We start from the raw sequence: 55,849 nt of genomic DNA on the forward strand, positions 1-55,849 counted from the left end.
TCTTGTCGCTATTTTCGACAACCAATAAAATCTGCTGGTTAAAGATGGTTTTGTAAATCAATGGCTGTCAAATCTGCCTACCGACAGAATGCGATTCTGTCTGTAACACCCGCGTTTTGCGTTAGACTGAAAATTCGAAATGATCTATAATGCCTACTGGTGCAAAATAGTTTACATATTATGGATATGAAATAAGATATAATTGAATTTGACTCATTCTAAACTTCTGTTGGCAATAAACTATTTGAAGAAGGAAAATTATGCAGATGTCATATTAGCGACGCCCACAAACCAATTATGATATTCCTTTGACCAACCAGCACTGTTAAAGATGAACATATTGCTAACTTCTGGTTCATATGATTAAATTGTCTATGTAATTTTTCAAAGAAACAGGAGAACACAGGAAGAGGCAGAAGAGACACGGGGAAAAGCGGGGAGGGGAGAGAGAGGGTTCGGGAATACCTGTTGGTTGTAACAGTCTCAAATTTTCTCATTATCACATTTCTCATAAATCATTTTCTTGAACACAATATTTATCGACAACAGAATAAAAAGAAAGGAAGCGTTAAGATTTGTACCTGCGACGATACATCGCCTTCAGCACAGCACACACATGGCTAGTATTTGCTCAACACCACAGCAAATCTGTTGAGAATTGACTTCACTACAACATATGAATACTTCAAATAAAGAAATGTGCTAAAATAGGGACTCGGGTTTCATGCCACCTAGCGTGTGTTGATTTCAATGCAGTGGTGTGTGTCCACTCTGCATGGCATAATTATCGGCTTCCCCTTGTGTCGCAACAGATGTCCTAGCAAGGGGTTCAGGCATAATCCTATGTGTAACGTCGATGGGAATATGGAAGTATCAGATATATGAGAAACTTTTCAACCTGATATTGAGAGCCTATTTGGCGTTTTGAGATTTGAAAATGCTTTCTTGCTTTAGATTTTGGGGTCGCCAACCACTTATCAAATTCTATGCTTTTAGACACTTTCGCGAAAATGGCAAACCTGGCGGATGCTTATAAATTTCTGAATACCAATGATTTTATTTCATAAAGCTTGGTGTTTTATTGCTACCAGAATAATGAAGGGTTATAGCGCTTGACAGGAAGGTTTAACAGATCAATTCTCAATATTATCAGTAACAGTTTCTGTTTGTAGTGTTTTAAAACCACACCAATGTGTCTCTACTTTATCTTTGACCATAGCAACCGTTATCGATAATGGTTTACAAATACAATTCTTTCTTTTAATGAGAATAATTAAGGTATGCGCCTTGAAAGTGAAAGACTTAAGCTTTTATACTTTTGCTCAAACTTTCCTAATGAAAATTTCGACCATTCCCTTACGAAAGCAAGAATAAAAATCAGCGGTCAGCGTGCAAAATTTAGTACTAGCGAAAAAAATTACCTAAGATTTCCTGATACTTGACATTCAAAATGGCCGCTATCCCAGTGTTAACTCTGTGTGGAAAAATAAAATTTTCGATTTTCGAAAAACTAAGTAAAAACTTTTCTTTCACCAAGAGCTTTAAAATGAACCCCCACAAGTGGTTGATCAGAAGAAAATTGATAACATTCAAAAGTCCGAATTTCTGTCCCAGGGGCGATTTCTACGTTAATAATAATCATCGAAGACAAGGGGTCAAATAAAAGCATGAACGTTGTCGAAGCAACAGTTACAGCTTTTATCTTGGAAATCTTATCAGCTAAGTTCTGTTTCCTTTAACTGATGGTCTGATTGGTTATTTGCATGAATTTCCTGAACGAATAAAATATTTTTCTGCCACGTAAATTTTTCTCAATTACTGATATGGTGGACGATAGGTGGTGAGTTACGCGAAGAAGAATCAAAATTAAATTCAGTGCCTGAGTGAACAGTTTTATAAAAATTGAAATATTACATTGTGAATTTTTTCCCGTCAATCTTTTGGTCTGCTTAATTTAGTCTTTCGGCGAGCGATATCTGCATGTCGAGTATATTTTGCCCTCCGGAGTGCTTACAGTCAAAACATTGTCCTCTATTACTATGTCTCAGCGCTTAAATGAAAAGTTTCAATTTCAATTCCGCCTACAGCGATATGATACTAGTACAAGTTGAAAACACGATCACTAGGGTTGTAAATTTGAAGGGGAGAGAGAGAGAGAGAGAGAGAGAGAGAGAGAGAGAGAGAGAGAGAGAGAGAGGGAGAAGGAGAGAGAGAGAAGGAGAGAGAGAGAGAGAGCGCAGCAGCAGCAGCACTGTATTGGCTATAGGATACTAGTCCGTAGCCAAGGTAAAAACCTTGAGCACAAGTATGGATATAGGGCGATGGTCATATGATACGGGGATTGTAATAATTGTTTTAAAATTAGTGCGCTGCCGTAGAAACTTGTTTTATAATATGAATTAGAACGAACTAAACAACTTCAACTGAAGATTTCTGTTATGATAACAGGTCACAAAAAAAATCATGCGGAGAAATAAAGGGATCAGACTTGCAAAGGAAAGGGATAAGAGAAATTATTTTCTTTAGAATAGAGCCGACATCAAAATTTCCCTTGTCAACTTTACATAATGTTTCATAACATTATCGAATTACAAAACAAAGGTCTTGTGATGAACTGTCTTGGTTGAAGAAAATCTTTTCATTGATTTCACATACAACACTACTCGCTTCGAAGTTTCATAATCTTTCGGTGAAACAGCATTACCAGTAAAGGTATTGTGTATACGTGACAATCTGTCTTGCTGTGTGAAAGTACTGTCAAAAGTTCAACAAAGTAAACTACTAAAAATTCTTTGGAGAGCCAGATAGCTGGTTAATAAATAGTGAATAAATGAATGGTGAATGACTTTACAAGGCTCAAATTGTTTGATTATATATGCGTAAATATGCAGTATATATTGAAATACTTGGAATATTGAGTGAATTCTTTGTGGACTATTTTTAAATACGCGGAAGATCACACTTTCGCATATTAGCGTTATGCAGACTGTGCTGCACGAACTGTATCTTGTGTAAGTGCAGAGCATTTCGAAGATTTCTACAAATAAACGCAAACAGACGTTTCCTTTGATGTTGGTAAACATAAATAAATATTGAATGGACATTGTTGAATTTTCAACAGGGGTATATCCCTGTTTAACATTTTACAAAGCAGAGATAGAGAAAGGATGTTGCCAGGACCTGATTGTAAACCGATCGCTATGTCACAGTCCAAACACCGACGATTGTGATGACTTTAAAATGTGAAAACTGCTACCGTGCAAATGGTCAAAAACACAAACATTTACGAAGAGTCAGCCTAGCAGTTTAACTACAGAGGTATACATTCCCTGATAGCCTTTGGGAATGTAAGGGATTTGCTATTTCGAAAACTAGTGCTTCCAACGACTAAACTTGCTGGAGGCGAATTGAAGGTTTGGAGATGACAGAGACTAGGGGCCGCCAATGCAGTTTTAAGAGCAGTTAATGTGTCTCGTAACAATATCTGGCACTTTTAACTTTATCCAAACTTTTACAAAAAATAATATTTAAACTAAAATTGCTGTTATTTGGTTGCTGCTGCAATGGGTGCACTTTGGTGAGCATTAACAGTAGAGAACAATGGAATTCAAAATTTGACAGCAATGTGAAAGAGAATGTTACCATCTACTGTAGGTAAGTGGAAGGATAAACAGCCTGGCGAATGCCTCACGGTCAGTCAGAAAACAATAATTTTGGCACTTGAGGTGCCTACCATTGTATCAGTAAATACCGCCTTATTTGCGATGGCAGCGTCGACAGTCTGGGGTTTGTGAAAGTTCTGAATACGAAATAGAGTATTGCACAATCGACTCCTGAAAGACAGACTGCCACAAATGAGTGCGTGTTCATTTTGTCAATCGGTCACTGTGGTAAGGGTTTATAATAATCATAAAATAATTATGTATTTTGAGGTTGTATAGATGGCACTAAGATATGTTCCCTCTTCGTTATCACCATAAAAAGAACAGTTCTGCTGCAGCTGTAGGAAAAAGCCTTCTGTGTCTCTGAAGATCAATTTTCTAAAACAAGGAAGAGGATGTTGGTATTTTGTGTCAGATCGTACCGCTGTGTGGTATTCAAGTATAGGGTGAAAATGCTTACTCAGGTAACATGTATACTCACGTGACAGACACAATTTAAATCCGTTCTCTTTAAGTTTACTGCTTAAGATCCCAGCATGTCTGCAGGTTCTTCTAGAAACGCAACATGGTGTAAAAGACCTTTGACCCCTCTTCCGTTGTGATATGCAGTTTCTTCAGGAATTTTTTCACTAAGGTTTCAGTCTATACCTCTATTTTCCCCTGACAAAAGACTGAAGGTAGAGGACGATGGTCTCTAAGACATAGGAATTTTCAAAGTGACGAGCCCTATAAGTATGAATTTGTTTTGAAAGAACAGTACTGTGTGTTCATAATGGAGACCATACCATAAAATACACTGTTTGACCGGTGAGTTTTTCACTTTCCCTGCTTCCAAATTTGTGTTTAAATATAAATGCCTCTTCAGGTGGATTTTATCCGTGTGTCGATTGGTAGGTTGTGGTTTTGTTGCATTTTGAGAATCAGTTACTCTCACCGAGTGAACCTGGTTTGGATGTGAGAGTCCGATTGCATGTCGTGCATCTACCGTGTGACAAGCTCTTTGTCTCATGTCTTTATGATGACAAATCCGGAGATGGGGAAAACAACGAAAAATCGAAACCACACGCCTGTTCCCGTATACACTTTTGACTTTCGGCGTGTGTAAGCAGTATTTCTTTATCCCCTACCTTTCAACACGGTTTTTCAAGACGGTGTTAACAAAGTTGATAACTGTCTACGAAAAGGCCTTTTCTTCCCAAGAACCTCCTTTTACATCAAATCGAAAAGTCTTAAATTAGCTCCTCGATAGCACGACGGTCTGTTACTAAGATTGCATTGCATTGTCAAAAGTTTGCATGCTAGATGCGTTTGCCCTATGGTTTCAGTTCAGGAGATCCAAAAGCTTGATTTGAATATCTAGTTTAATAAATTCAAGCAGTTACAATGTCTAGGTAAGTCCTCACTAGACAAGGGAAACGTTCCTTGAAAGTGTTTTGAAACATAGAGCATAAAAATCCACCTCGAATTGCCAGTGTCGGGCAATTTTGCGTAACGTGCTTCCATTACATCACAATTTTCACGGTGGTGCCTATCTTTAATCTGGATTTTGAAAGAGAATGAATGAAATTTCCTTGAGGGAAGTTTGAGCAAAAGTTTCAATCGTTCAAGTTTGAGGCACTTTTGTAGGAGTGAGGTATTTTCTTGACGTCGATCTCGGTCGATGTGAAAATCGTAAAATTCACACTAACTGTGTTAGCTGTATAATTGAATAATGCACGTGAATTCACTCGAATCCACATGAATACAGGCTTGCGGTGTACAAGCAATGGATTCTTGACGGCATTTTTTCTGACAATGTCCTATAGGCAATAATCCATGCTTATAATGTAAGTATTAAAGGGTTATCGACAACTCTCTTCTTTTTAAGATTAACAAGACCAAAGATATTTCGGTATCTTCTTCGAAACACAATTCTTCAACCCTTCAATGAACTGGTATATACCCATGCAACTGTATAGTTTCAAGAGTGTAAAGGGGATGTTTTGTTGCTTCACAGAGACAATATAGTGCTTCGTGGTGCCCTGAACAAACCGGTTAACAAACGTGAAACGCAGCTTATCGCCATCTTGCTTTTATCTATATAAAAACGTGCGATTCAAAAATACCAGTCCTGAGTGTTATTGTTGCTGTTCTTTAATAATCGATACGGGATTGTAATGTCATAATTTTGACAGCGAGAAAAAAAAAGATTCATTATCGGTATTTTTCTATATAGATTAATAAACCTTAATGAATTACCGAAAGTGTTTCATTATTTGTCTCTGATAATAAAAGGAATACATGATATCCCTTTCAGGGCATGGTTCAGTTGATTTCAAAGGACAGCGAACATTTCATGTGAGTAACCTCATAGATATGGGGTTCACATCTAGGCCCAGGGCCGGCCAGAACTAATCCGGCAGAATGTGAGAAGATAAGCTAATCTTTTGTCCGCGTTCACATTGCGTTCAACGCTGTCCTAGCCTAGATCATTTGGTAGCGTCTGCAACTGTCCACAACCGAGCCTGCAGCCGGATTTACTGCAGGTCTGCTGCCCATAATCTGGCTAAGTTCTTCGTAAAACATACAGGTCTTTCTTCCCCGACCGCTTGTCCTATTATTATCAGAAACTTTTTTGAATTCGGACTTCAAATGTTTCATCTTACGTTTGCATTGATCTGGGCTACGATCAAACCCATGCTCTGACAAACGCTGTGAGATGATATTGTAGGCGATTCGATCCCTTGACGTGCCGTCCATCAGATTTTTCACCATATCTTCGTTCCAAATGCCTAAAAGACACTTGATTTCTTCCGTAGCCCAGTTGACTCCTCGGACTCGCCATGTCTAAAATGATACTGAATCGTCGAATAGGTCAAAGACTACACTGCATGTCAACTACAGAGGGCATCAACTGGGACCTGAGTCGGACAAAACGCGTTCACATACACTGTTTACTGCTCGGCCGGAGACCTGGGTCGGCCACAAACCACCCCTCTCGACTAGGACAGAAATTGTCCGGACAGTGGCCGGCCAGAACCGTTCACACCTGTTTTTTTGGTCGGCCACGAACCTGGCTAGGACAAGGGCCGAGTCTTTTTTGGCTAATGTGAACGGCCCTAGAGTGTATGCAATCCATAGTTCATATATTGTTAATCGATAACAGCGTTGTGTACATTGTACAGAAACAAAACAAAATTTAAAATCACTGTCTGTCCAGAACTGTTCTATTTGTGGGAATCGTAGCGGCACACGCGGCTATTAATTGATCTCAACGAACACAGTATTAGGTCCTATTAATTTCTTATCAATGCCCTCTTCTATTGCAGGACCCTCACTCATATGTACCCTGAAAGTGAAAGGGGAGGGGGTTACAACACTTACTAGGGAGCTTCTCGTGGTTCTGATAGGCTGGCTTGATATCAATTGCATCGTTGACTCACCTGTTTCGTCGAAGTGTTATTACAGCCACCGCAGCACGATGACACTTTTATGTCTGATTCGACTGAGCATCATGAACATGGGAATACGGGACGCGCGTTTGAGGGCGTCATATTCGGTTCAACTCGGCTAAATGTGAGGTGCCTGACAAATCTCCCAACTTCTGACAAACCTTACGAAATCATGTAAAAGCAATCGTAGTAAATATTGGTCTCTCGAAATGAAACACCTCGTATACGTTTAGTACATAATAGTAAGATAGAAGATATGCAAGTCATACCTGCAGAGGTAAAATTCACCATCTATCAATGGTGACAGCATATAAGAAGTCGAATCGTGCTTGATGTGCATTCATGCAACAATCAGTGTGGTAGTGGTAAATAATGAAGTCAGTTTATGCGGTACGATTTAGGTGCTTAAAACTTGAAATTTGCTTGACGCTTTGTGAAGGGACCGTGACTCAGCTACATGCAATAGGGTTTTCTTAGGGCTCGACCATTGGATTCTGGGAGGTGTGGTCACATCTGAACAAATCTTCATTATTGTATGCAAATGTTGATATCTTTAATGTGGTCTTTCTGCTATTTGTGCCAAATAAAAAATGTTGAAACACTAGAAAATCCATTTCTGACCACAAGCTCCTAAGCTCAATATATTCCATCCAAAACTAAAAGTTATATGTGGTACAATTCAATGTACATTACATTGTTGACAAAGTAAGCTTTGCTTAATAGTGTGTCACTCTGTATTTGTATTAGAGTTAAAATTGCAGGTTTTTGACCAGGCAGATATATCTGTAACCTTATATCCTGCTTCTATATATGCTTCATATGTATATAAACATAAAGAATAAATATATGGTGATGGTTTATCTTGCCATCATACAAGCTAGGGTCTGAGGTCTATACAATAATAGACAATTGTACAACATTTAGCATTGAAATATCTCATAAAACTTTCACATTTTCATTTTAGTTTTACCAATTTATGCTCCTAACAGTTCTGCCAAGTCTAAATTGCGGAGGTCGTGTCATTCCTTTCTCATTTTGAATTACAATTAAACATGTCTTGCTGACAAGGAAACACATCCACAATGAAGGTAGTGGAACTGAGTTCAGCATTCTACAAATACATGGGGATATACAGCAGTAACATAAATATCGATACAGCTGCAGATGGATTTTATCATACACTATAATTGTACTCTAGGGAAAAATTCTCTCTCAATACACTCATAGTAACTCACTCTCGGAACCAGAGTTCTTATCGTACGTACGCTTATAAGTATCTCTGGCACAGGCAGATTAATATTCATGTGACCTTGAGGTCATTGGAACGTCAATGAACTACTTTTTTACCTGTCGCGCACTGTAGCCATGGTATTGCCACAGTAACAAGCGGCAATTCGAATTCGTTCCAGCATGCGCACAGTTATCTACAAATACAAATAAAAATGCCATTTTCCCTTGGCAGTGTTTATTTATTGTTCTTTCTTTTGGTATTCATATATACGGCCTTGGTAAATAACTTCGAGTGCAGGAGGGGTCACAATTCAAGAAAATACATCATCAGCAGATTATACAGAGGATTTGCCCAAAGGTCAGAACAGGTAAAAACCTTGTCTCTTCCCGAATAATTACACTATTTAAAAGTAGTTCCAATGGTAATTATATTTTTCCAGTTCGTGTTTTGCTATAAACTTATAGTAATTAGTTTTCAAACCGATGAACATTTTCGCATGGAGGATGGTATGTGGTGATTTACCACGTAAACAGGACACCTGTGGCAGAGTCACTTATCGCCGAATCGAACACACAAGGAATTGTGGGTAATGCGCGATAAGAACTCTGCCTGGAGAATGATACTAACTTACTATATACACTCACTTGGTTATTTGCCAAGTCACATGACAAGCACTCCAACCAAAGGACACTAAATATGAGACAATGACTAACAATCATATTTAATGAAATCAACACATACAAGTTTCTGTTTCAGCAATGTAAAAAACTTCCTGTTGAACATTCCATTCACTGTTTGATCACAGTCAAAAGTGAGCTAATAACTGATGTCTGATGTTTAAGCTGTGAAGAAAATCGGAACATCATCAACAGACATTCCAGTACCACAAGCAATATCTCTCTGGCCTTCATGTGATTTTGCATTGCTTTATAGAGTTTTGTCCACATCTTTCATTTGCTGGAACATAAGCATTGCCAGTACTAGTGCTTCTTGCTAACATGCACTCTCTGGCAAAAACAATACATTTTTAGAAGCACTCTATTTAACAACACACATATGAACAAACAAACATTGAATATTTCTGTCATGTTTGCGTCCTCTTTTCAGAGTTGTTGTATTCATCAATTATAGGTGTTTGCTGAAACCTTACAAACTTTTTAAACTACTAGTAATAAAAATGTACACTTCTAATTTACACTCTCATCACAACTCTGCAAATCTGAGGATTACAAATAAGGTTCATCCTTAGAAATATTCCATTGATACTCGGTTCCTGGCCTGGGTGGAGGTTTCTCTGCCAGCACTGATGATGTTGAGCTGCAGATCACAAAAAAAATTAATTTATGTAAAAATATGGCAACCATTCATTAAAGCTAAAACAGAAGTCAAGCAAAATTTCTGATGAAAATAAGGATGGTTCACAATATTGGAAGAAAATATCTTATGTATGAAGATCAAAAACTAAAAAGCATCAGTGGCGAGTTGTGAATAGTTTCTCTTGTCTACTGGCTTGTGCATGTATCACTGTATGGTGAAACAAATGTTTATAGAGAAAATACTCGGTTGTCAGTCATCAAAACACAGAACCATGTCTGTAAATGAGATACAAATCTGAAACTACAATTTCTTAAAAAAGAATGCAGATCACTGTGTGATTAAATGGCATATTAAGCACTTTGCAATATTACAAATTATCTGTTATCTGTAAGCAAAAGAAACCATTTATCAACCCACTTCCCTTACTACACTGACTGACAGACATGATGAATGCTACTTGACTGTTGCAAACTATTTAAGACTCACCTAGCAGCCTGTGCTGGAAGTCTTTTCACTTGCGAGTAGACAATTTCTGGTTTTGCTGCAAGTCTCCGTCCATCCCTGCTGAGGTAATAATTATCCGACAGTCTGTGCGATGGTCCATCAGGTAAATTTGGTTCTGGTATGGTTCTGTCAATAAACAAGCATCATCTGATTAACCGATTTAACTAGACATGGCGGCCGCCGTCTGTGGTATTTAGCAGCAAAATTGCTTGTGGCAGTTTAAGTGACAAGAGCTGTAACTTTTGCTGGTATTTTTGTTATTTATTTCAGTAAACTAAATGCATTTACTTGTTCCTTTCTCAGTGAAATATTGAAGTACAAAGTCCAGCTTTCAGTGTTTCCGCTGCCCGCTCGCCAAATCGCAAATGCGAGAAAAAAGTAGTGTTTGGCGAGAAGATTTTGGCAAAAGTTAGCCAAACTTGCGAATCGAAAATTGCACTATGACGTCATCACTTTGTCGGCACGCACATGTCCTGCATTCAACTTGAGACGTAATACGTATCTCTGTGCATCCCCGACCTTTGTAACACATACAGTATGAATAAAATTGTAACAAAATAACTCACAAATCAATAGTACCGCATGTATATCATGACTAGTTGACTAAAATGTTGCGAAGTTTTGGGTTTGACTACGCGCAGTGTGTGCCTATACAGATAACTCCGTGCAGTGACAACCATGTCATCGTCACGTCAACACTGAATTGAAGGATCGTAGTGACGGTGAAACTAAGCAAAACTGCAAACTTTCCTTTTTGACTGTGGCTGCTCCACCAATATGGGGGAAACCACCCCTACAACACATATTTTAAGTGCAAGTAAAGCTATGAAATGGAAAGAAAAATTATGATCAATGTACGAAAGTCGACCGTGAATTTGGAAAGGAAGGTATAGCGGCATGCATGGTCAAAACCCAGGGTCAAAAGCATACGCATGGCATTTTTTAGAACGTAGAGCGAGTTTCAAGGCACTCCTGAATAGCGAAAATGTTTGTGGTGTATTGCTGCCAACAAGAAAATACCTTTACTGGCGTTAGAAACTTGTGTGAATTGGCTCCCTTAAATATAAATTCGCGACAATTTTCAGTGTATCACGGACCGTGGTGTATTGTGACGTGACATCGTAATACAGACTTTCAGAGAAGCGCTCGCTCGTCCGCCGAGTGGGCCTAGTTCCGCGTTCACAACGTGCAACATAATACGCAAGTCTTGTCGCGATATTTGAGCATTTAACTTGATCGTCAGTGAAACAAAAAGATGTTTCTCCATATCAAAAGGGTATATATTTGATATTTTACGGTTCTGTTTACATAATAGACGTGAACATTTGGATTTATGATCCGTGATTTCCGCGATCCATGGCATGATTGAAGCTGGCTGTGAATACACACTGACGTCTTTGATGATGACCCCTGACCCAAGCGCCACTGATACGCTGTGGGCTGTCCGAGCTTCGCTTGCTAAACTTCAAGCGTAAAGCAAATGTATTGGAAGTCTAAAAATGCACATATTTCTCAAGTCTGAGAGTATTTTACTTTCGAACTGCTACGAGAATGGATATCTGATTCGTTTGAAAAAACTAGTATGCTGAACCAGGTTTCGTGCCGTTGTCTGTAGCGATATGTACAGTATCGCACGTACGATAGCGATTTCAGGTTTGTTACTGAATAACTTTGCATACCCCTAACCGTGGATGGACATCCATGGCCTAACTTTCGACAAGTGTCGCTTGGAATTCGGACAAATTTTATGTTGTATGTGTGGCTGATGTTGGCACCTTGTAATCTGAACCATAAATTGGTGTTACTTTTAGTATCCATAGTAGCACTAACAGGGTTTATTTACGTCATTCTTACGGAAAATGCAGACAAATATTTATTTTTGCATATTAATGTGAAAGAAATGACATCATTTGTGATCAGTGGTATCGGCTTGGCTAATTGAATATCTGGTTTGGCGAATAATTTTTTAGGTCTTCTAGCCAAATTTGCTACAAGATTTTGGAACCCAGGGGAAACACTGGCTTTGCCAACACAATGTGCGGAGTACACTTTGCACTGTCATCGCTGAAAAATGCATCCCAGTCTAGACTGAAATACAAGCATTAACGATAACGTTGTACATCATACATGTACACACTGGTACTAAACACTGGACATATTGATGTGATCTTGTGAGCACACATATATATATATATATATATATATATATATATATATATAATATATATATATATATATATATATATATATATATATATATATATATATATATATATATATATATATATATATATATATATATATATATATATATATATATATATATATATATACACTATAAAGCATGTATATATACCATAAAAGGAAACTGCACAATGCAGTCAGGACGAAGATACTGGAAGATATCAAAAATTTCAGCTGATGGAGTTTAGGTCATTGCTCTGTTCATAGAACCATATAACATTGGAAGTTCTACAGTGTGTTATTACAGCACCACAAGAGAAGTCTAAAAATGCTTTCAAAGGGAAGTGAATATCATATGGGTTTACTTTTAGCACATAGTACATCCACTTTTTCAAATTAGAATAATACTAAGTAATTATAATGGTAGCCAAGTGCTATCTTTTCTGCATGAGAATCACTGAAAATTTGTTAATTTTCAAAATAAAATAAATGATAATTGGAATCCTAAATTTTACTCCTGAAGTATGTGAGTTGCAGAAGCAAGTATTCTTATGTCAAAAACATCATAAATTTGTGCCATGGACTACAACTCTTTGGGTTTCATTTTGTTTTCGCCATGCAATATCATTTAAATTTTCACATCATAACTTTTCATACCCCTACCTTGGTGACTGCTCCCTTGCATATCTCAACTGTAATTTAGATTGGTAGTTTCTCTGAAAAACGAAAAATACACTTAGATTAGGATTGATTGACATTTTAAAACAATTCTATTTTACAAAACTTTCTTTTTTTCAGGTCACTCAAAATATGTTGAGTTTGGAAAGATTTTGTTTACTACACAACAACTACAGATATATAAATGTGTAAAGTCTTGTATTTTGTTATGGCGAATAATTTTTTACTGTTGCAACACTGGAACAATCTTGTGCAGTTTCAAAACAGTACATTCTTTACTTTGCAGGAACGACTAAATGTTGCTGTTTCTTCATTCTTGATACAGCAGTAGCTCGATTGTGGAGGTCGCAGTAATACCTCCATAGCTCGATATTGCACGATTGAACCCCTATCCGTGATGTTGGAGTTCGAATGATGTTGACAACAACTTGACCTGAATATGACCCGTATATTTTGAACCCATACCGATAGTCTAGCTCCAGCTCATTGACATTCGGTAATTCTTGGAATTTGAAATTAATACTATGATTTTTTTCATGTTGTAAAAATGAAAAGGCCCAAATTCAAAAGTGTCTTTGTAACAACACAGAGACAGCTACACGTCATTCGTTTGTGCGAAGTGCATTGATGGAGTGTGATTCGAGCGGCTGCCAATCCCCGCGGTGCATCACAAACAGTCTCACTCCATGTTTCTGACCAAATCAACTGAAAATTCAAATCTCGCGTGATATAGCATCTAAAGACATTTTCATATGTTTTAGAGTGGTATGCACATCTTCGAATGAATGATATGTCAAATATTATGTCAAATATACATTACTTACACCTGACAATATATTTCGAAGCCATTGGATATACTTCGTTGCAGTCGCCATCTTGGCCACACGCGCAATGATTTATGGGTAGACTAGGCTCTTCTAGGCTATGGAAAAACCGAATATAAACATCATCAAACCATTTAGGATTTTAGTATTCTTTACAAAAATATTACAGAATTATGTACTTTTCAAACCTTTTGTCATTTTATGTATATAAAGTTTCTGCTATGGGTGAACAGTGGTATTGTTCTTGAGTTGAATGTTTGGTTATCTTGGGCACGAGCCCGTGTGGATCCTGTTTTCAAATTCGGGAAACCCAGTAGATGTGGTCTTTTCGATTGCAGCTCAGCTTTGTGTAAGATGGATAAGCCAATCAAGCTAGCCAAAGTAGGTCCCTTTCCCTCACATTTGTTAAATTTTAGACGTCAAAAACACCTTTTCGGGAAGCGTAATGCATTTTCATGCTACCGGTTTGTGGAAGAAAACTTCTTTATTTCTAACTGTGTATTATCGATATTACAAGTTTGAAGCGACACTGGAGTGCACACATGATTCAAAATGGCGGCGCCCATGGTGGATAGGTTGTTTATCCATCACAGCATGGATGGTCTGTGGTATGTCCACGGTCACAGCCACAAACTCACTACATTCTCTGACATTTGTCAAGCTTGTGTACAATTCGTAATAATATGTAGCCAGCTGGGGTGTAAGAGCTACGCAGCGTAGCGTATTGAGTGACATTTATGCCGTCAACACGAATGTCAGGTGGTACCCTGCGCAAGTTTGATTCGGTATCCAGAGATGTCCGGTCAGTTGTTAGCTTGGTCAGTGCCCATATTGACAATCTAGGCCAGTACGGGAGATCGGCCAGGAGTGGTCGGTCACTTTCACAAGTACAGGGGTAGCAAGTTACCAATTCGCATTCTCATAAAACACAAAATTCTTAATCAGCATGGTTTTAAACGCATTCCACTTTGAAATGTTGTTCTTCCCTTTTTGGACCATGTCAAGTAAGCTGCCACGGTGGTACCTACCTTCTTTTATGGTAAGGTAACAATCAGACAAACAGCATGGTCAACCCTGAACACATATACGGCCTGTTTCTGCAGACCGCCCACTTACAATCGAGAGCCAGTATTAAAATCGTAGTATTACAGCAAGTTGTTATCATCAAAAGTAAATCACAATACACCATACTGCGGCCCTTGTCATCGCGTATTTAGGATTACATGCATGCACATGAAAAATAGAAGGATACAGGACAGCCCTATAATCCCTCTCACACCAATTTTTATCTCATTGTCTATGCTGGTCTTTCAAGCGGTGGCATGGTTTCCGCAATCAGGATGGCTCAGACACACCCACTTCACTAATAATATTGCGCACATCGACATATTGTCACCAAATCATAAAAAACAACCTTTCAAAGTTGTGAAATTGCCTGCGTTGAATACCCAGACTGAACAAAGCTGAAACAAACCAAAGACTGAAAATCGATGCATATTCTTTTGAAGTGACTTGGATAAAGTTCCCTGGTTGTAAAATTACTCTTACTTACAAAGTATCTAGCCGCAGAGTCTGATTTCTTCTCTATTAGGAGGTTCAAGGTATGAACATTTAAAAAATGTTTGTCCTGAGCGCTTTTTCAACTGGCTGTTGACGTTATCGTATTCTAAAGATGGGCTATATTTGCATTACGCCTATAGTTCGTCCCCATAGGACTGCATGCAAATGCGTTCACCGTTCATGACATGTTTCACCCACTGACGTCACGCTTCTAGACGTTCAAAGATTCCGCTGACAACTGTTACACCAAAAATATAGTCTTATATACAGACTTTCCTCGCGATCTGAGTGCCTTGCCGAAAATTCCGTGGTGATTTTTTAGTGCGATGCTCTACGCAGCCATTACTACTTGGGTTGAGATAAAATCACCTGCGAGGGGGCGTTTTTCATGACGGGAAAAGGTTACGGCACATGCGCAGTGCTTGTCAATACATATCTTCATCAATAGTTTCCTCCTCGATGACCTGCTTATCAGCGTTGGGCGATAAATAAGTCGAAGTAACTGCATTACTACTTTTGTAGGTATGCCATTTCGGATGCTGTCTCGGGCAATGCACTGAAAGACCTGAGGTTTTCCGATGATAACCCAAAGGCATTTTACGAATAAAATACGCGCTTATCTTGTCACGGGATGAAGAGATTATGAACCGGCGGCAACTATCCCTAGAATAATGGCTCAAAGGGCTGTCCTGTATCCTTCTATTTTTTACATTCTTGCTCCAACTGGCTAGCTCACAACTGGCCGATTCCTCTGACTTGCTGAGCTCTCAACTGGCACACTTCTCTTGTATTCTTTGATTCATATGGTCAGTCATGAGTTTGTTTCTGGACGTTTTGGTATTGAATTGCTATGGCCCAAGTCATTTTATTCCGGTATTTTCCTGGGGCTGCTCAAGTTGTTATAGCACTGGACCCAAAGATGTTTCAGCACTGACCTTGCTATTTTCTGATAAAGTACCAATTATGCCACTATGTCACTCATTTAACTGTGCTTGCCAAGAAACAAATACACATCACCAAGATGATTTAAATTTTTATCATACAGCAGGTGGACATCTAATGTGTCAAATGATTTTTTGAGAATGAATAGGAATTGATATTGCTATCAGTTATGACGGCAGTAGATAAGCAGCTGCATGGTCCAAAGGCAAAGATCAAATGTACAATTTTGATCACATTGGATGAAAGATTTGCTTTAAAACATTGTTCACCTACAAGTTAATAAGGAGAACGTGAAGTGTGTCAAATTATTGAATGAAAAAAACACTCTATAATATTGGATACAGTAGTGCCAACATGTTTGTGGTCACAGTGCCAAAACGAAATAAGGCTTGAAAAGATGTTGTGAAAACTACTTTTGCGGTAATAGTGTAGTGCAGAAATGACCAGTTACCTTTTGAGTTTAGGTGACCATCAATAGAGATCCAGACTTGAAGTAGTCAGCTGAGCCTGGTCACTGTTATGGTACACATCACTTTAAAACAGACGGGCTCAAAAAATAGCTTTTGTTATTGGCAGTACATTGTATTTTGGATTGTGGCGATTTCAGTTTCCAGGATCTCATACCTGCAGTACTTTAAGTTACTCAATCTTCAGGAGACAGGTGGTTAGGAACAAAGACTTGCTTGCTATGCCATTCAAAATTTCAGGTTACCTTGTCTATTTAGGGTAATCAAAATTTGGCAAGGTCTCTTATCTCTCCATTGCCCAAATCTGTCACCAGACAAAAATCAGGACACTGCATTTTTTCTTGATATTTTAACCTGTAATGAACATATACATACCTTTCCCCCGTGATCACTTTATCATGTGATTCAACTTCTACCAAAAAGAAATCAACGGCATCAGTCACCACCAATGCAACAAATTTTCACCAGGGGAAAGTACATTTTAATGATCACAATCACACATTGACGAAGGATGAAAGGGTGTCAAGTGAAAGAGCATGGTATGATTTTATGCAAATTGTCTGTTAACAACTGTCTAGCTTGCTATTGCAGGCATCAACTTCTTATCTCGTGCAACAATAAAACACAACTGAAAATAGTCTTCATAGATAGTATCGCAAATCTTTAACTAATAATCACTACAGGTATTTTCAGTACAAATTTAACAAATAATCAGCTTGTCAGTAATCACAAATGGTGTTGGCCACTTTCAAAGGCTCTTTACCTGCTCCTCAGAAGTGGTTGCAATGACATCTGTCACATGTTGGTGAATTGTGGTAGAGTGAAATCTTCAAAGGAAAGGAACAAGTTTAGAGTAGTTAATTTCACCCCAAAATCTGTAAAAAGTGTACAAAAGAGATGGTATCGTGAAACAGAATTTGCGTATTGACATATGCCTGAGTCAGTGGATTCTGTCAATTTATAGGTACCTTTCAATGGTACCTTTCAATGGCCACAGCTATTAAAGGGATGAAGAAGGTGGTCTGTGAAAAGTTTTTTAAACCCTCCATGTGTCTATAGCCAGAATTTTTGAATTGATAGGTCAATAGACTGTCTGAAAACTAATAGTGTAATAATGCTATTGTTATGGAGTGCACTGTTTTATAACAGCAGCCAACCAGAGTGTTATAAATATTCTGAAATTATATAAATCCTAAATTGATTTGTAAATCATTAATTGGTATGTTGTTTCTTTCAGGTAACCAAGGTTCTTGGAAGGACAGGTTCACAGGGACAGTGTACTCAAGTCCGAGTTGAATTCTTGGATGATTCCAACAGATCAATCATCAGGAATGTAAAAGGACCAGTCAGAGAAGGAGACATTCTCACCCTGTTAGAATCAGAACGTGAAGCTAGGAGGTTACGGTAGCAAAGTGCATACACAGGTGAGTCAATTGAAGCATTGTCAACATCTTTTGATATTTTAGTATGGTTTATGACGACTTACCTGAATTTTCCCGAATTCTCTACCCTGTAGAATTTAGCCATCAGTTTTTGTCAGGCTGTTTGAACAGAAATCACCATCCAGCATTCTGCTCTTGATTATAAAATACAAGCTGAAATGGTAAAACCTTTACAGTGACGCTATGGTGACACTTTGTGCCATAACGATTTAGTGACTGGTTGTAAATTGTGGCACCATTGGTCATTACAAATATTAACCACTGATGTGGTACCAGCCGGCCAATCACTGCAAAGTTTTAATGTTGGATGGATTTCCTTTGAAATATATGGCATTCTGTGTGACCGTGGCATCACATCTGGAGTTCTTTCTATTCGAAATTTACCATTTCAGCTAGGATTTAGGAATTACATGCAAAATGCAAGACCCTGGTTTGCATAGCCATCAGCCAATAGAGAGGTTCTACAACATCTATGCATGCACAGTATTGACTTCCAGAACTCTGCTATTATCGCATCCAGTATATAAGTATTGCAAAAGATAACTATATGGAACAGTAGTTACTGAACATCAGGAAGCTAAGTTAGAAGTCCTTGTGAATTCCTGTTTACTACTGCAGTTGTTCTTTCACAAATACCAGCAAACAAACTTGTTTCTCATCTTAGCACCCATTTACTTGCTTCTCTCCGTCTTTGACCATGTGATACGGTGTAACTATACCTATTTATTTTGTTATTTCACAGATGTTGTACAAGATGCTGCCATTGTGTCAAGTCCATCAGAAGACACATTTGCTGAGAAGACTTTGCAAGACACATTTTACCCAGAGATCCATCATGGTGTTTTGTAACAAACCATAGTTGAAAATAAATTTATTTGCAGAAGTTTCACTGCAACACCACAAAGTTTGCATTCTGTATTCTTTGTATATTACCGCCTGGGATTTTAGGGAAGGTGTTGGTAATTTGAAATCATTGAGTAATATCTGAAATTTTACCCCCAAGGGTCAGGACTGGGATCAGAGATTGAAACAAGGTGGGGCAGCAGTGTGGAGTGGATAATTCAAACCAAGCTAGAGGGTCTCCAAGTCATTGACTGCGCACCTCACCAATCTCTGCTGCAGGCAAATTTGAATATTCCAAACTGGGACTTCTTTCAGTCCCGAATGCTCCCAACTGGCTCATTAATCATGATTTTGATAGGAGCTTCTAGCTAGAGATCGCAATTTCCACAAACACTCGTAAAAATAATACATTAAACCAGTAAAAATAATAAATAATCTGCGAAAACTTTGAAAATCATGTCTGCAAAGCTGACAGCCGTTGGGGCATACAATTTGAATCATCAATTAACATCCATGTAACCTAGAGCAAGGTCAATATTTTGCAAGTGTTCACACAATCTAGAATCAATATTGAAACTAGTGTATATCCACATCTATTTTTTTTGTGGGGGGGGGGGGGGGGGGGGGGGTTCGAAGTACATAAAAAAGACCTACAATGTCTATCATGGAAAACCCACAATACCTAAAAAGTTTTGGTGAAATCCATCACCTGTGGAAGAGATTAGTGTGGCCACTGCTGAGACTCCCTAGCTAGATTATAAGTTTCCATGCTTGTACAATCCCTGTATGGAGATAGAATAGGATATGTGAAGGTCAACTCTGAAATTCTGTCAACTGGAAGAACCTATAAGTACACAAGGGATAGGAACCATGTGATGACATAGGAGACAGTAGGTAGTGAATCTAACCAGCAAGTCAGGAGTCAGCTTCGCCCTTCATGTATTAATATGCCAGAGAGGTCTTTTTTATGTTCCCTGATCAAAACTAAGATGTTGAAATCCTTTAATTACCGCTCTGCATGTGGACATGTGGTATTCGGTGACATACTGTGGACATAGGGTTGTCTGACAAGTTGGTCAACAGCTCTATTGTAAACTACGATCCAATTTTCCTCTGTAACCTAGCGAATGAGACCTGGCTAAATCGGTCACTTTATGGTTAACCAACGAGCGGCTGCTATTTTGTATACTATACTGAATGAGAGAAACCGGAAGAGCTGTCGCTAGGGGGCGCCCCACGAAATTTGCGCCCGGTTGCCTGCCTGACAGACCAAGGCGGGGGCAATGGGTTTGTTGGTGCCAAGAGCTACCACATTCAAATTTGTGTAATTTTATCTTGAATTCCCGTTTTACTTTTTAGAGAGTTTTATGAATTTGCTCATTTCCAACAATGAATCTGAAGTGAAGAGCTTTGCAAATGCCCTGTTTGTAGGTATCAAGAGCAGACAGTTTTGTGCAAATTGCAAGGATTAAGGATGTACGCTACCATTCCAAAAAATGTTGGGACATTCTTGAAGTTGACTTTTCTGAAAAAATCTTTATGAGTGCATTGCAAAGATATGAAAAAAATATGGGGTACCCATGCAAAATTTTTGAAAAAACACATGCCAAAATTGACAGAAAACCACTAAATCTCCCATTTTGTGAAATTTGCACTTATCAGCAGAATCTTTATTTTATCGCAAACGATTAACAGATCCCAGTGTGCATACCACATTTTTGCATTGCCAGGACAGCTGAATTAGGACAATCAACTAAAATTTGTGATGTCTTGTCTTAAAAATTAAATATTAGACCCTAAATTTATCATTTAACTGTAAAATTAGTCTTTTTTTAAAATATAAACTTCATATAAATGCACAAAATAATTTTCAAAATGTTAAAAAGTACAGCAATATCTATCAAACAGACAGTGTTCTTTGATTTAGAAGCAAAAAAAGTTGGGGTCACACGCAAATTTTCTTACTAAACAGCAAAAAGTTACGGAAAAAGTAGTCTCGCATGCCAGACCTCGAACCTGCATGCGACGCGAGCGGCGAAGCCGCGAGCAGCGAGTAACCGCAGGTTACGAGGTCTGGCAAGAACCAACTACTCAGGAATGTGATGACGTCAAAAGTGGGCTGCCTTTCCTATGCTAATAAGTATAACTTTGGACCACCGCGTACAGACGGCTGACTCGCAGCGTGCCATAACGCATTTTCACTGTACTTGTCCACCACGTTTCACATATCTGCGCCGAAAAAACAAAGCAAAAATCTACGGCGAGAATTTATTTGTAAGGCCATTTACCACCAGCTCATCGGCAGTTGAATGGGGCCAAAATCTGAGCTTCGTTTGAACGTAGAAAAATGAAAAAGCAAACTCCATAGAGGATGTCGACGATCAACAAAATGCAATCGCAAGCATTGAAGCAAGGCCGGAGCAATCTTGTCGGCAAAATTCACGGAAACGTCGTCTCCTTCCAGATAATCTGTCATGGCTACCTCCTGCTTCGGTTTCAGGCTGTCCATCACCACTTTCTTCAACGGCATAGATCATTTTGCAGATTGTTTTCATCATGGTTACTGGGGATAGCGTAACCGTGATTTCATGAAGTGAAGGCCGTACTGTTTGAGGTCAACGTAAGGCAGTTTACTTCGAATGAAACATTTCTGGATGAATGACACAATCATTCAGTCAAATTCAAAAGGCTATTTTTAGACGCTCCACCTACATTCATGAATAAACAACAGATGTACTCTTTCATCAGCCGATTTTCGAAGCATTCTATTGGACAGTATATATAGCACGTCGGTTCTAGCCAGACCTCGTAACCTGCGGTTACTCGCTGCTCGCGGCTTCGCCGCTCGCGCCGCACGCAGGTTTCGAGGTCTGGCATGCGAGACTACGGAAAAAGGGGAATTTTGTTAGACCTGAGATTTGACCCTCTAGCTTACTGATTTTATGTTAGAGCTACAATTGTTAATTAATCTCTACTGATCTTTCAAAATAAAAATAACTGTCGATTTTTCAGTGTAAAAATATAATTTCGGTTGTTTTGATTCATAAAAACTTCTGAAAGAAATATTATAAGGTCACTAGCATGATTTTTTGCCATTTTGCCCTGTTATTGACGCTCACCAGGTTAGGTAGTCTAAAAGGAACATGTACATCTTCTGGACAAAAGAGGGCGCTCTCCTATATAGAATGGTAGCGTACTACCTTAAACAATGTCTCTGTCCAATGTTAATTTCGTCCATGTTCTGATCTGCTGCTCCCATGTTTCAGTTCTTCGATTACCAACTGTTTCCTTATGGTGGCGAGAACGGAAGATGAGATAAGACCGAACAAAAAATTGTGCTGTTCCGATAACTCGACCTCCCCTATTTTTTACCTGCCGACCCTAAACTTTTTAGAGGAAGTTAAAAAAAAGAAAGAAAAAACCGTAAAATCACACGTTTGTTACTTGGCATTTGATTTTTTCCTAGAACGAGGATGTTTTATATGTGTTTTTTCTGTTATATGTATGATACATTTTTCTGGAAATGTTGTAGCCAGTGTTTGATCGCCCTGAACCCCTGAAAAATGCATATTTAAAATAAAAATATGGAAAAAATCCCTGCCGACCTACCTACCCTATTTTCGAAAACCATGTTATCTGAACAGCACAGTTTATTTTATTTATTTTTGTCCTAATAATATTCGTTGCATTTGTTGTCGAATTACAACAGAAGATTCCTGAAGGCTTTGTCGTTCCGTAATCAAACTCCTCTCCTCTATCTCACGGACTCGCAAAGTAGATACATATGCAGTCGAGTGAATTTCCGAATTTTATGATGATGTACAGTATTTTCTATTGCCTAATTCCTCGATTCCCTTCTAATTTTGCAAATTAATCAGTATATGCAAACCTATCCCCATAGTATAGCGGCTAATGAAGTACATTGTGGCTGGCGATCGTGTCCCACAGGTAACGCTTATTATCACTGAACACCTTTTGCCTGGAATTCAACGGAAAATGTGTATACACTGCATAGTCAGCCATGAAAATAGAAGTTATCCTTCATTGCTGAACCAGGTAGTGAACTTACGAGGGTAACCACCCACTACTAAGGTCGCCTGCATCTCGTTGGATTATCACTGGCGTGAGAAAAACTCGTAGTTCGTATCCTAAAATACAATCATTAACGAAGGCAAGGACACTCGTGTATTGCGGTATTTTCTACGAAGTACCGAATAAGCTGTAGATGCTTTTAAACTTGACTTGATAAAGACAGAAATTTATGACGTTGGATCTTATAAAAACCGGCCTAAAGGTCTTGCGTCTATAGAACAGTCATGTTTTAATCATTAGAGTGTCCTTTATGACGTAATCTTTCTAAAGGTACCATGATAGGTATAATGAAATCTCAGAGTAGTAAAAAGACAAACATTTTAATTTCAATAGACTTCGACTGGCGCGGTTAAACTTGAATTTTATGATCCCTTTAGATGATAATTGATTCATAGTTTCAAAAATAGAACAATACTGCAGGGTCATTTATCTGATCATGAGAACGAGAGAAATATGACTATTTAAATCTTCTGTTGCGACACTCGCTTTCTTTCATTGATAAAGCTGTGGCAGAATATATAGGCTACATTTACTTCAAAATTTCAACCACTTGTACTGAACACGATTGGAACTAATTTGGGATAATTGGATGGTGGAGTAATGTGGATATAATCTACAAATGTTATCTCATCTGCTTTTCTTTTTATATTACACACTTGTTTTTATGACTCCGTAATTTGCGATATATCAACATTCAGCTATATGGCACCTAACACTTTTGAGAAATTTGCAAAATATGAAAATTCAAATTATCCAAAATTAGTTCCAATCGTGTTACTGCATAAATCCCTTAGATTTACTCTACTGAGAAGAAGCGTACCTCGAAAAAACTATGTCATACCAAATTGACTCGATTGCGACCGCTATTCCAATTTTGATGCAGGTGCACGTGACATTTTTGGCTTTCGCCGCCTTATTTCGATGGTTGTGAAAAAACAGAAATATTTTAATTTATTAAATTAATTTGGTATATTAATGGTCAAAAAAATAAGATATACCCGGGAGGATATGAAACAATATAAAACTTAAACATTTGTAAGAATTGTCCAGCCGCTGTTGGCGGCGCACTCATAAAGATTTGAATATAAGAAACAGAAGACTTGTCAATGTCATACGAGGAGGGATAGTGAATTGATGGTGACCAGATTACTTTAGAGTGAAGCGCCTGCTTTTAAATGTGTGTAACTTGCACATAGCTAGCAAACCGATAACTTTACGATTTATTCGTGAGAGTGGAAGATTAAGTCGTGTGTGCCCCTTCAAAAATTCAAAACACGTGGTTTTGGTTGGAGTTGGCGGAGATTCACAAACGTCTGACTATTTCAGGTCAGATTTCTATTTGATTTAGGAAAGACTTACTCACCAAACTTACTCAAGTACAATAGACCATATAAGTTCTAGGAGAAGTCATGTTGCTCTCCTCCACAAACTTGTGCAATGCTAACTCATCCATTCCATATTATATTACCCCTTGTATAAGTGAAATTGCTTACTTGCTTCCTGTTGTTACTATCGACACCCTTACACATTGCTGAGATAGAGAAGCCGTTTGTACTTATTAAGGGAGCCTATAACTGACACATTGTAAGCTTATTGTTCTTGCACGGAGAAGACCTACGATTAGTTTTTGTTCGAAAAAAAATCTTGGTGTAGAACCCCTACAGCTGTGTCTTTGACAGATATCACCATTAAAGTATGCCATCTCATCAAAACATACAACACTGTTATTTCCATAATACCGAGTGAAAACTACGTTTATTATCAATACATAGGGGGGAGGTTGTATGACACATACCCTCCAAGGGTTGAGTTGCATTCTGCTGCTTTAATAATCAAAACATAAACAAACACGAAAACAAAAGAAAGCAACAATATATACCATCGATACTAATTGCGGTAATGCCACACATTAATAATGAATATCAAAACACATAATGTGGCGAAGAATAGAGAGCTAATTTTTATGATTAAAAAAAACACGTGCAACCGTAGACCCTCGAGAGTCTATACACCCATCTCGGTACAAGGAAACCTGTTTTAATATCAAATGATACCATTTATATGAGGAGTTCACGCTGCGCCTATCAATCGACAACTGGTCACGTGACTTTTACCTGCTCAGTGTTCACCGCGACTTTACGATAGATTAACCTTTGCAATAAACTTTACCTTGGTTCAAAGGTAAAAGGCAAGTTGTCATATTATAAAACGATCATTACCGACAACGCTAGGCGCAAACATTTTTACTCTCTGACAAGCGTCCAAATGTGAGCAGACAAATATTTAGTCACTCAGATTTCACGCAATCTGTTTATTTGGTCCATGCAATCCAAGTTGAACACGCAATCGTTCAAAAGTCCGACAGCTGAAACGTTTAATACTTGTTCTTATTTTCTTTGACTTTTACCCGTTGTAACCTGTACTTTCAGGTACCAATGTAATTACCAGGTATTTGCATAAAATACTACTATTTAGCAGTATAGGTCAATGAGTTGAATTGACCAGTCAGTAGCTCATAAGTTTCATTGTTCTAGGGTATATAACATCAAAGGAAACACGATTTAATAAAAGAATGACATGATGCAGCCATTTCCCGTTAATAGATTAATGATTTCCAGAATTATAAACAACGTTCATATAAAAAATGCAGAACAAAATACTTCACAATAAATCAAAGCTACAAACAAAAGAACAGTGGCATATGTCAATTTGAAATTGAAGCATCTCCCAGCCTTTGAAATGGGCGCCAGTTTGACAAAACTGAACGGGGGGGGGGGATAGGGGTGGGGGGCTCTGTCTTCAAGTTTTCTCCTTTGTTTCTTTTGTTTGTTTGTTTACCAATACATATATAGAGTAAATAAAAATATAGCTAAAACATGTGTGTTTGTTTGAAATAAAGCAATAAATAAAACATAAACTGTGATTATCACTCGACCCGGACGAATACAATGTACTGTTACAGGCATGGAAGTTACAAAATATGGTCATCTTCTGTCACTACTACCTCGATGTTGACATTTGATATTTTCATCCTGTCGCTTTAATACCGCCACAATAGCATTGATTTTCCTATACGACGAATTCAATTCTACTGTAAGTTTGTTGCAAGTGAGAATTTTAATACTACACTTTCATGATTGTATCATTTAGGATGAGTTGCCAGCTGTCTGATATCCAGTTGTCAGAAGCGTACTCACAGGTGATGCTTCAATTTCTGACAAGTACGATGATATACCTCATGTTTTACACCTAACGCTGGGTCAGAGTGGAGTTCTGACAGCAAACGAGCAAAAAGTTTCATGTAGTACCGAACACCATAAACACTTAACACAAATGAAAATAACAGAATCCCATTATGCATATGGCAATCTTGCTGCGGATCTGTAGCCTGCAGTGGCAGGCCTACGGATCTGCAGCAAATGACAGTCTACCCTTTAGTCTTTTCGTCGGGAAATTGGCGGAGTTTTCTTGTCTTCTTTTCTAATTCTGAAATGCCTTATTTGTCGTAGGTTTACTGCAAATTCCACATGGCTATGGCGAAGGCAGCCCTCTCCAAAATCGACGTCGAGCTTGTTAAGAAACAGTGTTTGTCGTCGTCGAAAGCCTTGGGAAACTTAATCATGTGTTCCGGCAATTGTAATACTGAACACTGGTAGAGAATATGCGAGCTTAACATAGAATCATGTGACCACAGTGAGCTGTTCCTATTGGTCTTCATCCCATTTGATGGTCTTCACCTTTTTAAATACTCCATTGGCTGAAGGTCGTAAATGACTATCTGCCCAGCAAGATTCCATGAGTTCACACCAACCACTGTGCATTGGCTTGTCGCCGTCCATGTTGGGAGTCTTGACGTGTGACGCAAAGACCTCCATACTGGCCAGATGTTCATCTTTGTAATTTTTGGTGATTTTATCACCGTACCACAACTCCCACATCACAAGTCCAAGACTGTAAATATCGGAAGTGGTGTGATACACTGCGCCTTGCAAGACTTCTGGACTGAGATAAACGAACCATTTGGTTGTGTTGTTTGGAGCTGCACGCACTTCACGAGGCAGACCGATGTTGGTCAGCATCACCTTGCCCATGCAATTGACCTGAAACAATACAATTGTATTCAAAGTTTAAATTCCACGTTTCATTGACTGCGTTAGCGAAAGATCCGTGGTATCAAGATATTATACAGCGCTTAAACATTGAAATTTCTTCATCTTTTTACACTACACTACACTACACTACACTACACTTTACACTACGCTACATATACACTACACTACACTACACTACACTACACTACACTACACTACACTACACTACACTACACTACACTACACTACACTACACTACACTACTCTACACTTCACTACACCACACTACACTATTTTACCACTGTACATTATTTTTGTGCAAATACTGCAGGAACAGGACAAAAATAATCTCACACCAATGAGCTAGGATGCAATGTCTCATACTCGTTTGGGAATTTCAGTCTCAAACGAGAAAAAAAATTTACATCGCAGCCTATTAGGGTGGGGGATTGTATTATTCTTCTTACCATGAGAGTGTCAAGAGAAAGCTCGATATGGACAAGTCCTTTCTTGTGCAGGAAGTCTAAACCACTGGTAATGTCCATGACGTAAGAGACGACAGATTGCACTGCTATTGGTTTGTAGAAACTTGCCGGTCTCTTGTTGATTTCCCCTTTCTGGAGTTTGCGCAGAGAGTATCGGCAGTTCTCTAAGACAAATGCTGGCTTCTTTGTTGAACACATGGGATCTTGGGTCAAACCGAGTAGTGTTGGAATATTGTTGGGAAAACGAAGTTTCCTGGTAGGGAGGAACGTAAATATTCACCGTAAATCATTTGAAAGTGTCGAGTTTTCAGCAATTCTTGCACATCGACCAAAATATTCTTGAAATTAAAATGCAATGCTGATGAGGCATGTAAAATATTCGGTATATTGGAAATATTATGACAATTGCATGAATGTTCATCTCTTTCCTTTCAAATGATATTGTACTAAATACTTTCCTGGCAGAACGGCAAAGATCAGATGGGTAGAAGTAGGTTGTTATTGCATTGCCTGTATGCAATCAGTTCTTCTGGTTAGGACAACCTTTCACTGAAAATGCGTATGAAAATTTACAGCCAAGTCGATAATTGTATGGTAGGGCGTAAATGATTGAAAATCAATGAACAGCAATGAAAAAAAATCACCTGAAATTTTCTTCTTCTTTTCTCATTAGGAATGCACTGTCTTCATTGAGGTCAAGTAAGTATCGCTTGACGATGACTGGCCTGGGTGTGACGTCACCTGGCCGAGTAATTTCCATGTGATGGTAGTCAAAGAAACCACATTGTGACCCCGGTGCCGAGGAATAACCTTTCAACATCGTCGGGTCGATTTCGAATTCCCGGATGTCCTCGTAGCCGTATTTGGAAAGAAGGCCGTAATACTTGTCAAAAACCTGTTGAAGAGGTCCGTACAGTTTCCGTATTTCATCTACGCTCCTGGTATCTCGCTTTAATGATTCCATCATCTGAAAATATGGAATATTTGGAAGTTTTCAGTAATCAATACTCTGGCTCGGCTTGTAACGAAGACCATTGAGATGATCACAACTTCAGTTATATAGTTGAGAGGAACAATATGACAGTAAACTAGGGAAGAAAAAAACAATTAAAATGTGGTACTTGTAGCTAATTAATTAAAATTCACAAAAGATGAATGTTATAAGATTGCAATTCAAAAACTATTACTCTGAATCGACTGCACATAAAACACAATAATTCCATTTCTCATCAAGGTGTCTCTTTGAAAATCTGGCTTGACTATCGTAACGAATTTGGTTTCAGTGTCTTATTGTATCTTATCTCGTGACAAGTCGATATCAATGACTTATGCAATGCTTAAATCAACTTATTATTTTGGAATAAAAAATACCATGCCTCTATGATGATGAAATTTACTACTGTGAAAGCTTCAGACAATCAGTGTTTTCGGCATCGGATCAAGTATTTGAAGTGCCACATGCATGGCTACAATTATACAAAGTGACGTGTTGATGGACGAAAATAAATTTCATTGCACATACATTTACACTGTCAGAGTATACGAGATTAAAGAACTCCGAACATATTTTATACACTGCTGTGTTACTTGCACTGATATTTACATTTAAGTTACAGGGATCACCTTTGGAATTAAGATAATAGGTCTCTTATAGGGTACGTATAATCGGCCACTATTCACCAAATGCCGGCAGCCACGTACTAACAGTTCCATTTTTAAACCGTCATAAAAGTTATGAGAATTGTTAAAACACGAGTCTACCGGTCCTTTAGTAGCATCCCCCGTTTTCGGGAGCTACAACTTACCTGCCTGTCAGCTTCAATCATTTTAGGAATGGTGATTTCTAACTTGGAGACCACGTGATACACTGGCTTCAGCTGAGAAACCACGTACTTTCGCACGTTCTCTTCCTGGCCAAACTTTTCCAACACGTAGAGCGCCCTCTGTTTCATGTACTTGGCGGGATTCTTTTGATACTTATGCATTTGTGCATGCTCACCTCGTTTATCGTAGAGTCCTGTAATGGATAGCGGAAAAGGTTAGTATCGGTACATTCTTCAAGAAATAGTCACGGTGACGCAATCAGTTGCTGAGGCAATTAAATGGTTCAATAGTCAGTGACATTATTATCCAAACCAAGATATTTGGTAATTTATGAAAGCTGGGAATTCAAAGATATAAAGATTGAACATGTGATAGGTACGTTTCGAGACAAAATCCCTCGCAATTGTCGCGATATGAAGGTATATGAACGCCTACCTTTCATATTTTTGCGTCCAAGCCAAATTGGAAGAGTGAACACAGAACTAAGAAAGTTGAAAGGCAGCCACATAGATGATGTCGAATCGCGATCAGCAGCGTTCTTTTTCGCATTTATTTGAATAAGTTTATGCTTGTAATTATGAATTTCGTCATGAACAATGTCCTTAGTAACCATCTCTTCATCGTCGATTTTGATATCCGGTCTTTCTATTGCCGTTTCTATGGCTGCCACTTTGCCCTCGATCGTCTGGAACTCCTTTCTGAACTTGTCCAGCAGAAGTGGTTGTAGTAGACCGAAGAAGTTGGCCCTCTCTTCCCAATCGCAGAGTTGTTTGTGTAGCTTCTCGGTGATAGCTGCCTCTATCTTTGACTCGATGACCGGCCATGTCAGTCCCTGGGGATGTTCGGTGTCATCCCAATCGCTCATTTGTTTGTTGACGTCATCAGAAGAGAGAACTTGCTGCAGCTGTAATATGGCCGCCTTGACGTTGTCCTCTAAGAAGCTCTTTAGATTGATCATGACAGACTTGGCTTCCATCTCTAGTTTCAAGAGCCGTTGTTCAGTGGCTTTGTAAGACGTCTCCAAGCTGAGTGAGTCGCGTTTGGTTTTGTTCAGGTATGTGTTGACATGTAGCAGGACACGAGTAACGAAGTAATCCAACCAACTGAAATTATCACAATGGGAGTTCTGTAAAGCTTACAGTACATCGTATGCCAGACAAAAATCAATTTCTAATGATATTGTGACTTTTCTTGCAATATTAAATTATCAAATACTGCTTGTTTCAAATCGACTTTTGAATGCTCATATCAAAATATATCTTATCTCTAGTTTGTCACAAATCATACTATTCCTTGCTTGAAAGATCCTGTAGCACCCTGGAATGCAATACTGATGCAAATATTACTTTTCGTTAAAGTGATAATGAATGACACTTTCACTGTCCGTTGACCGATCCACTATCATTTAGAATAGGAAATTGTTGGCATAAAATCGATTGTTCAAACGATTTTAATAACACTTGCTGTGGAACACAAATTTCTGTACATATTTTTAAATTAAATAATCACAATGAAGAATGAAAACGGGTCGTGTATGAAGCCGCTATATAGATGTTCACTTTTAGAAAAACCATGGTAACGACGCTGAATGGTGCTGTAAGGGAAATACTGAGGCTCAATTTTTATAGTCGAGATGTTCATTTTCCAAGCCCCACGCCCCGTAGCGGTGAATTTCTGACATGTGTGTACCCATTCGAGCATAAAAGAGGAAAGTGTTGAGAAATTAGATAGATAAAGAACCCGAAGATTTGACTGATTATAGAGTAACTATCGATATGTATATATAGTCACCAAGATAATTCAATAAAATAAACTTCATTACTGCCAATCAGAAGTCGTGCCAATACAGGTTATGATGGAAAACATCTCACCTATAGTGTACCTGTACTTTGCTTGTTAAGCTGACGGGTAGAAGGTGCTGAATCCCGTGAAGTAGACGTGCAAAGTCACTTGTGATCGAGCCATTCTTCAGAGCTGATGAAGCGTTTTTTGTCGATAAGAAAAACACCTGCAAATATGTTAAATCCTTGTCAATTTTCCCTTGCATTACTGAGAGCAAGCCTGAGCCACACTGCATGGTGACTGGACATTGTTGGAGTTGGGAAGAAATCAGATTGGTTCACTGTTCCATTTGATCAAGCCTAATAATTTGCATCAAAGTGTTTCATTATGACGTTTTATAACCAAACAATAATTTTTCAGAAGAATGGGAGAATTTTTTAAGAAAATCCGTTGGCCTTAAACGTTTAGATTAAATGTCCCTAAGGTAAATGATTTAGTCCATATCAGTGTGTGAAAATAATGAAGTATTTCCTGATCTTGGTTGGTCAAGTCATTTCTCTGTCGAAACACATATATTGCTGTTTAACTTCAAATCAATAAGTTAATGTTCCCTGATGTAACTTACCTGAGCCATCGTTAACCCTGGCCAACAACGCTGTAACTTTTTCATTGTATCCTCTTTGACAAGTTCACTTTCTTTCTTCGGAACACAGTCCCATTTGTTACATACGAAGATGGCGGCTCTTGTGTTGAACTTCAGCTGCTCATCCGGGCTCTTCCTCTCCAAAACAAGACGCAAAAATCTTTGCAGCTGTTGGCAAAAATCGAGACATATCGAGTACTCTACTGTTTTCACACCCTTGTATAAGTTGACTGGACTTTTCATGAAGCTACATACAGCCTACCTTTACAAAAAATGCCTAATTTTGCTTTCAATCGTCGTTCTGGCATAAAATACAGATCACAGTAACTTACCCCGAACTCTATTCCTCTTTCTTTTTATCAAATCCATATGTCGACGTGCACAGTTCAACCTGCACAGTTACCATTCTAAAATTAATATTAAGGACATATTTCCACAGTGTTCACTTTTGACCAATGAAGTGCAACCACGTCCGATATTGCGCCAATTTTGATAAAGTGAATTTAAATTTTACAGGTCTCGGGTTAATTGGACAGTTGCCTCTCTGTTGTATAAACTGGCTTGCAAACTTAGTAACTTTCCTTAGAAAAAAGACTAATTTTTTTTGAAAAATTCAAGTATCCAAGGGCACTTACTCTGTCTTCTTGTACGCCACCAGCGTTAGCACTGTTAATGACGTAGACGAAAGCAAATGCTTCATTTAAATATCCCGTTACTATGGCATCCATGACATCATTCTCGCCAATGCCGGGACTATCGACAATGAAGATTCCGTTCTAAAGATAGCAAATATTAGAATAAAGTATTTAGGTCTATGGAAATTGAGTTTGAAAATTCAACATTTCTCAAGCGAATTCATATTTTTTGCATCAAAAATGGGAGATTATGGAAGTTTGATAGCGACACACACTCATTTATGCTGTCGTCGTTTTTGAGTTCAAATGCATCTTCAGGGAGAAAGTTAATATTCGAATGATGACTTTCGTAGGGCACTAAAAGGAAAATTTACAGGTTTCTTCATTATTTTGTTTACTTATGTTTGTTTCGTACGTATGTATGTATGTATGTATGTATGTATGTATGTATGTATGTATGTATGTATGTATGTATGTATGTATGCATGTATGTATGTATGTATGTATGTATGTATGTATGTATGTATGTATGTATGTATGTATGTATGTATGTATGTATGTATGTATGTATGTATGTATGTATGTATGTATGTATGTATGTATGTATGTATGTATGTATGTATGTATGTATGTATGCATGCATGCATGCATGCATGCATGTATGTATGTATGTATGTATGTATGTATGCATGCATGCATGCATGCATGCATGCACGTATGCATGCATGCGTGTATGTATGTATACATGCATGGATTGCGTGTATCTATGTATCTATGTATGTTTGTTCGTTTGCATGATTGCTTGCCTGCTTCTATTTTTATCAAGTACACTCCATATTATGTTATGTTTTATCCTTCTGTCAAGTCGCTCATATCCCAATGCATCAGGGCATAGCATGTTGTCGACAAGTATCTCTAATAACCTCCATCAATTGATAGCCAGTAAATGTAACTTTTGATAATTTTCTCACTATTGTTGTTTTGTATTTCAATCGCAAGTTCTTGTTCTACTCCCCAAAGCATGTTGAGATACACAGTATTCAGCTTGTCAACGAAATCTATACATGTGTAGACTGCATTGTCATATTTGTTGAAAGTGAATTCTGGTCCGGACTATAATTGAAATGTAAACAATAACAGTGCATTTTACAACACATAGACACTGTGTTGACAAGCTAGACGGTAGGTGTTTCAACATGCTTATGGAAGTAGAACAAGATCTTGCAATTGACATACAAAACAAAAATAGTGAAAAAATATCAAAGTTTCAGCTACTAGCCCTCTGAGTCATACATCTTAAGCACATTGTCAGTGCAACAGCCACTCCGTGCATGAGATTCCGCTTGATACGTTATGACTCGAACTTGATTATACTAAACCGCCCGCATTTGTCTATGTTTTCTCGATGCAGTGCAAACTTGTTGAATGGAAGACAAGACTCTTGAATTCTGCGTGTTGCAAACCCTGTACATTCTTGAGGCAGGAGATTTATGGGTTACATTTAAAAGTGCGTGGTAGGCAGTCGGCAGCTTTCATAGAGACGAGAACTTTAAAGCTTTACGGATCCTCACCTTTAGAAGTGGAATAGGCATAAAGAGTTCGATACTCTCGTAGTTGCTGCCTTTCTCGCGATCTCTCGTCTGGTGAACATATTTCGACAGCTTTTTGAGTAAGGCTTCTCCCCGTTCTTCCACGCTGATTTCATCGGAACCCTTTCCATACATGTAGTTGATACGTAGCTTTCTCTGCTCACCCCATCGTAAAATGCAGATGCTAGACGTGGAACTGAGATGCGAGTACGGCAACACGTCTTCACCTAATATCAGGTTTAGGAGACTGCTTTTGCCAGCTGATGTTTCACCTTAGTGATGGCAATAAATCAATAGAGAAAAGAAATATATTGTATCTAATTAAAATGAGATTTAAAGATGGCGCTCAACTCTATTGGCCTTGCCTTGATTATGTCGAACAAGCAAGAGTCAAAAGTCCCCATTCCTACATCCGGTTTAATAACATTGTGTAATCGACTGAATTATCGAAGGTATTTTATAAAGTCAAGTGCAGATTACGCCATGACATTCTAGAAAATGCAAATACGTAATTTCATCACTTGATATAAAGGTTAAGCGTTTTGTGCGATACCTATGTGTTCAGTCTACCAGCAATGTTAGAGTACAGGTGTTGATATAAAAAATGCAGTGATGCAGACTTCATTAAACTTTAACCAGGCCCAGTAACTTATCACATATTAACTGAATCTAAAATGTTTTCCCAAGAGGAAGCTCAATAATTTATTACAAATGCAATAGTCCAAAGTTAAAATGTGATAAACGAGGTGATGACAACAACTAATACTAACGACTCGACAGGGCGTAAGTTTACCGAAATCGATATAATACAGGTCGCTGTAACAATAACCTAGGTAATTAAAAGGCTATGAAAATATTTCAAGGAAAACTTTTTGGAGCTACGTTTGACATTATCAGGTTAAAGTTCAACACTATTACTGTTATTACTGTTAGAGTTGTTTTCATTGTTGATTTTTGTGGCGCGGTGGAGTGTGTCATTGTGGGAAACCGATTAATGTTAGATGTCAAATATCTTTGGGATGCACAGCTGCAGCTGGTACACCTTTCAAACCAGACACATGTGAGACGCGAAGTCCTAACGACACAGATAGCTACGTATGCTTTGCATATGTCAAACACATGTTGCCGGTTTTGGGTCTGTAAAGTTAGAACCACTTTGCTTGTCATTTAAAGCCTGGGAAATATCGGCAGATCGATTAAAGATAAATTAATCAACGATAGAGCCTCTGCCGCTCACGAACTCTATTAAACAAATATTGGTTAACCTGGTGATAAATGCGAAATCGGTGAAGGAGATCATACGGAAGACCATGACACAGTCTACCAAATAAATAATAAATACGAAAAACAGTTTATCTAGATGACCGGGTGTTCAGGTCAGCATTTTTTCCCGGTTATAGATACCTATTTACAATCAGGAAATGTCATTGGTCAATATGTTTTTTTTATATTTGTTTTTAACTGAATTTTAATGTGTACACACGCTGCATTCATGCTCAGTTAAATGGTGAAATAGCCTGCCGACGCAAAAATGCTGAGAACAGTTCTGTCAAGATGGTTCGTACATATTAAATGACAGGAATTCAAATAAAACACTGAACGGTGAGATAATAACTATATGTAGTTTGCTGAAGTGTAACCGGACACGAATGCATAAAAACATTCTGAATTGCACGCATTCTCTGTATTGTTAACAAATATTGGCTTAGGTGCAATACTGGTTTCAAGGCATTAGTAGCTACGCAAACAATGTCGGTCGTATGGTTGGGCAATAAACGAGACCAACAGGTCATGATTGTGGCATTTCTATCTGCATGACTGGGTTGTGTTATAAAGCAGACTGTTGATCGGCTCACGCACGTTATTTTGGGCGGGGTCGCAAAATTGTGACTTATGCCCGTATTGTCAACACTAGGTCATTGTGGAAGAGGGACAATAGGTACATTCGGTATAATTAATTCAGGTGAGGGTGAACCTCATAATGAGATAACTACGTTGTTGTAGTCTGAGAATGTCTCATTTGAAATTCAGTCTAGCAGAACACATACGCATCAGTATAGTTGTATTTCAATCAACAGGAGTTTGTTTTCCCGATTCAGCGATTGGGTATTAATCATCATAATAGCCAGTAATAACAATGAGAAATTATTGTTCTATTGTATGCTACAACATATGCGTGTTTCGGTGTTCGAATTTACTTAACGGGGTGAAACATAAGCCGGGTTTCACAAATAGAGAAAAACAAATCTTAAGTGACATCGTGGAACACTAGCTACGAGTAACTTTGAATTTTCAGTATTGCTTGCGGCATGGCGATACCAAAAACATTTCCGCGTTGGCTTCAATTTCGCATTGCAGTTCAAGTGGCGACAGAACAAATCTTATGCATTTGTTGAAAAACGGACTGTGGAAATAGTAAGTATAGATCGGAACCTTCTCATTTATATTGCGGAGGCAGTTCGAGGCGTATAGGAAAGAGCAAAATCTGACAGTTTTTTCCCGTTTCACGGAGCTAGGATGTCGAAAACACGGTTTGTGTGCGGTGAACTGTTCGGAAGTGGGTTAAAGCACGTCGGATGGGTTAAAGCATAGTGTGTTTTATTTTTTGTCTTTAGGAGTTTCAAGTAAAGGTGTGTGACATGATTGACTCTAAAGAGTGTACAATTTTTATGAATTCGCTGATCGAACTATCTACCTTCCACAATTTCTGTGCAATGTCACAGAGAAACATATAGACAATCTATCTTTCTCTATGGCAATGTGATAGTTCAATAGTTAAATAGCCAATAACGGTGCATTTTTGAGGTATCAAAATTAGTCACGCTTCTGTCATTCGTTTGGAAATTGCATCACTCAAATGTGAGAGGGGTACATAAACGAAACTATAAATAAAAGTCAACTTTGTGAAAACAGAATGTATTAAATAAATACTTACCGGCAATTAATATAGGACAGTCACCAGTTTGAAGGCTTTGTACAATTTTTACAACTCTCTCTGAAAAGTCACCAATCACATCCTCCTTTTGTAAGACAGCTGTTAAATAATCGTCAAAATTCTCGAAGTGTTGCTCAACTTTCTCATATAAGTCTTGGAGTCGTTTCCTTCGCTCATCGTCTTCCTGCTGGCACTTTGTTACCAAGGTGATAGCCTGTCATGGAATTTTAGGGAGGGGATATATACACATTACACAAATAAGTCGCCGGTACAGTCCCATCGGCCTATACCTATCTTTATTTGGACCTATTAACACATACTAGTACATCATTTCTCTAGAGGGATGCGGTCGTCAAGACAACGACAAATATGGACGAAAGGACAAAGTGCAAACTGCTCAGAAAGTGTGGATATTTTAAAAGACAAAAATTCATTTAAAGAATTTCAAAGTGAAGGCGGGTGTATTAAGATTTTCGATTTGCCCCACGTGGTGTGGCTTCCATACGTTTCCAGCATGATGTTAACGATGTTGACCGCCGCTCATTACACACTAAACATTTAACAAAACATTACCTATTATTGAAGTCAGACGATAAGACACATTATTGAACAATTATATAATACTTGCATCGCACGCATAACAAATAATGATCGTTATCAAACTGGAAAAATCTTAACATACATTCAGATTGGCTGTTTGTTGGTCTTTCGAATTATGTATATGACTTCGGAGTAAGTTTTTGACTTGGTCCAGTGTTTGTAAATTATCATCGATGTCTATGCCGAGATCGTCAGCTAAATCAAACGCCGTCATCAGGTCCTCAATGTCGTCAATTTTCCCCTCTGTTAATTCAACATCAGTTGCCATGGTTACAGTACCAGTCAGCCTGGAGACAAAGAGTAGCAATTTACACGAATTGTTTATTAGTTTATTCATTGATTTATTTATTCATTTATTGTATGCTCATTCATTTATTTATCCCTTTATTCGGTCATAATTCATTTATTCGCAGTATTATGTCAGGCACCCGCCAAGAAAACAGTTGCAGCAGCAAGAAAGGATTTCAGTCATACCATGTATATACCTCCATGGTCATACAAAGTGAAGGTAGGCGTCGAAGTTTACATTAGCGATGGAGCAATCGGAAATAACAATACACAGAAATGTCTTGACTACGGGTCGTGTCATTCTCCCTTTGATTCCCTCTGAGGGTATTGCACAGGAACCACGAAACAATTTGTTCATTTGAACATGATGCTATTGACATATTGTTGTTGATCGTTGGAGTCTAACTATGATGTGAAACCACTACACGATACTACGACAGTAGGTTCACTTGATTCAGAGATGTCGGCTGAGTTTAATTTCAAACAAATCGCTGAGCTCCAGTTCGTGGTGTTGTCTAGTTGTGTTTCAGGGTCTTTCACACGTTTGCTCTCTCTTTTTTTAATGTATCGGCTTCAGAAATTACTTTGGAAAGGTTATGAAGGCAAGGAGAAATTTGCGATTTCTTGGGGGATGGGGCTCGTCGGATAGGCTGTATAATAGAAGTGGGTAGACACATATCGGAATAGTGAATTCAGGAACTATAAAGAAAGAAAGACAAAAGAAAAATGACATGTGAAAACAGAATAAAAAAAAGATAAAGGCAGTTTGGCTCCTTGTCCAAAATTTCCCTTTCTTTGGACAATAAACGAGACCTTTGAAAACATTTTCATTTTATGTGTCCCTATATTTTTATGTAATGTGTTCTTGGAAACCAGAATATTTGCTTTTGAAATGTAATAGACTTGCAATCCTACAGCATAGTGTACTATGTACATTGTGTCTATTCTGGATGTGAATTCACTTGTCAACGATAATATTTGATATTAAATAAATACAGGGTGTCTTGAAAAGCTGTACTTTTTCAACGTGACTTGGGGAGTAGAGTCAGAATAGTGTTGGTATTAGGCAAGAACCAGTACTTTAGGGACAAAACAAACTGAAAACAACGGAAAATACAGGTTTAGAAAATGGAACAAGATTAGGGTAGTTCACTACTCAAAGTCGAAGGACTTAAACTTTTGCTCAAATTACCCTAAAGCTGGAGAAGACAAATCAGAGATCACGGTGCAATATTTGGTAAATGAGAAATGAATCATCAAATATTTACCGATATTAGAAATTCAGAAGGGCTGCGACACCTGTGTTAACTATACGGGAGGAATTAAATTTTCGATTTTCAGAATAATAAGCCGATAAGCTCAATAAGCTTGCGATGATTCCCTAAAAGTGGTAGACCAAAAATGTTTTGTAAAAGTTTGAGAGTCCGAATATGTGTCACCTAAGTCGCGTTCTACAACACTGTCATTCCAGACAGGTTTATCACATGGTAAAACTGCCTTGTTTGTCCGGCACTTGAATACATATGTTCAAAAATAGAAGACTGGTTTCGTATTGCAATTGTGAGAAGGTGTTTGTATGTTTGTGTTTGTGAAATGATTTATGATTTATACCTGCCTAACGTGATAAAGCCGTGGATTTTGCAATTCACTTCTCCTATTCACAACGATAGCAGTCGCCAACATGGCAACCAGTGCAGTGGGGGGAGTTGTAATTACGCGCACATTTAAGGTTTGAAATGGACATGATAACAAAATTAATCGCTAAGCATGCTGAGAGGGCGACCGTCGTCATACTTTGCGCGATTAAAATGCTGCCAGACAGTACTAAAATATTCCCTTGAAAATCTGACGATCCGACTTTTTTACTGTTGAGAAGTATCATGCATATTAATTGATTTTACAGTTTCTTTTCAGTCAAGACTGGCAAAAAATGAAAAAAAGAAAGTTCTCGACCACCGACCCATATTCCTGTCGGAATGTCAGGAAACAAAAACTATTTTGTTTTCTCTTTTTTTTGCTTGAAACAAATCAATGATGGTCGGGTTCGATTTCATTATTGCTGAATGACTGTAGAAAAGTAAGCATAGAAAATCACTTAAGCAATGATTGGATTCCACTGATGCAGCAGTGTAGGAGATTGGTCCATCACTCTCAATATTCAAGTTTCTGTATCCTTGTTTATGTGATGTGAATACATTGGGATTTAATTGGTGTATATTTATCTCAAAAAGACGCAGAGTTCAATCAAACCGAAGAACAACTAACCCGGAAGAGAGATCGCATTCGATGTGAATACCTCTACTACTTAAGAACACGTGATCGATTTGCTATTAAACACAGGTATACACTGCCCACCCAAGGTCACTGAATAACTCTAAACTATTACCTCATAATCATAATAACGTTCGAAATTGTATACAAACGATGACACTGAAAAATTGAGACGCACCTCTCGTTATTTATGAGTTTCACATCAGTCAGCCGAATCGATAAGTCTAGTCATTGAAAGGCTAAAGTCATTGCTATTACAACGCAATTATGGCTGGCTAAACTCGCTACAGGGAGCGAAAAACTTTAACCGAAAGTACACTATCCTGTTTGTGCTTACCCGATTTCACTGAGTCAACAGGGATTTGTTTCTGTGCTGAATCAGAACTCCGTTTTCCGGCGCGGTCGTTAACATTCACCGCTGGACTTCTACTTACCCCCGTCAGCTTGCTCTACAAAAGTACACAAAATTTGATATCGGCGACTGCGCAGTGACCTACTTACACGGAAGTCGAGATAAAACGGCCAAGGGAACAAAGTTTAGCTGGTAGGGTGACACGTACGGCACGACATTCTTTATGCCGACGGTGCACATGGTAGCGCTCTGATACTGTTTTTATCGTGGATTTGAAGCTTTGCCGGTTAACATGTCGAGTGGCAAGCAATTGGCTTACACAGAACAAGATGTGGCAAACCTAAGTGATCTCAGACAAGCCCGCAAACTGCTCAAAGCCAATGAGATCAGTCTTGAAGGGCTTCAAAGTTTGAGAGATTGCAAAGATCGTCTGAACCAGTGTCTGAAAAAGGGCCATAGTGCCAATCAAGCCGGAGCGTTTACCAGGGTAAGTTGCTAACGACAACTGTCAATCAATTACTTAGAAATGATCGATAAGATTCAGCATACTACAAAACACTATGGTTTCGTTTTTTTGGAGTCAGTACTTACCTAGTTGGGAGAGTGGTATGGAACGCGGAAGTGTTTTTGTTGATTACTGAGCGTTGTGTTACGTCCTCGATCACACACGGTGTCTTATGACCAAATACGTTCAGGGTAGTCACTCGAATATACACACATTTCAGAAAACTTTCAACTACTTGGTCAAGTTATGATAAGTGTAAATGATGTTGACGATTCATGTATCTCGGAGCGACAAACGGCAGTACAATCAGCTAATGCATTCTATAATGGTAGGGCGGGGTGCTGCATTTCAACAATTAATCATGCCATCTACTTGTTTACAGATGACCTTTGACCTCGACTAGCTGCTTGCCTGGTCTTACCTGTATAACAATAGAGCTCATGGTGTCATTCTATTTAGCCACCAACTACATTCAAATGACACCTAACACTTCGCGATGTGCCTATTTGTAATTGTGAGCCATGCTGTTACTGTAAGCCACTGGCACACGATATCCCGTCCCTGTGCGCACGTTTACCGCTTTACGTTGTGTTGCAACACAGGCGCTTTTGAAATGACCAAAATGAAGTGGTAAAAACTGCATTTTGTCCTAGTTGGTTTATTTTGGTCTAATGATATGTCAATCCTTCATATTAAACGATATATGTGATACAAAAACCAACCTCAATGTAAAAACTGACATGAAACGAAACAATTGGGGTCACTGAAAGATATCGGAGAATTTTGATAATTGGCACACACACGGTTCCAGTTCTGTACAGGATTCAAGTCAATTCACTAATCTTGTCCGTCGGCCTGTAATCAAGATTATGCCGCGATTACGTTTAGAGTAGGAGAATATGAAACATACGAGAAATTACTAGCATGTTATGATGTAAAATTTCCTGAAAAGTAACACGCCAATTGAAATAGGAAGTGTGGAATTAACACTGACACATGTCATTACAATATACCTCTCAGTGTCAAATGATCACTCTCGATAGAACTTTTCATACTCCAAATTATAAGTGCCCGGGTTTGGTAATTTCCCGTTAAAACTGTTCTCATTTCGTAAAATGAATTTCACCCAAAGAAGTGGGGAAATGTCCATGAATAATGCTTGCATTATTATTGACTGAAAAAAATCAGAGGGAGTGGTTTACGAAAGACTGTTAGGATTATGTTTTTTAATGTTACATATTGAAGTTATGTTGCTGTCCTTTGGCGCTTTTAGAGGTGACAGTTTGGTGGAAGGTCTTTAGCAAAATATACAGTGAATATACAACAATAGGATGTTTATTTCCACAGATAAGTTTATATGTGACTGGATAATTTGGCATGTTGTCTAATGTTTGCAGCCAGTGTCGGCTTTCCGATCAAAGTCCGCCTCTAAGGTCTGTTAATAGAAATGAGGAGAATATCTGAGCCATGCATGACTGACTGTTGGCAAATCTGTCTAAAACGTGACATGTAAACGTGGATCCGTTTCCGTCACTTCAAAGGGGTGTACATTAACGCATTCAAGTGCTGTACAAAAGATATCACAGACATTTATTTGATACAGCATACAATCCACCAAGAACCAAGGTCACTTAAAACGCTTTTCCGCCTTATAGATATCATTTGATTGCGAGCTTTGGGAACGCAAGGTGGAAGAATTCCAAGGATCAAATCAGTCATAATTTATGCACAATTTCAACCCAAAACTCTTTTCCCGGCTACCATTGACTATTACACAGAATTTCCCGTTGTCTGGGCTTTAAATAGGTTGTTCAGTCGGAAATGTACCAATGAATTCATTATGCCTGTGATCCTTGTTATAGCTCAATGACGAGGTTGTTCTTTTCAAAATACTACAGAACTATTAATATTTAATCCATGTTTTACCTCAAACTGCACAATTTACTACCAGCAGTAAGCTTAGTATAACTACACATTTATTTTCCCTATGGTGTTGCACTGATAATGTCACTGGATAATACTGACACATTTATGTCATTCTAACTGTGACACTAAGTTGTATCCCGGAAACAGATGACGCTCGATTCAGGAAGACGAGGAATGAAAGTTTCAGATAGCCATATTTGTGTAGTGCGTGGTGTGGGATAACGGGGTCATAGTTCAAACCGAGTTTAACGAGGTGTACTGACGTGTATTCAATGAAACTACAGTTATAGTCATCGCTATTTTTTGCCAATTTGAACGGATTATCAAACGCCAGTGTGGCAAACTTAAAACGTTTCATGAACTACGATGGCAGAAGATTTCTGTAATCGATTTAATTCATTTCAGATATCAAAACGCTGTATGAGCAAAGCTCTTTTGCTTTTTAACGACAAAAGGCAAAGTCCCCTCTGATTACATAAAAGAAATAAAATTATTAGAATCACCTCTTACGTAAAGCTGAAGCGATCAGATAAATTTTATGATTTTATGCCTTTGTGAAACCACATATGAACAGACTTACATGTATTTATTCATGTAAAAATTTCATTTATTTATCTATCTGTCTATTAATTTGGGTCAGGCTGTCTTTATCTAGTGTTTAGATGTATTGTAATTCAGTATCAATAATGTCAAGATGTTCCTAACGGTCACGTGGCAATCTAATAATGCATTGGGAGTAATTTCGATGAACTTGACATTGCAGGGGGCTGACGTATTAAAAGAAATCGTGGACACGGATAAATGCAAGAGACACCTCTTGATCCAACTCTACAAGGAAGTCGAAAAGTATGTCAAATCTATCAACGAAAGCAATCGAACTCATCTGAACGAAAACGTGGAAAACTATGAAGAGAAAATAAAAGAATACATTTCTCAGCTGTCCAAAAATGAATGTCCCATTCTCGTTGCTGGTAAGTAGAAAACACCCCCATCACTGATGTCTGACCTTTGTATTTCGTGTGATAAATTGAAGTCCCAAGGACGGGAAATTGACCCGATACAGAGTCGTCGCTATCGAAATGAACACAGCCTATGTCATGGCCATTGTCAGAAAGGTCAATAAGACAGAAATATACATATATATATACCCTGGTGCATATTTCGAAACTTACGCTCAGCGTGTCTGCCGTCTTTGCGATGAGAGAATTGACTGACTCAGGCAAATGTTGATATAGATTCCCAACATAATTTTATTCAAATTATCTCTCAGTCTCGGTAAATCTTAGCAGTGTTTGGTACTGGAAACCAGTACAGTTAATGAAGACTGATATGTTCATTAATTAATCTTGTCATATTTTTAGTTGATTATATTGGCACATATTTCAAGATAATTTTATTAAAAATGATTATCAGTACATTAAAGTGTTGTCCAGGGTTTTACCATGACACATTATAGATTGTAAATCCCATAAATTCCATATAAACTCGATACATATCTACAGTGTTTTCGTCCGTTGTGCCTGATACATATCACATGGTCGCAAAGAGAAATTACATGGGTCTGTTCTTTGTCAAATTTGACAAAGCGTCATGTCCTAGTCTTATACCGTGTCCCATCACCATGATAAAAGCATGGAACTCCCATGGCAATAAGCGTTCTTCACTGAAAATTAATCTTCCGTATACACATTAAATGCTTCGCACTTCTCGACTAATAAAAACAAGAAAATGACTTGACCATGAAATGATTTTATGCCTACACTGCCGCATAATTCATCATTTGATCTACCAAACGCAACCTAATTACACCTAAATGAAAGAAAAATAATCAATGCTGACAGTCGGTTTTTGGCCCTCCACTTGTAACCATGGAGGTGTGTGTACGCACAACATTGAGTGACACCACTCACAGTCCCTCTATCCCAACAACGTAATCGATAAATGATTGAACCACGGTCCCTCCGCCATGTCCATGATAGGGAGACTGTTTTGGAACATTGCTGACGATTAACGGCGTTGAATCAAACGCCAATCGAATCCAACGTTTCCGGCTCAGAATATTCTCCAACAGCGCATATGGCACGGATAGAGTTTCATCCTTTGAGAACAAAAGCATTCACAATGAATTCAATGAACACACAGGAAATAAGCCTTACGGGAATAATTATGCATGGAATTCAATTTAAGGTAATCAGTGCATGTCCTCTTCTGTGCTGTCAGTATTTGGTCCTCAATGTATAGCCAAGCCGTTTATGAATGTAAAAACATTCTCAGGTGTACACTTGCTGTTTTACCGGATTCACTGATTTGTAACAAGAACAATTTCACAACCTTTAAAAGTATATAGTATACAAAGATTAAAGAAACAATATTCGACTTATGTTTGTCTACTTAAATTACGACATGATTTACGTTCGGTTTCGTCTCGACCTTCAGCAAATTAATGTCCGCACAAAGAGGAGAACAAAATTGCACTTGTACCTGGGCTTTCACATAAAGGTCACCACGTAGATTTTACCTTCGCAGTCTCAACTTTACCACACCCTAGTGGCCTTGCAAAAAAAACAATACATATATTTGCTGATCTATTTTGATCCCTCATGTGAATGACCGTAAACCGAAACCTTTACGAATTGAAAGAATAGTCCGCTGACATGTGAGACATGACCAGGAAAGATTTTATGAACGAAATCTATGGATACTTCTCTGTCTCGACAGCAAGTTATAATGTTTCGATTGAGTAGGTGTTATATATTTTGGTAACTGGGCCATGGGAAATAACAGAACGACCAGTATACGAGAGCTGATGTCTCTCTCTAGCGCCACACGTTTCCATCTGAGAACAAGGAACCGAAATCCACTTTCTACTAATCATGGTAACCCAACATATGATATTATAAACATCCTGTGCTTGTAGAGGGAAATCGTCCGGCGCTGTCAATTTATAGGGGATTGCCTGATCTCTTGTGAGGTGCGCAATCAAATCCTTGCTACAGGATGTACATAACAGCTTACGTCACAACAAATAGCAACACTTCAATTTCTGATCCCTAATGGTCAGAAATTTCCAATAGTGAGGTTTTTTCGCGAACCTGAATGCATGATACATTCTTTACGCATAATCGTATACTTCGGTAAATAGGATTATAAATGATTTCTATGGAAAATCAATGGAGTGCCTGACATACTGACACCATGACTTCCAAATCACATGTATTGTCATCATTAAGGACAGTGAAGTGGTTTGATGTGGAACAGAACAATCTGAAAAGCGTAGTTTCATAATCTCTGAAATGTTTCCCTACCCTGATGAAAAAGTTTCGTTTTCGACAGAGCAGATAGATAATTCTACCGTGCTGTGTCTCGAACATAATAACCATACCTCATGTGCGTGAATAATTTTTTCTATATTTTTTATTTTTTTGTTTTTGTGTACTATTTTATATTACGCTTTTAGAGCATGTCACTTCATGCACAACTTCGTTATTTATTCTTAGACTCCTTATTGATAGGCAAAATAGACCTATAATCTCACAGTGGTGGAATTAAATTAAAAACGCTATGAAAGAGAGCATTAACCAACAATCCCCTATCCACTGTCTAGTGTCTGTATCCCGCCTGGCAGCATGAACGTTTTCTGTCGATGTAGGTTTTCCTGCCTTGTTTTGGATATTTCCCTCTGTCTTCAGTGGGATATAAGCAGAGAATGTTTCACGGATATGAACAAGACTGTTTCATATTTGCAAAGCAAAAGTTTGCCAGCATTTTGTAAGTAAAATGATCTTCTTTTTTGTTGTTTATTCTAATAGGCGAGACGTCGTCAGGTAAAAGCTCCTTGCTTAATCTGATATTAGGGGCTAACATATTACCGGTGTCTTTATTGAGTTCAACGTCTGCCATTTGTGAATTAAAGTATGGCGAACGTAAGAGGGCGCGAGTGCATCGACTTGACGGTTCAACTGAAGATATCGAGGACCTGGGAGATGACGAGCAACAATGCCTTGAGAAGTTGGAGAAATATATCCATAAAAAGGAAGATCGTGAAAAGGGGTCTCTCTATAGTAAGGTCGAAATATTTTGGCCGTTTTCACTGCTACAGGTGAGAGTATGTCTAACCGATCCCAACCGACAGGTTCTCCTGAGTCTCTCAAAGCATGATACTAAAGAATGGGTTGAAGTTTTTCTGCCGTAGAAACGTTTTTTTCATTATTGTTATTAAATAAATGCTTGGGGTGAATTCTAAGGTTACAGTAGTTCAAAGTTTCTGGCCTTCAGTCTGGAAACTGCTCTTAATTATAATGCAACTTCAAAGCTGAAAACTGACGTTAATGTAAATAATGAAATATGCATTTGTTATCAAAGCGGTGCGAAAGTCTATTACAGTGACTGAGTGTTGATCGAAGAAAGCGTCATATATTATCTGTTAGCCAGCATTAAACAGTGATTCCAAGCACAAAACGATGCGTCAATATTTATGTAAATAATTTATTGTGTTGTTCCTTTTCATCAGGGTGGATTATTCATTGTTGACAGTCCAGGAATCGGTGAAAATCGTGAAATGACCAATCAAGTGATGTCCTATTTGCCTAATGCATTCGGCTTTATTTACGTAGTCAACAGTGCCAACGCTGGGGGCGTACAGCAAGACAGAGTATGTATTACTAGGTCCGAATTAAACGTTAGAGTATTTTGTAGCTGTATATGTTTCGATCAAAATGCTGTGTATGTATCCACATTTCATAGCTTACAAAATTTCTGATAACTGTCATTGCGAAACGTAAGGGAAGGCGAAAGGATTCGTCAAATTAAGCTCTCTTTTGAGCGAGGTACACTGCACATGCCTTTAGACCTGACAGATGATAAAAAGTAATCGGAAACTAAGCTTACAGATGAAATCACTGCCGCGAGATTCAAAATAAAATTACACGCTTGTTTCCTCTCTCCATGAAAGTCCATATAATTATAATCACGACATAATTTTGCCTGGCCATGTTACAGAAGTAACTTTACAATGTTGAAAATATTACATCTGATAAGTGTTACCCAAGCAGAGCCGTTAATTTCGTGTTATTGGTTGAATATATTACTTTTGTTTTGTGGTTGGCAGCTAATATAATGTTTCTCCCTCTCCCAACAGCTCCAGAAGTTGCTGCGAAGTGTATCAGCAGCGGATAGCGGTGATCATTTACGTACATTCGATCCCAAATCAGCAATTTTCGTATGTAATAAATGGGACCAGGTAAGTTAGCATGTCAAGTTAAATGTCTGATTCGGACTCAGAATCCATGTCTGTCTGTGCCCACTGGGCATTCCCATTTCTCACTGTAAAGTTTCTTTATAGTCTCTGGATGGGTTTGCCATGATTTGCAACTTGAAGACCTGTCAATTTGGTTTAATTTTTACAGGGGCCGAAAACGTTGTATTCGATAATGTAGTGTGTGCTACAGTTACGCCAATGAAGCTTTTGTCTCGTCGACCCTGATACATATTTGAACAAATGTCACATGCGGCTGTACAATGCATAAGCTTATTTAATACGAACACCACGGTCGCAGATAAACGAATTAAATGTAATCAATTTCCAAAATTTTATTTGACCCCATAAAAGAGACTGTAATAAACATCATATAACACTTGTGTCTCCCGAATTCTTGTTTGTGTAATTCAGGTCCCCGACAACGAAGAGGATTTGGTGAAAGCTGATACTTTACAGAAATTGAGTGCATGCTGGGAAGGATTAGACGAGCATCAAGTGTTTTACGTTTCTTCTCAGAAGGTAAGCGACGAAGTGTATTCTTTGATGCACCTGTACAAGCTGTCTCACCTGTAAATACATCGTCGGAATTTGCAATATCCAGTGATGACGTGGGGAGCGATTTTCGGCCACACACTGAATCATCATTGCGCATGTCTCTCACGTGGTTGATGAACCTTCGACTCTGAAATTACGTTTGTCATTGATTCAACGCAATGAGTGACAGCAATGTGTTAATTAATTGTGTATTTCCATGACATTGTTTAACGTTCTACTCATATCATACTTGTATTTTGTCGCTTTTCAGGCTGAACTGTCATTAAAAGCTGTCGGCCTTCCAACCGGTGATTTTGACAAATTGCTCGATGGAATTGAGAGACTTCTACCGATCAGCTTAAAATACAAATTAAAATGTCATTTCGAGTACGTATGCTTTTATTTCTTTAAATATGGTCACGTAAGGGCCATCTCTCTTGTAACATGCAGTCCTTACATTTTAATACATACATGATATCTGCATCAATGACATTACGTTATCGCTATATGAATTATGTTTGATTGATTGATTGATTGATTGATTACATGTTCAGCAAAAGAAAGCCAACGTTTGAAATCCATTCATGGCCCAGAATAGAGGCCAATCATACCATTTAATGTGTTCATCTAGTCATGCTGCGTGTATCTTGTGTCACACAAGTCATACAAACATTTTCAGTACTGTGACTGTACACAAGTCCGATATGAAAGCTGACTACAACACTAGTCACGAGTTTGCTACAGAGCTGCAATATTTACACTATTTTTTGTTTCTCTGTGAAATCAATGAAATCAATCCATTGAAGTTTGCAATAGTTAGCAATAGTTAGGCCTTGCCGTATATAAGCTTATATATAATATATATATATATATATATATATATATATATATATATATGTATATATATATATATATATTTATTATTATTATTATTATTATTATTATTATTATTATATTATTATTATTATTTATATTTTTTACAGTTGGCTTTTGCATCTCATGTCACGTTCACTGCTTCATCTTCGAACCAAGCTGTACAATGCAAACTTGTCGACAGACGAAATGACGGCAAGGTACAAGTATATCCAAGAAAGACTCGTTAAGTGTAAAGACGACGCAGAGAAAGTCTTCCAAGACATAGAGCAGGACTTGGAAGAGCAGAAGAAATTAATTGTAAATTCCCTTCAAAAATATCTGGCCGAGGACTGTCTCGAAGCCATAACTCACTGGACGGAAGCTGATGGTGTGGATTTAAGAACGATGGACGCCGTCGACAAACATGCAAGGACAATTATACTGAAACGAATCGAAGGTCTGGTATATGACTGGGATGGTGATAACTTTTGGTTCAAGAAAGCTAGGCAACACTTGCAAAGTAACTTCAAGGAGAAGTTCGGTCTTCTTGAAGATTACCTGGCAGAGGTAGAGGAGGCGATGTCGGTTGGCAGATCGTTTGAACTTAAACCGTTCGGTAGTTACGATGACATGTCTGAGTCGTACACAATGACCACATCGGCTAAGATAGCTCTTGGAGCCAGCGCGCCAATCCTTGTTCCGTTAGCGGTGGTAGCCAGCGTCGTGTGGGTACCGGCAGCCGGCATCTACGCCATACATCGGCGAGTATCAGCGAAGAAAAAACTCGACGATTATCGAAAGAACAAGGTTCGTTATCTGCAAGAAACTGCAAAAGAGGTCCTGAAAGAATTCTGCGAGCGGGAAAATTTAGAACGAATTGTACACGATCAGTTTGATGATCTGGACCAGTCTCTGGCAAAACTGAGGGAGTTAGTTCCCAAGATTATCAATGCTGATCGGAAATTGATGGAAAGTGTCAATCGGGATCGGCAAATGGCAGCCAATACAAAAGATGAATACACCAAACTGTATAGAAGCTGCTTTAAAATAATCAGTAAACTCAACTTGTATCATCTCGAGAATCTGCGAGAATACGAATTCAGATTCGAAGATCTGCGCGACTGGAACCCCCTATCGGCTATCGCTAGTGGTAGTTTTGCTGACGTTTATCACGCCACGTTGGTAAGGGAAAACACCGAAGTACCCATAGCTTTGAAAGTATTGCGTGAAAACGTCACACCAGACCTAGCCACTGATTACGTCGCAGAGGAAGAAGCTCTGAGGTAAAATAATACTTGTCTATGGGTCTTCAATGATGTCTTTCGTTGTCACTTGAACAAAACAATTTTCGTGAAATCTCAGACACCAATCGGAATTGAACAGCTCACTGTCATCAATTCGTCAGATGCGCTGAAGTAGGATGACGTCATGTCAACAACACGCCCCTGTATAATACTTGAATGAAATTATCCACATTTTCGCAGGTCACACCAATGATCAAAAATGCAATATGCCACATATCGACTTTTACACTTTCCAATCGACGAGTTTTTATTTACTAACTTAACGCAGCGTGGTACCGTCAGTAGCCACTAGATGTGAACAAATGATGTGACTTAGCGTAGGCATACGGTTTGCAAGAATAAATCATAATCATTTTTGTAACAATGGATATAATTATAACTACAGTCCCACAGTCCTCAGTACTATACTTTTATGCCAATCAAATGTTTATGTCCGAGGCAGAATGGCATTTGTTGCAGCTCAGTACGTTTAATATGTATAGAAAGAGACATTAAAATGGGTCTAGGGATCTCGGCAGATATTGTCCCATTTGGGTTACAGCGAGTAAATCCTGACTGTTATCTTTTCAGGAAATTGGCTGGGCCTCACATCGTGAAGTTTTACGGTTCAGCTCTCCGTCGGGGTGGACGCAAGCAACTCGCCATGGCCTTTGAGTTGTGTGTAGGACTCAGAGACTTCATCTTCAACTTCAAAGAGCGAATACCAGCAAAACACGCCGCCGGTACGCCAGAGAGACGTTCTGCGACCAATGTAATGAAAGACATGGCAAGACAGTTGGTATCGGCGTTAGTGTTCATACATGAAAAGGGATACATCCATAGAGATATGAAGATAGACAATGTCTTGGTTAGTACTCTTCACATCAACATTCAAAGTTCTCATCTCACTTCTCATTTTCTTCATCTGATAAAACGGTCATCCCTTTCTTCAGGATGCTCACATTCGGCTACTGTCAGAACTGTCCATCAATTAAAATGTATCATGGTAGAATATTTGCATTAGTAAAACTCTCAAACTTCGTCGCTTTCTGGTTTAAATTCTTGTAAGGTAGTATGCGCCTCGAATGTGAAAGATTTAAATTTTTGCTCAAACTTTCCTAAAGGAATATTTCAACCATTCTTTTTCAAATCAAGAATAAAAATCGGGGTTACTTTTTTTAAATTTTGGTACTAGAGAAGCATTTACCAAAGACTTACCGATATCTGAAATTCAAAATGGCTGCCATCCCTGTGTTAACTCTATGGAGAAAAATAAAACTTTGGATTTTCAAAAAGACTAAGACGGTGAAAAGTTTTGTTGCATCAAGAGCTTTAAAGAGAATCCCGCAAGTGGTATATCAGAAAAGAACTAAAAGTTTGAGAGCCCGAATATCTGTCTTCGAAGCGCGTTCTGGTTTAGTATTTTACTGATAATATTCAGAAATTCGAAAAGTTCTTTGCTTACAATGACAAAGCTAGGAAACAATGCAACGAGCAGACTCACGAACGAAATAAGGAACTTGAAAGTTGAACTTTTGACCTGGAATAAGACAATAGAAATAAATTTCCCCATTCTTCTTTTCTATGATCGACAGGTCGACAACAATGCCAAGATCAAGTTAGCTGACCTTGGTCTGACAAAGCGAGAACAAGACGTCATCAACAGCTTCGTGGGTTCCATCTATTACATGCCGCCTGAGATGCTGACGTCAAAGAAGTACAACAACAAGGCCGATATTTACTCTCTAGGTTTGATCATCTGGGAAATGTGGTATGGAGAGTACGCCTACGAGGATGAAGACAGCGGTATGTTAGATTTCATCACCAAGATCAGGGGTGGATATCGACCTGATGTAACCAAGAAACACGAACCGTCTGACGAATGGAAGGACTTAATGAAAAAGTGTTGGTTGGAAGATCCAAGTGCTCGCCCTACAGCTACGGAATGCCTTGAAATCGTTAACAATATTCGGGAATAATAGCATTGTAAAACTACAATAACCCAGAAATATCCAGGCAGAGACGATGATAGACGATATTAACGATGCATGCACATAAGATGGAAGCGTCTACTCTCCAGACTGTCAACAAAAGCAGGACTGTATCTCAAATTCCAACTTTCAGCACACTGTTCTCAAATTCCCCCTGGACACTGTCTGCAAGATGCAACAAACAAGTCTACACCAGTATGCTACAATCCTCTATTTGATCGATATTGATTGAAGCAATACTGTCTTTTTTCTTTCGATAAATCTTCCATTTGAACCATTTTACTGAACAGTGTACCTCTCCCTCCTATCAAATACTCATTCCAATACCCCCACTTTGATGTCACTACTTCCTTGTGTGTCAGTTCCTTGGCCTCCCAAATCTCTCTAAAAACATGGATATTCTGTTGTACCTAAACATTACGTAGTCACACAGCACTGTATACATTCGCACGGCAAGAGCGAATTATTAATGTAAGCGTGCCTTGCCGCTTATTTTTAAGGAAGAAAGTTATCTCCCTCTGACACCGAAAGTTCGAAAGACTTTCGGAGCGTTATCAATCCCTCTCACACATGCCATGCGATTACTCGATAACCTTTCATGACTAGTGTTTACGTTAACTCACCGGGAGCACCCTTTGATAGTGGAAATCAGACGAGAGTCTCTTGACGAGTAACTTTTGTTTTGTTTCACCAATCGATACCCTCACTTCCCAGTAGAATTGCATATCTAAATACGATCGTACTGAACTCCCAGATCTTTTAATTCTTTCAGAGTGTTGCTGGAATCTGACTTGTTAATTTTAAACAGATTTCAGTGTTTTTATTCAGTGAAATACGGTTTATTTCACCATGGTTTCAGTATTGAGAGTTACAATACACTTTTAACGACTCAATAATTTAAATTTTAACTTGTGCTATACAGTACGTGTCATAATCCTTGAACGGTTTACGGTGATACGTCAGTCAGATAATGTGTGTCTAGATTCAGTACGAGTAACCCTTTCTTATTGTAACTATTCTTAGATTCATCGTGTTATTGAGATAAAAAGTGACTGAGCGTGACACATAATACCCTGTTGTGTATTTTTGCAAACTGGGCACGTGTTAATTCTAATCAAGAAGCGATATTATATCGCTTTCAAACCATAAACCGCGTCGTAGTTCGATCAGAACATAACGACGACCATTACTCGGTCTGGACAAAACAACCTCCGATAGGTCGAGGTTAAGGAAAGTAAATCCCTATCAAGTGAAAACATAACTTTCTGTGAAGTGTAATGTATTATTTGCGGTTTTATTAATCGCATTTTATTGAAACATACAATATTTGTATTCAAAGGTGTCGATTCTGTCAACATATTAATACCGATATTGTAATAGCATTTTAGTACGACTGTTTGGACTGTTTGTGAACACACTAACATTCAGATTATACAAGTATAGTTCTATGTCGTAAACGTCATCATTTCCGACAAAAATATGACTTTGATTCCTAGGACAAGTCACGATATTGAATATGACGTGGATGGAGGTCCAAAGTCAAAGTGTCGATCTGTAAATATTATCTGTTAGAATATCTACAACTCGGAAAATAACACAATGCTACATATCCACTGATGGCGTGTTTGCTATTTACAATGGGTCGGTAGAATAGACTGTTGCGGAGAAAGGTTTCGAATGTACTAAAATTTAAAGTGATTCAAAAGGGCTCATTTATCTTTGATCTTTATTCTTGACCAATTATTCTTGAATAAAATGTGGAAAAATTTGTATATAAGGAATTTCAAAGTGTGACTAGCTGTTATTGTTCAGAAATTGTAATCCGGACTTTCATCTATGGAATTCTTCCTTTTACTTAAATAATCAGTCTCTAACAGCATGTATACTGCATCACGAAACACAGTTTTCTTGTATCATGTCAATGTACGAAATATGCTGCTGTAATTCCGTCAGGTTGGTGTTTTGTAAACGTTTATGTAGATGTAAACCGTTACACCGTAACATCTTTAGATGGAAAACGTCCAGCATCATGTAGCTGGGGCGTAATAAAATGCCCCCATCTCTCTCTCTCTCTCTCTCTCTCTCTCTCTCTCTCTCTCTCTCTCTCTCTCTCTCTCTCTCTCTCTCTTTCTCTCTCTCTCTCTCTCTCTCTCTCTCTCTCTCTCTCTCTCTCTCTCTCTCTCTCTCTCTCTCTCTCTCTCTCTCTCTCTCTCTCTCTCTCTCTCTCTCTCTCTCTCTGTTCTACCTAAAAAATAATATCACACGAGGAGCACTTTACTTTTAAGTAATTTATTGCTCTCCCAAAAAAGATTGTACGCGCATACATCATTAACTGGGGCCTGGCCTCAATCGTCGTCCTCAAACTCCGTTAGAGGGCGTGTATCATTTTTGTCTTTGCCTGAAAACACAGTCTTTAGCTTCCTTCTGATGGAGGATAAACTGAAACTTTTCCGCGAGCGTGGTAGAGTTTCACCCCAGGATGAACTTTTGTATACTTGTGAAGGACTAGCCACTGGTCTCTTATTTATATTTGATTCAACATTTGACAGTTGTACAGTCTCTGAATTACCGCCTCTCGCCTTTCTTCTTGATGGTCGTACCGGTGCTGATAACTTCAGATTTGAAGCGGCTTCCTGCAGTGCACCATAGTTGTATGGTTCATCTGGTTTGCAAAATCCTTCGTTTGACAAGTCTTTGATCGAGGCATTGTTTTCTTCACCGACATTCAAGTTGAGGCCGAGGATATCCACCAATTCTTCATATGGGACGTTTTTAATGCCCTCATTTGTTCCACCATTTGTTGATACATCGTTCAGGACGATTTCT

The 55,849-nt window shown here is 38.4% G+C and overlaps 3 protein-coding genes across 4 annotated transcripts; 1 reads left to right on the forward strand and 2 right to left on the reverse strand.

Annotated features, from left to right (window-relative positions):
* Nucleotides 1-9,019: 9,019 nt before the first annotated feature.
* Nucleotides 9,020-13,950, reverse strand: LOC139139288 (NADH dehydrogenase [ubiquinone] 1 alpha subcomplex subunit 7-like). Its single transcript, XM_070708150.1, has 4 exons — nucleotides 13,832-13,950; nucleotides 12,993-13,045; nucleotides 10,128-10,271; nucleotides 9,020-9,641 (listed from the first exon to the last, which is right to left on the reverse strand). The coding sequence occupies exons 1-4, from the start codon at nucleotides 13,880-13,882 to the stop codon at nucleotides 9,551-9,553; spliced, it is 339 nt and encodes a 112-aa protein (XP_070564251.1). The 5' UTR covers nucleotides 13,883-13,950; the 3' UTR covers nucleotides 9,020-9,550.
* An 11,032-nt stretch (nucleotides 13,951-24,982) lies between these two features.
* LOC139139290 (uncharacterized) lies at nucleotides 24,983-41,547 on the reverse strand. 2 transcript variants are annotated; one of them, XM_070708151.1, is made up of 13 exons: nucleotides 41,264-41,492; nucleotides 40,658-40,769; nucleotides 37,844-38,048; nucleotides 37,162-37,375; nucleotides 34,209-34,498; nucleotides 32,638-32,778; nucleotides 31,985-32,170; nucleotides 31,449-31,585; nucleotides 30,013-30,680; nucleotides 29,559-29,770; nucleotides 28,398-28,720; nucleotides 27,736-28,006; nucleotides 24,983-27,277 (listed from the first exon to the last, which is right to left on the reverse strand). In XM_070708151.1, the coding sequence occupies exons 3-13, from the start codon at nucleotides 38,027-38,029 to the stop codon at nucleotides 26,882-26,884; spliced, it is 3,024 nt and encodes a 1,007-aa protein (XP_070564252.1). In that variant the 5' UTR covers nucleotides 38,030-38,048; nucleotides 40,658-40,769; nucleotides 41,264-41,492; the 3' UTR covers nucleotides 24,983-26,881. The 2 variants fall into 2 exon arrangements, with proteins under 2 accessions (XP_070564252.1, XP_070564253.1); XM_070708152.1 differs by lacking the exon at nucleotides 40,658-40,769 and having other exon boundaries at nucleotides 41,264-41,547.
* LOC139139291 (uncharacterized) lies at nucleotides 40,801-54,804 on the forward strand. Its single transcript, XM_070708153.1, has 10 exons — nucleotides 40,801-41,159; nucleotides 43,867-44,074; nucleotides 46,913-47,202; nucleotides 47,614-47,754; nucleotides 48,241-48,342; nucleotides 48,772-48,879; nucleotides 49,166-49,281; nucleotides 49,878-51,032; nucleotides 51,624-51,900; nucleotides 52,628-54,804. The coding sequence occupies exons 1-10, from the start codon at nucleotides 40,965-40,967 to the stop codon at nucleotides 53,009-53,011; spliced, it is 2,976 nt and encodes a 991-aa protein (XP_070564254.1). The 5' UTR covers nucleotides 40,801-40,964; the 3' UTR covers nucleotides 53,012-54,804.
* The last annotated feature ends 1,045 nt before the right edge of the window (nucleotides 54,805-55,849 follow it).

This window comes from Ptychodera flava, chromosome 8, assembly GCF_041260155.1.
Source record: "Ptychodera flava strain L36383 chromosome 8, AS_Pfla_20210202, whole genome shotgun sequence".
Classification (NCBI taxonomy): Eukaryota; Metazoa; Hemichordata; class Enteropneusta; family Ptychoderidae; genus Ptychodera; species Ptychodera flava.

What these genes read in the sequence shown, in the direction of transcription:
- LOC139139288 (XM_070708150.1), bottom strand. Translation starts at nt 13,882, where the DNA reads ATGGCGACTGCAACGAAGTATATCCAATGGCTTCGAAATATATTGTCA. An exon ending in GCAAGGGAGCAGTCACCAAG is followed by an intron (nt 10,272 to 12,992) that starts GTAGGGGTATGA and finishes GTTTATTGACAG; the next exon opens with AACCATACCAGAACCAAATT. An exon ending in CTTCCAGCACAGGCTGCTAG is followed by an intron (nt 9,642 to 10,127) that starts GTGAGTCTTAAA and finishes TGTGATCTGCAG; the next exon opens with CTCAACATCATCAGTGCTGG.
- LOC139139290 (XM_070708152.1), bottom strand. Translation starts at nt 38,029, where the DNA reads ATGGCAACTGATGTTGAATTAACAGAGGGGAAAATTGACGACATTGAG. An exon ending in CTGTCCTATATTAATTGCCG is followed by an intron (nt 34,499 to 37,161) that starts GTAAGTATTTAT and finishes GCCATCACTAAG; the next exon opens with GTGAAACATCAGCTGGCAAA. An exon ending in TTTCTCTTGACACTCTCATG is followed by an intron (nt 27,278 to 27,735) that starts GTAAGAAGAATA and finishes GTATTGTTTCAG; the next exon opens with GTCAATTGCATGGGCAAGGT.
- LOC139139291 (XM_070708153.1), top strand. Translation starts at nt 40,965, where the DNA reads ATGTCGAGTGGCAAGCAATTGGCTTACACAGAACAAGATGTGGCAAAC. An exon ending in GGCCGTTTTCACTGCTACAG is followed by an intron (nt 47,203 to 47,613) that starts GTGAGAGTATGT and finishes CCTTTTCATCAG; the next exon opens with GGTGGATTATTCATTGTTGA. An exon ending in AAATTAAAATGTCATTTCGA is followed by an intron (nt 49,282 to 49,877) that starts GTACGTATGCTT and finishes TATTTTTTACAG; the next exon opens with TTGGCTTTTGCATCTCATGT.